Genomic DNA, 72,089 nt, shown 5'->3' on the forward strand with positions numbered 1-72,089 from the left:
CTTTCCAGGGTGGTTATTCCAACAGGGGTAGACGCCGAGGCTCCATCCGTTTCCAGGGCAACCGGACTGTGACGCAAGCGCAGCCACTAGTCTGCCCTCGAGGGATCAGACTGCATCTTAGGAACGAATTAAACGAGCGAGAACGAGAGCCTCTGAACGCGGAAAACGCCGCACGACCACGCCCCTTCAGTGTCGCCGCCCGCAAGGCGGCTTCCGGGCCTCTAGGGTCGCCCAGTTCTAGGCGCGACAACTTCCGGCCCCGAAGGTCCCCTGCTCCGTGGCTTGCCGGGGTCCTAGCGATGGAAAGGTGGCCGCGGCGGCCGCCTGACACCCCCCTCCCCCCAACGGAAGCCTGGGACAATGGCTGCTGCCTTTTCCGGGGAGGCGGCGGCGACAGGAGCGCTGAAAGGATACGCACGCCGGCGGGAGCTCGTTCCGGGAAGAGAATTAGGCTGGAGCTCGGGGGTGGAGTGCGGACCCGGAGCTGGCCCGTCAGGCGGGAGCCGGGCAGGTGCGGTGGCGGAAGTGTGAGGACGCGGTCGGAGTGGAGCCGTCTAGGAAGCGGCGGCCGCGGGTCACCCAGCCTGGAGCAGCCGCCGCCCCACAGCCAGACCGCAGCGATTAGGGTTCAGGCGACGGAAAGATGCCTCTGTTCACCGCTAACCCCTTCGAGCAAGACGTGGGTAAGTGCTGGGCACGGGCTCGGGCCGCTGTTTGTCTTGCTAGAAAGTGGGCGGCGGCGACTCCGGGGACTGGAAAGCCAAGCAAAGGGAGAGAAGGGGGCGGCGCCGCTGCCTCGCCGCCCGGAGTTTTCAGGGGGCTACCTTGACGCGTCGCTAGCGGCCTGGGGCGTGTCTCTTGTACACCTGAGGTTGGAGTCCCCGAAAGAAGATTTTTTTCCCTCGCCGAGCGCCGGAATAGGGAAGAGCCTGTGGCTCGCTGGGGACTGGACCAAGTAAGCAATTGCAGAGTTGATGATATAAACTTCCTGCTCCGTCTACAATTGGTTCATCACCACTCCCTCCCTCAACTTGTAGATGATGCAGCGGTGGAAAGACCCTGCTGTCTGAGGCAGCCCAACACTAGAGACCTCGACTTGCCTCCATTCGATAGGAAAGCACTATTTCACCTCGGTCCTCTACAAACGCGTCCAAGCTCTGATAGCACAGCTTCAGAATTTATCTACAAAGGTTCGAAGTGTTACTCTCTATCCATGGATGGCGCCAAGTGCTCCGAGATGTTTTGTCTTAGGGTATGAAAAGGAAAGCCCTAGGGCGCCTGGGTGGCTCAGTTGGTTAAGCAACTGCCTTCGGCTCAGGTCATGATCCCGGAGTCCTGGGATCAAGTCCCACATCGGGCTCCCGGCTCAGCGGGGAGCCTGCTTCTCCCTCTGACCCTATCCCCTCTCATGCTGTTTCTCTCTCCCTCCCTCTCTAATAAATAAATAAAATCTTTAAAAAAAAAAAAGAAAGAAAGAAAAGGAAAGCCCTAGGATCTCAAAATAGTTTAGAACAACTACTGTGTTATTTGTTGGAGTTGTAAGAGCGATGTTTTTAGTGACTGTTGAATGAAAAGAAAGATGATAGGATATGAGAACTTATTTTGGGCACTAAAAGAACAGTGAAATAAACTGGCCTTCCCCCCAGTGACTCCTAAGGTCCCTGTGTGGCTTAGTGGATCACAGTTTAATATTACTCTAGGAAAGGAGGCGCTGCTGTTCAAACAGAAAACACTGCCGTGTATAGATTATTTCATTGGCAGTGCCACCAATCACAGCTTCAAGGACTTGTTAGTTCAAGTATGATTGAAGTCACTATCCAAAAGACAGTTGGAGGATAAAAGGTCAAGTTTGATTGAGGCCCACCAGTAACAACAACAACAACTACTACTACTACTACTACTTCTTTTTCTTCTTCATCTTTTCCTTAAGGGGGGTGCAGGAGAGAGTATCTCAAGTAGGCTCTGCACCCAACACAGCCTCGATCTCATGACTCTGAGATCATGACCTGAGCTGAAATCAAGAGTCAGATGTTCAACCAACTGAGCCACCCAGGTGCCCCCCACCAATAACTTCTTTTAGACATGTGAATGGGGGACACCTGAGTGGCTCAGTCTCATGAGCCTTCAGCTCAGGTCATGATTTCCAGGTCCTAGGTTCCAGCCCTGCATCAGGCTCCCCACTCAGTGGGGAGTCTGCTTCTTCCTCTCTCTCTGCCCCTCCCTACTGCTCTCTCTCTCAAATAAATAAATAAAATCTTAAAAAAAAAAAATAGACACATGATGGAATTAGTAGAAAAAGTGGAATGAAATACTATGGAGTTTAAATTGCCCTTAAATCCATATCACAGAAGAAAAGTTATATATTACATTTTTCAGAACTGAAATCTTTTAATTTGAAATAGTTAAGTAATATAAGCAAGTTATTATTTAACGTAGGATGTCTACAGGAATATGTTCCTTTGCAGTGTCATTGCCTTTTCACTTAACCTTTTTGATTCAGTCAGATTTTTATTACCGTTGGGGTTTTTTTGTCATTCTTCTGTTCACTTTTCATTCAACAAACAACATTGAATGATTACTGTGTGTATCTGTATTGTGTTAATTTCTGGGAACACAAAAATTTAATAGACTGCTCTCAAGGAACTCTCAGTCTAATGGAGGATATGTACATATGTAAAATGATAATTGTAATATAATGTGATAAATATAGTACTGGAAATACACAAGATGCTTTACATTCTTTCTTTCTTTAAAAGTCATCTTCCCTGGGCACCTGGGTGGCTCAGTTGGTTGAGAGGCTGCCTTCAGCTCGGGTCATGATCCCAGAGTCCTGGGATCGAGTCCCACATCGGGCTCCTTGCTCAGCAGAGAGCCTGCTTCTCCCTCTCCCTCTGTCTGCCTCTCTGCCTGCTTGTGCTCTCTCTATCTCTGTCAAATAAATAAATAAATAAAATCTTTAAAAAAATAAAATAAAAATAAAAGTCATCTTCCCTGAAAAGACAACAAGGACTTTCAGGCATATGCTTTCTCTGTAAAGATAATTGACATTATCCTCTCTCTCTCTCTCTCCTCCTTTCTTGACAGCAATTCTGCCTGCAGGAAGTAACCACCTCTAACTATATGTATGATAAGGTCATTTTATAATGAAGGTTTTTTTTTTTAAGATTTTATTTATTTGACAGAGAGAGACACAGCGAGAGAGGGAACACAAGCAGGGGGAGTGGGAGAGGGAGAAGCAGGCTTCCCGCTGAGCAGGGAGCCCGATGCGGGGCTCGATCCCAGGACCCTGGCATCATAACCTGAGCCGAAGGCAGACGTTTAATGACTGAGCCATTCAGGCGCCCCTATAATGAAGGGTTTTTAAAGGTGAAACCAGGGGCACCTGGGTGGCTCAGTTGGTTAAGCGACTGCCTTCGGCTCAGGTCATGATCCTGGAGTCCCGGGATCGAGTCCCGCATCGGGCTCCCTGCTCGGCAGGGAGTCTGCTTCTCCCTCTGACCCTCCTCCCTCTCATGCTCTCTGTCTCTCATTCTCTCTCTCGCAAATAAATAAAATCTTAAAAAAATAATAAAAAATAAAGGTGAAACCACATTCCTTTCATCGACCTCCTTCACTGGAGGTCAAGCATTCTTGTCTGACGTCATTCATGTGGGGAAGCAATTCTTCCCTGAGACCTTGAGAAAAAGCTGTAGTGGGTCAAGATGTCTACGAGGCATTCATAAGTTGATGATGGTATATGACTTGTCAAATGGAAGCAGGCTACAGGCTAGGAAGTAAGGATCTCCAGCAGGCTCCTATTTTTTTCTTAGAGTCAGATCCTACAATCCTTGACGTGTATGTTAGCTATGGTAGCATTAGAGCTCTTTAAATATTTTATTTGATTTCTTCAAATCTGGATTTTTGCTTTGTTCAATAAAATTCTTTTGAAGCTGTGTCGAGCAAAAAAAGAAAACATATCTACACATATCCAACTATTCTTCCCCCACCTCCACATCTTAAGGTGGGTGTGTAGGGTTCTTGAGGTGGAGATTGGGGCAGCCATTCTGAGAGAATTAAAGAGGAAAGTGAAATATGAGGGACAGAGCCACAGTAGGAAGATTGCGTAGATAGTGTTAAAAAGGAAGATGTCATTTCCCTATATTTTATGCCAATTTTTCCAGTGTCGCTTCATTGCTTCCCAAGTCATGCCTTGTCTTTTCTCCAACTCTAGTTCAGTTCTTACTTGCACATCTTTTTTCTCCCTGCTCAAGCCAGACAGCCTTTTTTTTTGGCCATTTTCTGCTTTTGTGCCATTTTCTATTTACTGATACACTTTTTCTTTTTTCAACAACCTTATTATCGCCTTCCTTATAGATATACTAACTTATGTCCTACAAAGCTGAGCTCAGATTCTACCTCTGTAAAACATTTAATGACATAGTGGATTGAAGTGTGAACTTTTATCTTGAAAGGAAACTTTTTTTTTTTTTTAAAGATTTTATTTATTTATTTGATGGAGAGAGAGGCAGGGAGAGGGGGAACACAAGCAAGGGGAGCAGCAGAGGGAGAAGCAGGCCTCCCGCAGAGCAGGGAGCCCAATGCGGGGCTCGATCCCAGGACCCTGGGATCAAGACCTGAGCTGAAGGCAGACGCTTAACGACTGAGCCACCCAGGACCAAAAGGAAACTTTTTTTAAAAAAGGATTTATTTATGTATTTGTGAGAGCAGGGGTCGGGGGGCAGGTGGAGAGGCAAAGGGGGAGAGAGAGAGAACCTGAAGCAGGCTCCACACCCAGTGCGGAGCACAACTTGGGGGCTTGATCTCACACCTCAGCCGAAATCAAGAACTGGTTGCTTAACCAACTGAGCCACCCAGGTGCAGTGAAAGAAGACTTTTTAAGTGAAATTTGAATGAATATATTGCTGTGTCTTTGTCTTGTGTTAGAAGAATGTAACTGTGAGGTAGCTTGGGCTTTTGGTCCAGGGATCTTTTTCTCCAGTGAAATTTTATAAGAAATGCTTAATAGGAGGGTCTTGCTGGCTCAGTAGGTGGAACATGCAACTCTTGATCTAGGGGTCCTAAGTTTAAACCCCGGGGTGGGTTTAGAGTTTACTTTAAAAAAAAAAAAAGGAGGGTGCCTGGGTGGCTCAGTTGGTTAAGTGACTGCCTTCGGCTCAGGTCATGATCCTGGAGTCCCGGGATCGAGTCCCGCATCGGGCTCCCTGCTCAGCGGGGAGTCTGCTTCTCTCTCTGAATCTCCCTCCTCTCATGCTCTCTATCTCTTTCTCTCTCTCAAATAAAAAAAAAAAAAAGGAAAGAAATGCTTACATAAAAATAGATATTGATAGTGCTCCTTTAATACAATTTACTATGTTCAGATTTATAACATTTATATACTTAAGGCAATTCTCGAACACAGTGAGGTTGCTATAATCTTTTCAAGAAATTACAATTAAGTATTTCGTTATGGATGAGAATGATCACTTTAATAGTTAATTTCTTTCTGTATTTTGTTTACAACCTTAAGCCTTTAGATACTTAACACATTTTAGTTGATGTATTTTAGCATAAAGTCCTTTTCCTATCAGCCAACTCTGTCAAGCCTAATATTTTGCCATACTTTATCTTTTTTAAGAAAACATTCAAGATAGAGTTGAAATTCTTCGGAATATTTAGCAGCTGTTCTTTTCCTATTCTATTCCTAATCCTATTCTTTTTCCTCCCTTCTCAGAGTTAAACGCTCTCCAAAAAGATACAACTGTATTTTTTTTTAATTTTTTTTTTTTTAAGATTTTATTTATTTGCGAGAGAGAGAATGAGAGACAGAGAGCATGAGAGGGAGGAGGGTCAGAGGGAGAAGCAGACTCCCTGCCGAGCAGGGAGCCCGATGCGGGACTCGATCCCGGGACTCCAGGATCATGACCTGAGCCGAAGGCAGTCACTTAACCAACTGAGCCACCCAGGCACCCGATACAACTGTATTTTATAATATAAATAACACACATGCAAATACACTATACGTATTGTTTTGCATGTTTTTAAACTTCATAAAAAAGTGTCATTCTTTGTCATTTGTATCTTGTCATTCAGCATTTTTGTGAATTATTTCTGTCATATTTGTAGCTTTAGTTCATTAATTTTAACAGTTGTGTGTGGTATTCCACTGTATGGATAGACCACATTATTTGTTCATTCTTCTATTGATGGACATGAAGTTTTTTCCAGGTTTTTGCCATAGACAACAGTGCAGTGAAAGTTCTTACTCATGTTTTCTTGTTTATGTGAGTGAGAGATTCTCTAGGGATTATATCTTGAAGTAAATTCCTTCATCGGGCTCCCTGCTCAGCAGGGAGTCTGCTTCTCTGACCCTTCCCCCTCTCATGTGTTCTCTCTCTCTAATTCTCTCTCAAATAAATAAAATCTTTAAATACAGATAGTGCAGACTTGCAAAATATTAGTGCAGAGCTGTCTTTCCAAGTGCATATGGAAGATTTTACTCCCACCAACAGTGGCAGTGAAGTTCTTTCTTGTTCCACATCCTTACAAACCCTGGGTGTTGTCATATTTTTAAATCTATTCCAAGTTGATGGGTGTGAAATAGGGCAGTGTTTTCATTTCAGCTTCATTGCTAGTAAAGTTGAGCATCTTTTCACATATTTCGTGGTTATTTTGTTTTCTTTTTCTGTAAATTACCTGCTTGTTACTTTTACTTACTACTCTGTTGGATTATTTTGTCATATTGAATTTTAGAGTTCCTTATACATTCTCTACTAATCTCTTGTTGGTTGTGTGAATTGCAAATATGTGTCTCAGTTTGTTGCTTTTTATTTTCTGATGTCTTTTATTAAGAAAATTTAGGATTTTTAAAAAGACTATATTTACTCATTTGAGAAAGAGAGAGAGAGAGCATGCAGGAACGGGGACGGGGAGGGGGAGAGGGAGAAACAGACTCCCTGCTGAGCAGAGAGCCCGAAGTGGGACTCCATCCCAGGACTGAGTGAGACACCATGACCTGAGCCAAAGGCAGATGCTTAACCAAGTGAGCCACCCAGGCACTCCAAGAAAATTTAAGTTTTAATTCATTGGTACTGTCTTTCTTGATTTCATTTTTCTTATTTTAAGCCTTCTCTACCCTGAGGTTATAAGGATCTTGTCATATTTTTTTCTGAAAGATTTTTAGAGTTTTGATTTTCACAGTTAGGTCTTTAATCCACCTGGACTTGATCTTTGTGTAGGGTCTGAGGAGGAATTTGATTGGATAATCAGCTATAGTAGACAATAATTTATTGTCTTATCACTACTTACTGAATTGTCCTTTCCCCATGATTTTGGAACACTCTTTCATACAGTACATTCCTTATATGAAGCCTGTGTCTCTGCTTTTGGTCCTTCTACACTGTTCTCTGTCTATTCTGCCACCAATACCACATTTAAATGTCAGTGGCCTTGGGCAAGCTCCCCTGTTTTGTTTTTCTTCATTTTCATAGCCTTAGCTGTTTTTGGACCTTGTTCTTTCATATGGGTTTATGATCAGAGTGCTATAATCATAAAAGGGAATTTCTTTTATGCTGTTTTAGCATTTAAGAGAAAAGGCATTGTAATTTATATTTTTGTGTCCTGTGAACTGATGATGTTGATAATTAAAAGTAAATGTTTTATTCCTTATAATAATAATTAGTTCTAAGCTTACTTAGATTATAGTTTGAAAGTAAGGCAAGAGGGCAAGAGGATGATTTTTCTACAAGTAAATATGCAATATAATACTATAGCCATGTTCTTAGGTGGATGTGTCCCTATGCTGCTTTTTTTGTTTAGATGAAAGAACCTTAAGGGTGTTTTAAGTGTTAAAAGAGTAGACCTTGTTTATAGTATGTAGTATAGAATATCAGACTCCAGTTACTTGACAACTTATAATTCTAACCATCTATCACTTAGATATCAAAATAAAACTTAAGGATATATAGTTTTTTTTTAATCTCCTGTTATTTTTTTTCTTTCCTTGGTTGCCTTGTGTCCCCAAATCTAACCTTCCCCTTCCCCCTCCTTTTGGTTTTTCACTTTGTCTTTTACAAAGTTTTGTTTCTTTTTGTTTGTTTGTTTTTAAGATTTTGTTTATTCATTTGAGAGATGGAGAGAGGGCACGAGTGGGGGGGAGGGGCAGAGGGAGAAGGACAAGCAAGCAGACTCCCCGCTGAGTAGCCATGGGGCTCAATCTTAGGACCCCGAGATCATGACCTAAGCCAAAGGCAGACGCTCAACCAACTGAGCCATCCGGGTGCCCTGTCTTTTACAAAGCGTCTAAAAATATTTTTGCTCATAGTCTTCTTTCCTATTTCAGTTATCCGTCAATCAGCAACATTTGTCAAACTCCCTTGGTGAGCATATTGTTTCTAGAAACCAGAGACATTTGGGTATTGCTCATCCTTTTCCCTTATCCTTTCCTTTTTAGGACTGAAGTTCACATTGGCTTATTGGCATCTTCAAGTCTTGGAGTAATAAATCTTGCTTCCCATCTTTTAGACTACCCTTAACATTATTATTTTTTAATTTTTTCTTAAATTCTAGTCAGGTAACATACAGTGCAATATTGGTTCAGGAGTAGAATTCAGTGATTCATCACTTATATACCACACCCAGTGCTCATCCCAACAAGTGCCCTCCTTAATACCCATCACCCATTTAGCCCATCTCCCACCCACCTCCCTCCATGAACCCTCTGTTCTCTATCATTAAGAGTCTCTTATAGTTTGTTTCCCTCTCCCCCCCCCCTTTTCCCCTTTCCATATGTTCATCTGTTTTGTTTCTTAAATTCCACATATGAGTGAAATAATATGGTATTTGTCTTTCTAAGTTTTTTTAATGGACCTATAACTGCTGATGTCTGAAGGATAAGCACCTCTCCTACAACACTCTGTGGAACACTAAATATTTCTTTACCACTGAGACTTGTTTGTGACAGCTATCACTGTTCCATTCAAGGAAGATTTTCTTTAGTTTCCTCTAGTTAAAGACGGTTGAAAACTGAAGATCCCATGAAGTATTTACAGTTCTGACTGACTTTTAATGCCATCTCAGAAGTTGTTTTTTAATAGGTATTTTATAAAAGCGTGAAGGGAAATGATGAATTAAAAATTTTTATTATGTGCAGTATCCCTATTTAATATAATTTTTGAATGATAGCAACATATAGGATGAAAAATTTGTTTGCTAGTGAAATTTTGATCATAACTAAAAACTCGACAGGCTTTTTGGTCAGTAAATATTCTTTTATGAAGCATTTGTTTATTAGTTTTCACATGCAACATGAGAATTGTAGAGACTCAGGATTTAGGTCATGTGAACTAAAAGGGATTTTTTAATTGTTATCTGAATTTTGCCTTTTTTTGTCATGGGATGAATTATCTTAACATTCTCTTCTAAAAGCTCTGCTTAAATCTAGCAGTGCATGTTTTGGTTTTCCTACTTAGTGCTATGCCCTTGAGGGTTGAAGGGGAAGAACTTTTTTTTTGACATTGTTGTCTTACTAAGCTCTGTTACTCCACTTGATAGTGAATAAATATTTGTATTTGGTTTAGGGATTGAACCTAAGGTCAGTGTGACACGTATCAGACAATGCCCTCTGAAAATCAGTGTTCTGAAGTGTACCACCTACTTATTTTTAGCTCATATTACTTCAATTTCATGTCAGAAATTTGTAAGTACCTGGTGGTGTACTTTTAAGAATTTTAGTCATTCTAGTGTTATCTCATTGTAGTTTTAATAGGCATTTATCTGATGACTATTGATGTTGGACACCTTTAAATAAATTTATTTGAGGGGCCCCTGGCTGGCTTAGTCAGTGGAACATGCAACTCTTGATCTTGGGGTTGTGAGTTCAAGCCCCATGGTGGGTGTGGAGCTTACTTACAATAAATAAACAAACAAATAAATGAATAACCTCTTTTTTGAAGTATCGATTTTTAAGTGTTTCATCCATTTTTCTTTTCACTTAATTTTCACAGGTCCTCTTTTAAGCCTGGCAGCCATTTTAATCTCTAAATAAGAACATGGATTCAGATTGGAATCTGAGCCAAGGTGAACTACCTAGAGACCTTAGGCTAGTAAGTTAGTTTCAGAGCTGGGTCTATAGAAGGCAGGTCTTCAGTATTTAATGGGTGATGCGTATACCTCGCAGATGCATGCAGAATGTGCATGATGGTTTCCTCAGTTTTTTGCAGAGGTCATGTGATCCCCTGTCCAGTCTAACTGCTTTTGATTTTCCATCTATGACATTTTAGCTACTTTGGAGACGTATTTTTCCTTTTCTCCAGCCATCTTGCAGGATATCTTGCAGGAAGCTATGAAGCTTCCTGATAGGTCTATTACAATAAAAATTATGCTTAACTACATTTCTGTTTCTTCCCTATTCCCTAATGTAAGAGTGTGGAAATGAGCATGCCCATTTTGTGGAGTTGGGAGCATGCATGGGTGTCACCTGACAGGTTTAGAGAGGGCATGTTGGAAGTATCAGCCAGGAAGAAAGTGAACTTGCAGGAATATAAAGGCTGGTCCTAGACCTTTTGCCTTTTTAATAGATGGTTTACAATATTACAAGGCAGTAAAAGATGATTTTGATGTGGTTTTTCCTCTCCTTCCTAACTGTCCTACGTGCCCCCCAAAAATGCTAGTGAAGTGTGAAGTCAAAAGACTGTCAGTCACTCTTCTGTATTCCACCAGATTGAGAAGCTCTTAAATATATTGTATTTTTAGATGATGTGGATGTAAGTTAGATGATATTAGATGGTCCTTTCCTTATAAACAAGACTTGAATTTGCATTTGCCCTATTCAGTATATTTAAAATATTTGCACATAGGGAAACTGAAAACTAACTTGTTGGGAAGAGTTACTTTAGCAGTTTTTGGGTTTTTTTTAATATTTTATTTATTTATTTGACAGAGACATAGCAAGAGCAGGAACACAAGCAGGGGGAGTGGGAGAGGGAGAAGCAGGCTTCCTGCGGAACAGGGAGCCCGATGTGGGTCTCGACCCCAGGACCCTGGGATCATGACCTGAGCCGAAGGCAGACGCTTTATGACTGAGCCACCTAGGCGCCTCACTTTAGCAGTTTTGAACAAAAATTGTGCTCAAGCAGCAGTTTGAGGATACCCTGAGTCAAATGCCCCAGACTGAAGTCCCTGTTTAACTACTTACTAGCTTTCTGTCCTTGCGCTAGTTTTCTGTGTCTGTTTCCTCATCTATAAAATGGGGAATCCTTACTTCATTTGATTGAAGTGTAAGTGGTTTAGCATATATAAAATGTTTTGAAGCTATTACGGTTGTTCTTAATTCAGTTATTACGTACCATTCAGTACTAAGAGCTGTAAGTTGGTTTTCATTTTAGAAGATAATGAACAGTGTAAAAAAAAAAAAAAAAGATAATGAACAGTTTATTTTAAGGTAGAATTTATATTACTGCTTTCCCCAGAGTAAACTAAAGATTTGCATCAGTGAAATACACCCAAACAAACCAAAACATTAAATAAGGAGGGAGGAGTAAATGAGAAAATGTATGCTAAACCCAGATATTCTAGAATGCTAAGTGTGGTTGTTATTAAAGTCAGAGAAAGTGATGAAATATTTATTATCTATCAGGTTGAGGTTTTTGGACATAAATACTTTAGTCTAAATTTACACAAAAATTGTGTGGTCTAGAAACTTAATAACAAGTATATATAATTATTTTCATCATTAAACATGTATGACTTATTTATAAACTAGAAAGAATTGGCTCTCCTGCATTTTCAATAATTATTTAGGGGGTGCCTGGGTGGCTCAGTCGTTAAGCGTCTGCCTTCGGCTCAGGTCATGATCCCAGTGTCCCAGGATCGAGCCCTGTGTCGGGCTCCCTGCTCCGCGGGAGGCCTGCTTCTCCCTCTCCCACTCCCCCTGCTTGTGTTCCCTCTCTCGCTGTCTCTCTGTCAAATGAATAAAAATAAAATCTTAAAAAAAAATAAAAGATCAAAAAAATATAATAATTATTTAGTTCATAATGAATTGGTCCAAAGAAAGAACATTTTTGTATCTTTAGTAAAAGCTGTGAGCTGTGGTTTCCTGTTAGATGCCAAAAATGAATTCTAGTCATTTACTTACTTTCCATTTTCTAGTTATTGCTGGAAACTATTGAAAAAAATTTTTTTCCAGTTTTCTCCTAAACTACTATAAGGTATAAAAATAATTGGTCTTTTTTGTATTAATACATAAAACACAATTTTTCCTCTAACATCTAAGCATTGATTGAGTCACGTCTCAAGACATTGATATGTTGGGACGCCTGGGTGGCTCAGTTGGTTAAGCGTCTGCCTTCAGCTCAGGTCATGATCCCAGGGTCCTGGGACTGAGTCCCGCATTGGGCTCCTTGCTCAGCGGGGAGCCTGCTTCTCCCTCTGCCTGCTTCTTCCCCTGCTTGTGTGCTTGCTCTCTCTCTGACAAATAAATAAATGAAATCTATAAAAAAAAAAAAAGATACTGATATGTTGTATACTAATTATAACAAATTTGTGTATTCTTTGTTATAATGGTAATTACATTCCTGTTTGTTAATTTCCATGTGGTTGGGTATTATACTTGGTCTAATAAAAAAAAACAAAAAACATTGTATTTAGAGAATATACTGTGTATATTGTCCTAAATTATTTCCAGGTTTTGATAGTTCCATGCACATTTGAGGAAGGATTTAAACTCTGCTTTAATGTACAGATAGTCCTCATTTTATATAGTTCCAGTATGTGTGAATTTAGTTAACCATGTTTTAGTTAAGTAACACCAAACCCCCCAATAAGAAGTCTTGTAATACTCTGAGCATAGAACCCAGCCAAGCATACCTAGATTTTAACTATAGGACTATAGGTAATAATGGGTGGTGTTTTAAACTACTAACTTGGAGTAATTTGTTACATAGCAAGTTTAAAAAGTTAGTATTATACTGAGACTGTTCAGTTAAAATTTTTTTATTCTTCAAATTTGATAACTGCTGTTGATTTTTCTTTACATTCACTGTTTCTGCAGTCTCCAGTCTGTTTTGAAGCCCATCTCTAGTGAATTTTTTAGTTGATAATCCTACTTTTTAGTTCGAGAAATTCTAATTTTATAGTTCCCTTTTCTCTGCTGAGCACTCACCATCTACTTATTATGACCATCTTTTGCTTTAAGTTCTTGATAATACCTGCTTTAAAGTACTTTTTTTGGGGGCTAATTCTGATATTTGAATTATGCTATTATCTTTTTTATTATTACTTATATTTTGATTATGGGATACTTTTTCGTATACTGGTGATTTTTTATATTATGCTGTTGGTGATGATTATTCTTTGTAAAGAGGCTAGGATATGTTGTCTTTCTTTAAAGAGTGTTGAATTTTGTTCTGTCATGTAGTTATGGGAGGATCTTTTAGGTTTTTGTTAGGTTTGATTTTCTTTGTGAGGCAGGCCCATTTTGATATTGTACTAAATTACAGAGGACCTTTACTCTCTTTTTGTGTTTCAGTTGAATGCCTGAAATGTTCTCTCTACTCTGGTTGCAGGGAGTATTAGTCCACTTGGGCTTCTATAACAAAATACGTTAAACTAGATGAATTAAACAACAAGTTTATCTTCTTACGGTTCTGGATACTGGAAGTCCAAGAGCAAGGTCCCAGCAGGATTGGTCTCTTGATATGAAGGTCAACCATCTTGAAATGTCTCTTCCCTTGGATTGCAGATGGCTGCCTTTTCATTGTGTGCTCACATGTGCTTGTATGGAGAGATAGTGAGATTATAGTGAGCTCCATGTTGTCTCTTCTTATTAGGATACTAATCCTATTGGATCAGGGCCCCACCCTCATGACTTCCTTTAACCTTTAGATAAAAGCTCAGTCTCCAAATACAGCAACACTGTAGGTTGAGTCTTGAATATCTGAATTTTGTGGGGATACAAACGTTCAGTCCATAATAAGCAGGAACTCCGAGGACTCCCTGCACTGCCAGACCTTCCAGCCCGATAGCAGGTGATCTCTGCTAGACTTCATAGAGATTCAAATTGCCTAGCCCTTGACCAAGGACCCATGTTAAATCCCAGAAATTTGGTGCTCAGATATTTGGTCTGTTTATCCCAGCTGCTCTACTTGGGCTAGTTCCCCTTGTGTTGGGACAGGAGAGTGTTCCCAGGCAAAATCTTGGGCCATCGTGGGGCCTTCATATTTCCCTTCCCTCAGAGATCTCAGTCCTGCACTGCCTGTTATTCATTTCCTGAACACAGTTGCCTCATATATTGTGGCCTGTTTTGTACTTTTTTTTGGTAGAATAACAAATCTGGTAGCAGATACTCTGCTGTGGTTGGAAGCAGACCAGTCATGAGTTTTTATTTCCAAACATAGTAGGAGGAGCATTATAGATGTCTTATGAGCATTTTTCTTTTATATAATTAAGTTTTAAAAATTACTGGTAGAGCCTATTTCATTAAAAGTTTTATGGGTAGACTTGAATTGTTTTTAAAATTGTATGCTGAACATAATGCACCGTGTAGAGGGGGCGCCTTTTTGTTCTTTATAGGTATTGATGGACTGAATGTGATATTGTTAGAATCTTTGTGAAATATTTCAGTGTATTTGAGGCTCTTTATATGCAGTAATCAAAACCTGGCTTACACCCACCAACCCTGGAAATTTAGCATGTAGGCCCCAGGAGGGCTTTTTAAACTCTCTCTCCTCTCTATGCATTTGACACAGGATAATGTGAGGTATGGCCTTAACACTGGGTAAAGTGACAATACTGTACAAGAATGGTTCCTTAATTATAATATTTAAAATTTTTTCCAGGAGTTTAAAATACTCCTAAGTACATAATTTAACTGTTATTTAGTTCACTTGAAAAATGAAGTCCTTTTTGGCAGGCCATTATAAAGTCTTCAGATTTTTTACTTTTTTAAAAGAGTAATTGAGAATCCTGTATTTGTAGAGCATAAACTATGCTGGATAGAGTATTCAAATCAGGATTTTTCCATTTTCTATAAAAATTAAATCAAGTAAAAAATACTGTTTAGGTATTTTTGAAATTGTTGGAAGCGTTTTTGGTAGGTCTTTAATAGGTTTCACATTTAATTGTGTATCACAGGCTGAAATTGAAGAAATAATCATTAAAAGTTGAGTTTTATCAATAATAGGTTATTAGATGGTCTAAAATCAGACTCAGCTCTTTGTACTCATGCATATGTGTACTGGCAAAATTTGGTAAATGATGATACTGGCTTCACAGGTCAAAGAGGAAATGATAGATCCTTGATTTTGGAACTACTGACAAATAATTAGTAAAATATTTTTCTGTCCCTACTTCATTCCATTTGCCAAATGAAATTCCAGGGAGACTAAAGATTTACCTATAAAAGAGAAATAATACATATTCAAAAGATAATATAGGTGAATATTTAATCTTCAGGTAGTTCTAAACACTGTACCGAATGATGCTATAGAAAGAAAGAATGATCTGTACAGGAAAAACAAAACCCTATCAAAAACAAAAAGCTTAAAAGCAAAGAAAAGATGAGCATGAAGCTGGCAAGTCACATATAATACATGTGATTTGCTCTTCAGACTCTAGATCATCACAGCACAAGAAGCCCTTTGCTTCCCTCTTGAGACATTCCTTTCCCTACTTACCTTGTCTCTTGGTTGAGAGTGCCAAAGGTATTGTCATTCCTCTTTAGTAAATAAAGCAGGGAACTGGAACCTTATAAAGCTATAGGCCAATAGTGCTATTGCCTTTTGTTGCCACATGATGTTGCTAGTGAAGTTTGATCCTATGCAGCCCCTTTGGATGTTTGCTTAGCAAACTTGCTGGTCCAGAAGCTCTTGCTGGTCCAAAACTTTGTACAGACTTCAAAGTTTTAGGGAGGAGCAACTGTCATTCATTATTCATCAAACCACTGTTTGCTGAGTACCCTACTGTGTGCTCCAGATGCTGGTTTATGCACTAGAAATAATAATAGTAAATAAAACAAAGAATTCCTGCCATCATGGAGCTTACATTCATTTTGGGGGTTGAGAGGAAGAGAGGTGGGGTAGAGACATATAATAGACAAAGTATTTATGCTATGCAGCATCTGTAGAAGGGCCTCTGCATGAAATCCTAACCTCTTTTAATTATTTTACATTTATTCTGTGGGGGCGTCAATATGTATGATGATACCAGTGAGTATAACAGAGAGCCTGAGGGATTTAAAATCACAGTGTGTTGATAACTTCTCACTAGCTTGAGGAGGTACTTTGTGGCCACTGTGTATATAATGATACAGCATGCAGTTATTAAAAAGTATTGGTATAGGTTTATATTTATGAACATAGATGTTTATATAAGTGGAAATGCAGCTTAGCAAATGATATATTTAGTATGATCACAAGTATTAGTGGGAAATACTTTTTCTCTACCTCTGGTTTCCTTCTTGAGAAGGGAATTCCGTTCGTGTCACCCTAAGTCTGCTCTTTCTCCTTTAAGTCACTTCATCTTTGATGTAATGACTTATCTGATTGGTAAATTTGAGAGTAGTTATCCCTACGGACGCACTTCATTGATGTGTAGGAGCTAGCTAGTCTTTCTACAGCCGTTGAGTGATTTTTCATCTCCTCCTCTATCATATAAGCTGTGTAGGGGCTTACCTCTGCAGGGAGAGGTCAGCCTCTGTCTAGTGCTAAAGCATGCCCACCTCTGAGGTTCACTATCAGCAAGCCCATTTGTCTAGTACACCTACAGCTTCTATTAGTAATAGCAGTGATATTTTATTATTTGTTTTGTTTCTCAACTTGTTCATAACTTTGGCAGGGATAGAGTTACCAGCTTTGGGGTGCTCTTTTTCGAGCCACCTCATACAGGATTCTGTTTTATTTAGGTTTCTATGTATTTTCAATAGTTTTCCATATACATGTAGAAAAAAGTCTGGAAAGATAAGCATCATAGTTTCAAAAGAGGTTGGTAGAATTAGGAGTTTTTTTCTGGTCTGTACTTTTGAAGTCACTGAATTTATTAGGTGTGTAATTAAGACCTAGTTAAGTATTTTAAACCTCTAAAATATACAGCATGGTCTGACTTCCCATGTAGAAGAATTAGTCATCTTTGTACAAGGGAAAAAGCTGGACCTGAGTAGATGTTTCCACCTCATAGTGTGGTGCTTGAGTCTAGAACTTACGGTAGGCAAAAATGTATTACTGTTCTAAAATCTCTGGCTTGTCATTTCAACACATATGTCACAATAATTACTTTCCATCCATTAATAGTTCAAGCAATTTGGATGGATTTTAAAAGTGAGCTCCTGATTTCAAACTATATTACAAAGCTGTGATCACCAAGACAGCATGGTATGTTGTGCTGTCTTGGTGATCACAAAAACAGACACGTAGATCAATGGAACAGAATAGAGAGCCCGGATATGGACCCTCAGCTCTATGGTCAAATAATCTTCGACAAAGCAGGAAAAATGTCCAATGGGAAAAAGATAGTCTTTTCAATAAATGGTGCTGGGAAAATTGGACAGCTATATACAGAAGAATGAAACTTGACCATTCGCTTACACCATACACAAAGATAAACTCTAAATGGATGAAAGACCTCAATGTGAGACAGGAATCCATCAAAGTCCTAGTAGGCAGTAACCTCTTCAACATCGGGCACAGCAACTTCTTTCAAGACATGTCTCCAAAGGCAAGGGAAACAAAAGCGAAAATGAACTTTTGGGACTTCATCAAGATAAAAAGCTTCTGCACAGCAAAGGAAATAGTCAACAAAACAAAAAGGCAACTCACAGAATGGGAGAAGATATTTGCAAATGACACTACAGGTAAAGGGCTGGTATCCAAGATCTATAAAGAACTTTTCAAACTCAACACTCAAAAAACAAATAAGTAAAAAAATGGGCAGAGGACATGAACAGACACTTCTCCAAAGAAGACATACAAATGGCTGACAGACACATGAAAAAATGTTCATCATCATTAACCATCAGGGAAATTCAAATCAAAACCACAATGAGATACTACCTTACACCAGTTAGAATGGCAAAAATTGACAAGGCAAGAAACAACAAATGTTGGAGAGGTTGTAGAGAAAGGGGAACCTCTTACACTGTTGGTGGGAATGCAAGGTGGTACAGCCACTTTGGAAAACAGTGTGGAAATTCCTCAAAAAGTTAAAAATAGAGCTACCCTATGACCCAGTAATTGCACTACTGGGCATTTACGCCAAAGATACAGATGTAGTGAAAAGAAGGGCCACATACAGCCTAGTGTTCATAGCAGCAATGTCCACAATATCCAGACTGTGGAAAGAGCCGAGATGCCCTTCAACAGATGAATGGATAAAGAAGATGTGGTTGCGGGGCGCCTGGGTGGTTCAGTTGGTTAAACGGCTACCTTCGGCTTGGGTCATGATCCCCGGGTCCTGGGATCGAGCCCTGCATTGGGCTCCCTACTCATGGAGAGCCTGCTTCTCCCTCTCCCTCTGCTTGCTGCTCTGCCTGCTTGTGCTATATCTCTGTCAAATAAATTAAATCTTTGAGAAAAAAAAAAAAGATGTGGTCCCTATATACAATGGAATATTATTCAGCCATCAGAAAGGATGAATACCCAACTTTTGCATCAACATGGACGGAACTGGAGGAGATTATGCTAAGTGAAATAAGTCAAGCAGAGAGTCAATTATCATATGGTTTCACTTATTTGTGGAATATAAGGAATAGCATGGAGGACATTAGGAGATGGAAGGGAAAAATGAAGGGGGGAATTGGAGGGAGAGATGAACCATGAGAGACTCTCGACTCTGAGAAACAAACTGAGGGTTCTAAAAGGGAGGGGGGTGGGAGGTTGGATTAGCCTGGTGATGGGTATTAAGGAGGGCACATATTGCATGGAGCACTGGGTGTTATACACAAACAATGAATCATGGAACACTACATCAAAAACTAATGATGTAATGTATGGTGACTAACATAACATAATTTTTTTTAAAAAAAGTGAGTTCCAGCATTTAACAGGTTAACTGGATTCTGTATTTCTGTTTCCTACTTGCAAAGTTTGCTAAGCCTGTTCATTTTGTGCCTTCTTTTATTATTCCTTGCCTTTAATAGAGGAATAGCTCTAGATTTCTACCATCTTTCCTGCTTATTATGATAGGCCTATATGAATATAATACTCAGGTTTGGCCATATTTGAAATTATAAATTTATTAAAAAGGGAAAAGATTAAACAATGTTTCTAAAGTGGTAATTTTTATATCCCTCTCTCTCTAATAGCAGAAAAAAAAGTATTTCTTGATTTTATAATTTTATAAAAAATTGAGTAGGGACACCTGGGTGGCTCAGTCAGTTAAGCACATGCCTTCAGCTCAGGTCATGATGCCAGGGTTGTGGGATTGAGGCCCGCATTGGGCTCCCTGCTCAGTGGGGAGCCTGCTTCTCCTTCTGCCTGCCGCTCCCCTCTGCTTGTGCTCGTTCTCTCTCTCTTTCTCACAAATAAAATCTTAAAAAAAAAAGTAAAAATGCAGTGTAATGCAGTCATTATATTCTCATCTTGCTTTTTAAAAATTTTACTTTTTAATTTTTATTTCAATTATGAAATGCTTCAGACCACAAAAACATGCTGAGAATAAAATAATCTCTAGATATTCCGTGCCTAACTTAATAAACAAAACTTTATAAATACAAGTAAGCCCCTGTATACCCCCCATCCTATCTCCAGTTTGATGTTTACCACTATTACGCATTTTATTAATATTTCTACTACCTATATAAGTATCACTAGAGAATATAGTGTTTTCGAATATTTTAAAACTTTATATGAACATTCATATAGAGTGAGAATGTAAAATGGAACAGCTGCTTTAGAAAACTGTTTGCCAAGTTCCTAAAAAAATTAAGCATAGAATTACCACACAACTCAGCACTTTTCTTAGATATATACTAAGGAGAGAAGTATGTACCACACAAAACTTGTACAGAAATGTTCATAGCAACATTGCATTATTCATATTAGCCAAAAAGTTAAAAAATGAAACAAAACTGAACAACAACCAAATGTTCAGCTGGTGAATGGATAAATAAAATGAAGCATATCTACAGTGGAATATTGTTCAGCAATAAAATTAACAAGTACTGATACATGCGTCAACATGGATGAACTTGAAAACATTCTACTAAATAAAAGCTAGTCACAAAAAGCCATATATTGTATGATTCTCTTTATACGAGAAGTCCAGATTAGGCAAATTTATAGAAATGGATTCATGGTTGTCTAGGGTGGGGGTTATGGGGGGACATTGGGCTGTGACTGCCAATGGGTATGGATTTCTTTTTAGGGTGATGAAATGTTCTAGAATTAGATAATGGTGATAGTTGCACAAGTCTGTGAATATGCTAAAAAAATCAAATTGTACACTTTAGACGGGTGAATTGTATTGGGATGTGAATTATATCTCAGTAAAGCTGTTTAGAAAGTTTATGTGAGGGCACCTGGGTGGCTCAGACGGTTAAGCGTCTGCCTTCGGCTCAGGTCATGATCCCAGGGTCCTGGGATCGAGTCCCGCATCAGGCTCCCTGCTCCTTGGGAGCCTGCTTCTCCCTCTGCTTTTCTCTCTCTCTCTCTCTCTCTCTCTCTCTCTCTCTCTCTCTCTCTCTGTCTCTCATGAATAAATAAATAAAATCTTAAAAAAAAAAGTTTATGTGAATGTTATATATTCTACTATTAGCTTTTTAAACTCAGTGTAAACCAAATCATTATATTTTGGGATTTATACATTTTTGTACATTTAGTTCTGTATAACTCATTTTCACGTCCAACTGTATGAATTTACTATATTTTATTAATCCATTTTCCTTTTTTGCTCTTTAAAAGCAATGCTTTTGTGAAGAGTCTAATCCATATTTCCTTATATGATGATATATTTTTATTTTATTTTATTATTATTATTTTTTTAAGTTCAACACAGGGTTGAACTCACACCCCTGAGATCAGGACCTGAGCTGATATCAAGAGTCAGACACTTAACTGAGCCACCCAGGCGTGCCAATGATGACACATTTTTAAGGCGTTCTTCCAAATTAGAATTTGATAGGATTATTGATGATTTGTAATTTATTTAGTGTTATTTAACTATTTAGAAGACATTTTATTGGTGTACCTTAGAACATTTAATTCATATAGTTTTAAAATTTAAAGTTGAAAGTAGTAGAATTACTCTGTCTTAAGTTTTTCAGTTTTTTATATTTGGCAAAAGAAAAGGGCTTCTTAACTACTGTGCCTTTCTTAGTATTTTATTGTCAAGTGTGACATGTCCTAATTTTTGTGTATGCTGATATCTTATAGAAAAAGCCACAAATGAGTACAACACTACAGAAGATTGGAGTCTTATTATGGACATATGTGACAAAGTTGGAAGCACTCCTAATGGGTAAGAGTCCCCGTCATGCCCAATGAATGTCTAGGAGCTTCATAACCTGTGTCTCTTTCCCTGATGTAACTTTGAAAGGAAAATGGAATTTTACTCTTTACTTTTGGGGGACAAAAGTTAAGAGATCCTGGTGGCCAGATTTGTGGGATTAACCTCCTCCTGAAAGAACAAGGGGCAAAGAGTTCAGCTGAAAACCTGAGATATATAAAGCTTTGACGCACTAGGGACACATGTTAACAATGAATAGACTAGTTATTTAGGGAATTCCCCTGTGACTTAGACATGTATGGGAGTCTTTTAATAATGAAGTAGATAAATAACGTATGTAATAGAGTGAAGAAGCCCTTCAATAATGAGTAGGTAAATATAATAACATCATTATGAAAAAGTGAATATAAATAAGGGTGCTTTTGTAGGGGGAATACAGCACATAAGCTGAACTGATTATACTTTAGAAGACTGATAAAAGCATTTAACATTACAGCTTTTCAGGGTACCTTCATACATGTTTATACTTACACCTTTGAAGACTATGTAACTTGCACTTTTTTTTTTAAGATAAGAATTTGCTGTCTGAACACTAAATCTGTCTTGAAGAAACAAGAAGATAATTTATATGACATAGTTCTCTTGTGTTGATCTTTTGGAAATTATTTGGCTCTTTTTTAAAATTTTTATTTAGATTCACTTAATTAACATATAATGTATTATTAGTTTCAGAGGTAGAGGTCAGTGATTCATCAGTCATATAATACCCAGTGCTCATTACATCACATGCCCTCCTCAGTGTCCATCACCCAATTCCCCCATTCCCCCACCCCCTTCCCCTCCAGCAACCCTCAGTTTGTTTCCTATGATTAAGAATCTCTTATGGTTTGTCTCCCTCTCTGATTTCATCTTGTTTTATTTTTTCCTCTCTTCTCCTATGATCCCCTATTTTGTTACTTAAATTCCACATATGAGTGAGATCATATGGTAATTGTCTTTCTCTGATTGACTTAATTCGCTTAGCATAATACCCTCTAGTTCCATGCATGTCGTTACAAATGGCAAATTTTCATTTTTTGATGGCTGAGTAGTATTCTGTTGTGTGTGTGTGTATGTGTGTGTACCACATCTTCTTTATCCATTCATCTGTTGACGGACATCTAAGCTCTTTCTATAGTTTGGCTATTGTGAACATTGCTGCTATAAACATTAGAGCGCAGGTTCCCCTTCGGATCACTACATTTTCAGCTTTTTGAGGAACCTCTATACTGTTTTCCAGAGTGGCTGCACCAGCTTGCATTCCCACCAACAGTGTAAGAGGGTGCCCCTTTCTCCACATCCCCGCCATCTGTTGTTTCCTGACTTGTTAATTTTAGCCATTCTGACCATTGTATGGTGGTATCTCACTGTGGTTTTGATTTGTATTACTTTCATGCTGAGTGATGTTGAACATTTTTTCATGTGTCTGTTGTCCATTTGTATGTCTTTGGAGAAATGTTTGTTCATGTCTTCTGCCCATTTCTTGACTGGATTTTTTTGTTTTTTTGGGTATTGAGTTTGATAAGTTCTTTATAGATTTTGGATATTAGCTCTTTATCTGATAAGACATTTGCAAATACCTTCTCCCATTCTGTCGGTTGTCTTTTGGTTTTGTTGACCGTTTCCTTTGCTGTGGAAAAGCTTTTTATCTTGATGAAGTCCCAATAGTAGTTCATTTTTGCCCTTGCTTCCCTTGCCTCTGGCAACGTGTCTAGCAAGAAGTTGCTGCAGCTGAGGTCAAAGAGGTTGCTGCCTGTGTTCTCTTTTAGAGGAAATTATTTGGTTCTTGATATGGGATATACAACCTTTGCAACAAGCTCCTCCTTTTTTTTAGAGTTCCGCAGTTCTATGAACAAAATATTATGTGGAATCATTTTACAGATGTATTCCTTTAATGAAGTGAAGTTTGCAGGATTTTTTTTTTTTTAAAGATTTTATTTATTCATTTGAGACACAGAGATACAGAGTGAGAGAGAGAAAGCATGAGCAGGGAGAGAGGCAGAGGGAGAGGGAGAAGTAGGCTCCTCACTGAGCCAGGAGCCCGATGTGGGGCTCGATCCCAGGACCCTGGGATCATGACCTGAGCCGAAGGCAGACGCTTAACCATCTGAGCCACCCAGGTGCCCCAGGATTTTATTTTTAAATTTAAAGTTATTTGATAGTAGAATGCCTTATATTTTTAATGTTTAAGTTGAAACTCTGAATAAATGCTTAATATTCTTCATTTTTTTCTTAGAGCAAAAGATTGCCTAAAAGCCATAATGAAAAGGGTAAATCATAAGGTTCCTCATGTTGCTCTGCAGGCGTTAACTGTAAGTAAAAGTCAGCTTATTATTTGACCCAAATTTTAAATGTGTATTTATTTCAGTAAGTTAAGTAAGATAATATCTCAACATTTGTATATTGATTTTTTATTTTAATTAATAGCTTCTTGGGGCTTGTGTGGCAAACTGTGGAAAGATATTTCATTTAGAAGTATGTTCCCGTGATTTTGCAACAGAAGTACGTGCTGTGATAAAAAATAAGGTAAATTTTAAGAAGAGAAGAAATTTAAGTCATTAAAAAGTACATACACTGTCTGTCATTTTAACTATGTATAGCATTAATAAAGTTGTATTATGAATGAAATCACTTTTAGCTAAGTTTGAAATGAAATAAACTTTCTGTTCTAAAACTTGATGTTTTCATTTGTAGCACCAAAAACTGTTTTCCTTCCCAAAGCATATATACTTGTGATAATAGCTAATCTTTATTTAGAGTTAGTAAACAGTCACTGCTTTAAGGGTTTTACATGGACTGTCTTGTTTAATGCTCTTAATAACCCTTAAAAGTTAGATTCTCTTGTCATTCCTATTTTATAAATGCAGAAGCTGAGGCTTAGAGAGAAGTTCAGTAACTTGTCCCAGGTCATGCAGCTAGTACGTGGCACGGCTGAAGTTCAGATCCAGGTTTCTAGAACTTAAGAGTCCAAACCAACCACTCGGCTGTACTGATTCACACTAGAGATGACAAGCAAAGAGGACCTTTATTTTAGAGCAGGGTTGGGGGTGCTTCACAATAGGGTTTCTGTTACTGATTTCTTTGGGATAGAAACTCTGAAGCTTCTCTTGCTATTAGTGGCAAAAATCCAGGAATTTTAGTTTAGTTGATATAAAAAGCTTAATCTGATATTGAGCATATTAAAAAAAAATAGAAGAAATAACCTCTGAGTATAAAAGATCTGTTGTCATTATAGTAAGAGTTAGAAATTGATGTTAAAAGGGTAATTTTACAAGAAACAGCTCTATCTTAAAACGAAAACAGGCATTTATCAAGCACTCATCGAGGCTAGGGATTGATTGGTGGACTTTTGTTGATGTTTGTATAATTAAAGAGAATTTTGGTGATAATCTGTTAAATAATTCAAGTACTTACTTTAACCATAGTTTTATTTCTTTCTTTGCCTTGCCTTTAAAAGGCTCATCCTAAAGTATGTGAAAAACTTAAGTCTTTAATGGTGGAATGGTCAGAAGAGTTTCAGAAGGATCCTCAGTTTAGTCTAATATCTGCAACTATTAAATCTATGAAGGAAGAAGGAATTACCTTTCCTCCAGCAGGTTCTCAGGTAAGAGATTCATTTAGATCCGTGGTTGGCCTTACACTATTTTGAAGGTATGTATCTTATATAAAAACTAGGCAAGGTCTGTCGTAATCATCCCTTCCCACCTCTCCTCTCCAGGTGCCTGAGATAGTGCCTTATATTTAGTAGATGTTTCAATTGTTGAGGGAATTTCTTTTATATATCAGAACTTTGAGAAGTGAATCAGCGATAAATAATCTGTTTAAGGCTAGAGTCATGCAAAAGGCATAGATGTATGAGGGAGCCCTTATGTTTAAGAAATTTATAGCAAGGGGCGCCTGGGTGGCTCAGTTGGTTAAGCAACTGCCTTCGGCTCAGGTCATGATCCCAGAGTCCCGGGATCGAGTCCCGCATCAGGCTCCCTGCTCGGCAGGGAGTCTGCTTCTCCCTCTGACCCTCCTCCCTCTCATGCTCTCTGTCTCTCATTCTCTCTCTCGCAAATAAATAAAATCTAAAAAAAAAAAAAAGAAAAAAGAAAAATTTATAGTAAATGTGGAGGGTAGCTATATACGTGGGAAAAATAACTAAATTGTAAGTGACACATATGGATGAGGGAGGGGTAACAAAGACTAGATGCCAGAAGAGAGGTAACTACAGACTGGGATGGTAAAGAGGTAGAATTTTTAGACTGGAATGTATTCCAATAGATAGGAGGGAGGAGGTCCTATTGGGGAAGGAATGCTACGAACAAATTCATGGAATTGAGAAACCTCAAGACCTGTTTGTTGAAGAGTGAATTTGCGTGGAGTGAATGGCTTACATATAGATGAGTGGAACTATAAGACTAGAAATTTATTTGAGGAGGTAGGGAATAGCTTTAGTAGGACAGGGGTGGAGGTAGGGATAATGAGTCACAGAGTGGGCTATTTAAGTGTGGGAGAAGAACGCTATCTTGAGTTTTGCTTCGGTGCCTCTTGCCTTCCACTTCATATTAGGATACGGGCTAGGGAAAGAAACTAAGAGGGCGAGAAATGTATATTTTATTTTAATTTAGACTGTAGACTAAAGAGACAGAAAGAATCTTTAGAGTTGACCAGAACTAAGGATTTGGGGACAAAAACCTTACAAGTAATGAAAGCAAGCATTTTTCTGCTCTGTCTTCGTATGTCAAAAACCTGTGTTTAAAGAACTGGTTGATGGTTCAGAATCCTGGACGTCTCTGTCTTGCGTGCCTTTAAATTTAAACATGACCTTCCTAAGTCCTCTACTGTGCCTGAAGAAGCACCAAGATTCAAGTACAATGAATACTAAATGAGAGCTTAACGTGTATTCCTAGAACTGCACCCATTGTCTCTGTCCGCCCTCTCTCTTCAATAATTATCATGGCTTCTTGCTGCCGCTTCTTGTGGAGCTTGATGCCCCTCACTGAATAAGAGACCTTGGACAGTTGAGATCAGGGAAGTACGATCAGGAGAGATTCGTATTTAAGTACTTTCTGTATGCCATGTTCTGTATCAGATACTAAGATGGATGCAAAATCTAATCCAGTTTGTGCCCTTTGTGAATTTATAATGTTTTCTTGAAAATTCTGATGTTTTGTTTTAGTATTTGAAAACTGCTACTTAAAATTTTTACAAAGAACTTCACTTTTAAAAGAAACTCATCAGTTTTTAAAAAATTAACATGTGCAAGTAATTATAGAGCTTGTGTTTTCTTTGAAACGGTGGCTGTGTTCATTTTACTCATACATTTACAGACTGTCTCATCTGCTGCCAAGAATGGTACATCATCGAACAAAAACAAAGAAGATGAAGACATAGCTAAAGGTAAATGCTCAAGCATGTATAATTTAGTGTTGCTTAAAACATCCTTGCCAGAACAATTTATTTAAATAAAAATTATAATCAAACTGGGTATACTTTTAGTATTTTACCTCAAATCTAGTAGGGTCTGAAAAGTAAGGAAAACAATTGATATGATACAATATTGATTTAATTCATAATCCTTGTCAGTAATATGTATTTAATGTCCTACCTTTGAAGAGATTTCATTTCACCTTTTCTTTAATGCCAAAGTTATGAGTCAAGCACAGAAATATGTTCACGGCTTGTCCTATATGGAAAGCTACCCATATTATAATGTCACAATCTGTTTGCTATAAAAATAATAGCTGCTGTATATGACAGACTGTGATAATAAGGAATGAGCAAAAACTTTATTTAAAAAAAAAAAGTCATGATTTTCTGCCCTGACCTCCCACGTCCCAAGAAAGTTAACTATTTAGCATTTAACTGGACAAATAAAATACTCACTTCATTTATTCTTATTAAGTATTACATTATTAAACTTTAAAAAAAATCAGAATTAATTCTGGCTTCTTCATTTCTTGCATTTCAATTTTTCAAATTAGCTATTGAATTATCATTGCAAGAACAGAAGCAGCAGCATGCAGAAACAAAATCCTTATATCCATCTGCAGAAATTCAGTTAAATAATAAAGTTGCAAGGAAAGTGAGAGCTTTATATGATTTTGAAGCCGTTGAGGACAATGAACTCACCTTTAAACATGGTGAAATTATTATTGTTTTGGATGACAGGTAAGTTTTATATCTTTATTTCTGGAATATTTTGAAGTTATTAAGTATAATATTCTTTATTTAGAATCCTGGATATTCAGGTCTTTGACTTTGGTGTATTTAAATCATAATAGAGCCTTTTCATACCTTAATTTTTTTCTAAAATAAAAGTTAGACTAGGTGATGTGAATTCCTTATTTTGTTAAATTTGGTAGTATTTTTTATATCTTGGATAAAAGATGTATTAAATAATGTTGCTTATCACAGTTGTGAAGCATAAATATGTCATCATCTGAATACATTTACATTGGGGAGTTGTGTATATCAAAATTACTGGCAAAAATAACAGCCTTTAGGAAGAAATACAGCTATATTATTATTTTTTTTTTTTTAATTTTTTTTTTTAAGAGCGGGAGAGAGGGAGAGGAAGGGAGTAGGTAGAGAATCTCAAGCTGACTCCACGCCCAGCTCAAAGTCCAATGGTGGGCTTGAGTTCACAACCCCGGGGATCAAGACCTGAGCTGAAACCAAGAGTCGGATGCTTAACCAACTGAGCCACCCAGGCGCCCCAGCTATATTATCTGATAAAAGCAACCAAAAGCTACACTCAGTTCTTCCCCAATTCTTAACTTGCTACTCTACTCTTCCTCACAATTTCTCTATCATTTAAAGTTATAGTAAAGAATAGATCTATTGTATATCTGAGGCTAATATAATATTGTATGCCAACTACACTTCAACTTTTAAAAAAAGGATAGATCTGTCTCTATTGGGCCTAATTCTATTTTTTACTTTGGTTTTAAAAGAAGTTGATGAAATTTAGCAAGGGTGACTCCTAACAGCTTGTTGCTGCGAACAGAGATTGCAGATGCATTTGGTATCTGTTATAAATAACTTAGTAAGGATATATTAGTCTAGTGCGTTTTTAAATGAGTAGATACACAAAATGGTTTTACTTTCCCACAGTGAATAGTTACTAAGAAAATGTTATGTAATAGGCTCTGTTTATATAAAAAATGAATGAGGACACAGTTCTGTCTTCTAAAATCTAGACTAACTAGAGTTAAAATTTCTGTAGATATTTGTATGGAATACAGATTGTGAATGCCATGAAAGAGGTAATGTTGGGGTCCAGTAGCGACCAGATTTGTACCAGGTACAGCATCTGGGAAAGAAGGCTTAACCAGGGGGTTCATTTCAGGTGAACTTTGGTTTTGATGGGATAGGAAAAATTTTGCAAGAAATTGAGAATAAGAAAAAGAAGGTCTCTTAGGCAGTCAAGAAAGTAATCATTTTTCTTCTTTAAATTTTTTTTTTTTTAATAATCATTCGGAGTGGAACACATCCCTGAATGAGAGTAAATAAATATTAAGGTGCAGAAGTAGTTCAGTAGACTGAACACAGAGTCTGAAATGTCAGGCTTCTTAGTGTAGTTTTAGTTAGAATATTCACAAAAGAACTTAGGCTTATACTTCAGGTACTCCTATACAACTAGAAAATTGAATTTGTGAAGTGAATAGAGACTAAACTACAATATGAGTAGTTTTTGCTCTAAGATACAAATTTTGAGTGTTTTATGTAGTGAGAAAATATTCTAAAATAAATTGCTGTTTGGAGCCTCCTGGGTGGTGCAGTTGGTTGAGCAACTGATTCTTGATTTCGGCTCCGGTTGTGATCCTAGGGTCATGAGTTCCAGCCCCAAGTCAGGCTCTGTGCTCATTGTGGAGTCTGCTTCAGATTCTCTCTTCCTCTCCCCCTACCCCTCCCACTCATGCACACTCCCTTGCGCATTCCCCCACTCCCCGCTGTCTCTAAAATAAATAAGTCTTTAAAAAAATAAACTAAATTGCTACTTACAAGTAAGTAAGTAGAGTACTGATTAATGGCACAGGTACTTTATCACTTACCTTCAGCAGCCCTGTACCACCCTGTGTTTTGATAACTCAAATCTCTGACTTTTTCTTTTGTACCTGTTGTGAGTACCGAATGTATCCCTTGACATCATTGATGTTCACGTGGCACTATACTCTTACTGCAGTCTACAGGCTTGCAGTGAGTAAAGGGTTATGTTGCTGTGCTGCATGTGTCTTTCCACACATGTTTAAGCACAAAGTCATTTAACAACTTAGACTCATATAAAAGTATTTTCAGTTGAGACTTAACACTGCAAAAGAGAACTTTTTTCTTTATAACTTCTAGGAGGATTCAACATGAATATGATGGAATATGTAGATTGATTGCTGTCATTTTAATGATAGGATACCCCAATCTTAAAGTTCTATAGATATGCTCATTAATACCTGTAGGTTAAATGTTGTCATTCTGGGTGATAGATTATCACTGGCAAGATTTTTAAGCACAAATGCAAACTTGGGTCCTAAAGTTAAATGGCAGTCTTCAGTTAAAGAGATCATCTAGGTGATCCAGAATATGACTGTATTCATTGTTTTTATATTGCTGTGGAAATGAAAGCATAAAATTAAAATTTTCATATGTAGAATTTGAAGTGCCTTGAAGATACATCATTCTTGGACCTCAGCTTAAGAAACACAGAACTAATAGAAAAGGCACACATTTCTTATTAACAGAATATACCAAAAAAAGAAAAAACAAAACCACCTTTTCACTTTCTACATTTTTAGCTTTATCTCACCACTCCTTGTTTGTTCTTTATGTACTCTTTCAAATAATCAAGTAGGATTGGCTCCCTAAATTAAAAAGGTATTTTAAGGAAACAACCTCCCCACAAGATTACCAAGATTTCCAGGTTTATTATTTGTATGTTTGTGGTTTTTCACATGATTATCATATCCATAAAAAAGGCATCAGTTAATCTTGAGCCACTGTCATTACAAAAGTCAGCAAAGGGACCCCTGGGTGGCTCATTCAGTTAAGTGTCTGGCTTGTGATTTCAGCTCAGGTCATGATCTCATGGTTTGTGGTATTGAGCTCCACGTCATACTCCCCACTTAGTGGGGAGTCTGCTTGGGATTCTCTTGAGGAATCTCCCTCTCTCTCTCAAATAAATAAATAAATCTTAAAAAAACAAAAGTCAGCAAATAAGTTGTTTTATTTGAGAAGTCAGTAGCCTAAAAGAGAGACTCAGGTTTTCATTTATTTTAATGGCAGCAGAGCAGATGTCATTTATATTTCCATAGCCCTAATTTCCTTTTCTTCCTAGCAAATGCCAGTTTAATCCAAAACCCATGCAGATTTCACGTCTTCTGAGCAGCCTTTACTCTCTGTCGTTAGTTTCCAATAGTTAGAAGTTCTTTCTCTGTGCTGCTATAGCTCCCTGCACATAATAGCATTGCTCGTACTGTACTGCAGTCACATCTCTACATATGTCTCTCCGGCTATATGATTCTGAAGAGGGTCAGCACTTCCTTGGGTGGGAGGAAGGGGGAAGGAGAAAACAAATCCCACAAGGTAAAGCAAGGTAACATGTTCTTAGTTGGTACAGGAGGGTTGAAAAATACCGCACTAGATTTTCATTCTTGAGGGCAGAAACTGTTTCCATTAGCTTTGTAACTTCAGTGTTTAACCTGATGTCACTTGGCCCCTCTTTGGTAGGCTTTCATAAGTGTTAGCTGTATAATCAGTTAATTGATAGTAAAGTTTCTGTCTTTATCACTTTTCACTCACTTCAGCTGTGATTTATTCTTTTTCTTAATATAAAAAGCTCTAAATATAAATGCTGCATTTAATTATCAAACAATTTATGTAAAATTATAGTGCTGAATTGCCTTAATTTAGAAATTTAAAATTGAACAGTACTTTGTGTCATTAACATTCCAAAGAATCAAAAGATTGTCCATGGAGAGAATGTAGATAGAGCTGGATTAGGGCTAGGAAGGAGTCATCATGCTTTGACATGGCATTTGGTTGTTTTGCCTACTTTTATGCTTTATCAGGGAGTTTGTAGTACTGGTTGGGAGGGAAATAATCTTACATTAGTAGGACCACTGGAGAAGGCTACAGATAAAATTGTTGATAGGTTCAAATAAAACCCACATGTCCATTTCACAGGTTGGGTTTTCTGGTTTTATATAAAAATTCCTCTGAGTTCAGCTGTCCTTTTTAAAATGGAATGTTTAATTTAAAAAAGCATGTAAGAGAATTTCTCATTTTATATAGATATCTGCAGACATAAGAATTGTCAATACGTCAATTATTTTCTGGTTTTAAGAATTTGGGTGATATATAGCTCACATCTTTGTGGTACTTTTTAAATGAAATGATGTTTCAGAGTCCTAGGAGTTAATTCATCCTGAAGTTTCATTTTTAGGAATGTCTATTCAATAAGTCAAATTTTTGGAAAGGAATAGACAAAATTATCATTTCTAGATTCTATGATTATCCATATAGAAGATCCAAGGGACTCAATGGACAAACTATTAAAATTGGTAAGAGTTCATCAGGGTTGTTGGATACAAGCTCAACATACAAAAATCAGTGGGTACTTTAATCACAGCTCTTTAGAAAATGTAATAGAAAAAAATTGCCATTCTCCTTAGTAATAATTATAAATGATCTAGGGATAAATCTAATAAAGATATGTGAGGACTTTATGGAGAAAGTTACAGAATTATTTGAAAGATATAAAGAAATATAAGTATATATAGTATGTTTATTTTTTTAAGATTTATTTATTTGAGAGACAGCACGAGCGGGACGGGCAGAGAGAAAGGGAGAGAGAACTCCAAGCCGACTCTGTGCTGAGTGTGGAGCCCATTACGGGACTGGATCCCAGGACCCTGAGATCATGACCTGAGCTGAAACCAAGAGTCAGATGCTCAACTGAATGCACCACCCAGGCGCCCCTCAAATATATTAAATATAAATGGAGAGAGATACCATATTCATGGTAAAGAAAACTTTAATGTTGTAAAGATTTCATTTTTCCCATATTAATGCATAAATTCAGTGCATTTCTAATTAAAATCCCAATAGGACTTATTTTCAGAGACCTTGAAAACGTTTTAATTTTAACATTAATATGGAGATATGAAAGTATTCAAGAGAAGGTACTTTCCCTGCCAAGTATCAAGGCCTATTAATAAGCTGTAGTAAATAAGTATATAGATAGTTCAACAGAATGGAATCCAGATCCATCTGCCCATGAACAGATAGCAGCCTGCTGTTTGAAAGATAGGATATCCTAAATCAGTAGAAAAAACGATGTGCTATTCAATAAATTTTTGCCGGGATGAATGGCTCTTTATATAGTACAAATAAAACTTTGATTCAGTTTCACGTAGTACATATGGTTTCATTCCAAATGAATTAAAAAACATGGGGTGGGGTGCCTGGGTGGCTCAGTCGATTAAGCCTCCAACTCTTGGTTTCTGCTTAGGTCATGATCTAAGGATTGTGGGATCGAGCTCTGTGTGTCAGGCTCCACGCTCAATGCAGAGTCTGCTTGAGATTCTCTTTCCCTCTCCCTTTGCCCCTCCCCATGCTTGCACACACATGCACTCTCTGTCTCTAAAATAAATGAATCTTTAAGAAAAAAAGAAGACTTAAACATGGGGGAGAGATAAGAAAGAAAACCTAAAACTATTAAGTATATTAGAAAACAGATTTGGGAGTTTAGGGATAGAGAAAGATTTCTTTTTTTTTTTTTAAAGATTTTATTTATTTATTTGACAGAGAGACAGAGAGGGCAGGAACACAAGCAGGGGGAGTGGGAGAGGGAGAAGCAGGCTTCCTGCCGAGTGGGGAGCCCGATGTGGGACTCGATCCCAGGACCCTGAGATCATGACCTGAGCCGAAGGGACCCAAGAAAGATTTCTTTTAAGAAAACTATAAACCGGGCACCTGGGTGGCTCCATCATTAAGCGTCTGCCTTCGGCTCAGGTCATGATCTCAGGGTCCTGGGATCGAGTCCCACATCAGGCTCCCTGCTCTGCACAAAGCCTGCTTCTCCCTCTCCCACTCCCCCTGCTTGTGTTCCTGCCCTCTCTGTCTCTCTCTCTGTCAAATAAATAAATAAAATCTTAAAAAAAAAAACAACTATAAACCATAAAAGAATGCTAAAATTTGATTACATGGAACAAAAAACACCATGCAGTAAAAGAAACTATGAACATACGTTAAAAGACAAGTGACAGTTTGAGAGAAAGTATTTGCATAATTCAAACAGTTGCTATCCAGAATATATAAAGAACTACAGATCCATGAAAAGAGATAAATAGCCCAGTGGAAAAGAAAAGTGGACAGAAAACATGAACAAGCAGTTCATAGAAGAGGCAGTCTGAATGACCGGCAAAACATGTGGATGCTCAGGAAGTGCAAATGAGCATAGCCTTGAGATATGATCTCTCTCCTGTCTGATATCAAGTGTTGCTTGGACAGTTAACAAGCATGAGGGAAAATGACATTCTCACATGCTGCTGAGGGAAGGAAGATGGTGCATTGCCATAAGCACTTAAGAAGACTATTTGGCAGTATTTGGTAAAATGGAAAATGTTTTTATCCTGAGGCCCAGCAAGTCCACATCTGTGAGTAACCTCAAGTATTGTTGCTTGTGTGCCCTAGAATCTAGAATAATCATTACACCAGTCTTTATAAAGTGAAAGACTGGAAATATTTAAGTGTCCATCTGTATGGGGATGGATAAATCAAATATGCTGTATTCGGATGATGGGTCTTTAAAAGGGATAAACAAGGGGCGCCTGGGTGGCTCAGTTGGTAAAGTGGCTGCCTTCGGCTCAGGTCATGCTCCCAGGGTCCTGGGATCGAGCCCCACATTGGGCTCCTTGCTCCACAGGAATCCTGCTTCTCCCTCTCCCACTCCTCCTGCTTGTGTTCCCTCTCTTGCTGTGTCTCTCTCCGTCAAATAAATAAATAAAATCTTTAAAAAAAAAAGGGATAAACAAGATATGAAAATATTAACATATAAAATGTAAAAATCTATAATGATTAATATATATATATATATATATATATATATATATATAAACTTTGCCATAGGTGTATGTAAACAAATGAAAATACACTCATAGGAAGGCTACATACCAGCTTTAGGTAATGGTTTGGTAGGTTGGATGTGGGGTTGGGACTTGGGGTTGTTGATAATTTTTTTTTAAAGCCCAAAATCAGCTATGACTTGTTAATTCGTTCTAAATTTAAATATGGGAATGTGGATGTTTGCTTTACTTGTGCTTTTCTGTATCTTTTATTAAGAACTACTTTTAAATATAGTTGGATATGAACTAGTATTTTCAGAGTAGGCTAAATTTAATTTTTATTTTAATTCCTCTTGCTGCTAATGTACTTGAAATGTAGAAGAACAAATGACATTTTTGTACTGTATTTTCAGTGATGCCAATTGGTGGAAAGGAGAAAATCACAGAGGAATAGGACTCTTCCCATCTAATTTTGTAACAACTAATTTAAACATAGAGTCTGAGTCAGGTAAGTTAAATTTTAGGGAAGATTAAATCTATTAAAGTTTTTTACACTTGAGTTTTATGGTTGTTTTTTTAAGTAATTTCTATGCCCAACATGGGGCTCGAACTAATGACCCTGAGATCAAGAGTCACATGCTCTACTGACTGAGCCAGCCAGGTGCCCTGGTTCAATTTTGAATATAAAGTAGATTGGCATTTTACTCTGTTTTAAATTATTTATAGACAGTACAGTTTAATTTCTTACCAAATTAAAGGGTTAACTTATTCCAAGTCAATTCCAAGAACTAATTTTTTTATGATTTTATTTTAAACTCTGAGAATTAATGTGCATAATTCCATATAAGGCATAAAACAATCTGTGATGACCATGTAGATATTTAATTCAACCTAATTATGGTTTAAGAGGCAGTTTGAATCTTCAGTATAAAGAATATTGGTTTTATTCATCACTGAACCACAGTATCAAAGGGAGTAGGTGGCGGGGTGGGGGCTGGTTGACAAGTGCCAAATGTGATTACAAGGGTTAGGAGTACTCCTAAATTTTAAATTTTTCCTCACCTTGATTTGATCCTAGGGAACTTGAAGCAATAATAAAACAGTATAATTAAGACAGTGGGTTCCTGCTTCAGATCTTCTGCTGTCAACCATGCAGAGAAAGCTTCCATTTGTTATGCAGGCAGAAAGGTGGGGGTTGCTGAGTGTAAAGAACAGCTAATAGTATTACTAATGATGCTCATGATCGGAAATAATACAGTTCACTGGTGTTTGAGTATTCATTTATTAGGTATTTTGCAAAGTCATTGGCTTGCACTATTTCATTTAATCCTCATAACTCTTGAGATAGGTTCTTCTGTTAACCCCATTTTACAGATAAGGAAACTGAGGCTGAGGGTTTATGTGGCTAGTAGGTGATAGAGCCATGATTCTAAAGTCAGCCAGTCTGCTCTTAGATGTACTTATACTGACTCACTGCAGAACATGTCAGTGCTAGTTTGTATTATCGGTGTTAGAGAAAAAACTTAAATTGTGAAAGCTTTGTGCATTGTGGGGAACATCATCTTTGTATGGGTGGACTGAGGCATTCAGTTAAAGTAAACTTGAGAGACTTTAAGACTCATTTAAAGACTGAGTACTTTGCCAGTATTTATACTTTTTATTCCTCTAGTCTGACGCTCTAAGTATTGTGAAAGTTGGAGACGCTGTTTTTTTTGTTGTTTTTTTTTTAAAGATTTTATTTATTTATTTGAGAGAGAGAGAACGAGAGACAGAGAGCAGGAGAGGGAGGAGGGTCAGAGGGAGGAGAAGCAGACTCCCTGCCGAGCAGGGAGCCCGATGCGGGACTCGATCCCGGGACTCCAGGATCATGACCTGAGCCGAAGGCAGACGCTTAACCATCTGAGCCACCCAGGCGCCCCAAGGAGACGCTGTTTTTAATAACTTCGTAAGACCATGCTCAGGGGATCCTTTATAGAAATTACCCCTTGGGGTAGGCTAGAGCACCTGAGCTGTGGTTTTATTTTATTTTTTTTATTTTTTATTTTTTTTAAAGATTTTATTTATATATTTGATAGAGAGAGTGAGAGAGCACAAGCAGGGGGAACAGTAGAGGGAGAGGGAGAAGCAGGCTCCCCGCCAAGCAGGGAGCTCGATGCGGGGCTCGATCCCAGAACCCTGGGATCATGACCTGAGCCGAAGGCAGACGCTTATCCATCTGAGCTACCCAGGCGCCCCCTGAGCTGTGGTTTTAAAAGTAAAAACTATTCTGGCTTTTCAGTATATCCTCATGTTATGTTGAGCTCTGCTCCTTAGGACCTGTCTGAAAGTTAGGCAAATATTTGAAGTAAGTGGCTAACTGTTGGGACTTAAAAATCCTTTGGTTATAGAGATTTTTTTTTTTCCTGAGGGGTATACATTTTATTGGAAACCTTAAGTACTTTTCAGACAGAACACGATGTCTTCATTGAAGGCTCTCACGTGGCCTGGAGAGCAAACAGATTTTTGGATTAGAGGCAAGGTAGATTTTTATTATAATTTTATTTTTTATCAAAATTTACTTTATTAAAATATAGTACATTACAGCAACACGCCAGTGAACATTAAATTGTTTTCTGGATATGTACATTTATAAATTATTTTTCAACCTTTTCTTTATGAAAGGTGGGGGTTTTTTTGTTTTCTGTTGCTTTAAAACTATTAATCAAAGTTAGGTTGAAATTGAGTATTTTTTTTTTCATTTTGAAGATGAAATCGAGTATTTTTTTGTTCATTTGGGAAATACATTTTTTTTTAAGATTTTTTATTTATTTATTTGACAGAGAGAGACACAGTGAGAGAGGGAACACAAACAGGGGAAGTGGGAGAGGGAGAAGCAGGCTTCCTGCTGAGCAGGGAGCCCGATGCGGGGCTGGATCCCAGGAGCCCGGGATCATGACCTGAGGCGCAGGTAGATGCTTTACGAATGAGCCACCCAGGCGCCCCTTGGGAAATACATTTTTATAGCAAGGAAAGTGTAGAAGGAGCTCATATATTTAACTCTGAATTTAGCTGTTCAGATTACACTCTACTGTCTTATATATTCACCCTAGTGGTAACACTCAGTTTTTCAGAAAATGCCTAGAATAACAGTTCCCATTAATATTGCTCACTTGTTCCACTAGAAGGTAAGTTCCATCAAGGCAGAGATTCTTGCTGTTTTATTCACTGATGTATTTCCAATGCCTGGCACATAGTAAGGGCTAATAAATGTTTGTGGTATGAATGAATGAACATATGTAATAACGTATATTAATTATGAAATGTGATGACTAAAGGGTTTCCTTTTTTTTCTTATGGATAATCACAGGCTATTTACATATTAGTGACTAAAATACCAAAGTAAATGCTGAGGAACTTAAAGTTTACTTTGTTTCCATAGCAGCTGTGGACAAATTGAATGTAATTGATGAGGAGGAGGAGGAAATTAAGAAATCAGAGCCTGAGCCTGTTTATATAGATGAGGTAGAGTTTTTCTTTTGTTTAATAGTTAAACTATCAATACTTTAAAAATCTATTATCCTTGAGAATGCTTGGAAAGAGTAATTTTTATGGTCATTGAAATGAAAGCTTTTGAGTTTCTAAGTGTCCTTATACTTTTTTAGGATAAGATGGATAGAGCCCTGCAGGTACTCCAGAGTATAGATCCAACAGATTCAAAACCAGACTCCCAAGACCTCTTGGATTTAGAAGGTACTTAGTGAGCCTTAGAGATTACTTTAATGTCATTTAATATTTTAGCTAATGTCTTAAATGTCTTTCTGCCTTGTGTTTGCTTTTAGAAATTAGAGATCTCTGGTGGGAAACAGACTAGTGTAATAAAATAGTAAACACATAACTTGGAAGATGTTATAAATCTGCCTATCATGTTCAAGAAGGAAGTCTTTATTTTTCTGTAAGCCCACTAGTGATACTGGCTGAAGAGAGTTGCAATCCAAAAAAGGACAGAATTAAGAATAAGAGCATATTAAATTAATTGAGTCAAAGTGTTAGAAATTCTTATTTTTCTTATAATTCTCTTGTATCATGATTTTAAAGGGCAAAATTATATATGATCGGTGTTAACTTTGTAATGTAGTCATTTGATGCATGCTGATATGTCCTTTCAATCCCCAAGAAATTTGAAACAAATGTTTTTTTGCCTTTTTTTAATCCTTTGGGAGAAAAATCTCTGATAAATGGATAAATCTTAAATCTTTTTATAGAAGAAACTGGTTATGAATATAGGATACTACACTATTCATTTTATCAGTGTTTACATTTGGAAATAACACAAAATATTTAATTTTAAAATGGCTTAGGTCCTTGGAAAATGCTCGTATGTAATCTGTACACAATTATATATTTTATATACTGTGACTCAAGTTCATTTACTTAGCTAATAATAGTTTTCTAGGTTTTGCGATAGCTCCAGATTCACAGTCGTAAACTTAGTACTTCAGAGAACATGGTCAGATTTCTCTTTTGATTTTGATTTTGCCTTTGGTCACAGATATTAATATTGGTGCTGAATAGTATTAAAATTAGGTCTTTTATAGTCCTTTCTCTAACATACACCTCATTTTCTTTGTATTATGCATGGTGTTGTATATCGGTGTGCTCCATTGTTAAAAATTGTCGAAATTGATTTGAACTGGTTTAAGTTTCAAGGTTCAAAATTATTTTTGTATTTACAGATATCTGCCAACAGATGGGCCCAATGATAGATGAAAAACTTGAAGAGATTGATAGGTGAGATTCTTTGTGCAGGGAATAGCAAGTATAGTTTTCTTTCTTTCTTTGTTTTTTTAAAGATTTTATTTATTTGTTTGAGACAGAGCACATGAGCTGGAGAGAGAGGGAGAGAGAATCGAAGCAGACTCTGCACTGAGCACAGAGCCTGATGTGGGGCTCAGTCTTGGGACAGCAAGATCATGACTTGAGCTGAAACCAAGAGTCAGATGCTTAAGCCACCTAGGCACCCCAACAAGTATAGTTTTCTTATGGATTACTTGTTTTTTGGCAGAACTTTAAGAAGTTTTGTGGAACTGTTCAATCTGTTGAAATTGTCTCTCAGTTTCCAAAACTCTTACAAACAAATAGCAAGCTGGTACTTTTTATTTTGGTAGCATTTTTTCCCCTATGGCAGTATAGTATACCTAGAATCATGGGCTCTTGCTATTACGGTACCAGTCTTCATTTTCTTACTTGGGCTGGAACTGAGGGATAATGAGTAATGAGGAATAAAGCTGAATAGAGCACAGAATGAAAACTGGGGTCTTGTTATGTGATGAGAAGTAATATTTGTAAAACTTTCAAATGAAATTTCCCTTGTGTTGGGGCTCCTGGGTGACTCATTCGTTAAGCGTCTGCCTTTGGCTCAGGTCATGATCCCAGGGTCCTAGGATCAAGCCCTGCATTGGGCTCCCTGCTCCGCGGGAAACCTGCTTCTCCCTCTCCCACTCCCCTTGCTTGTGTTCCCTCTCTGTCAAGTGGATGAATAAAATCTTTAGGGGAAAAAAAAAAAAGAAAAAAAGATTTCCCTTGTGTTTGTAAAGCTAAATCCAATACACATACTCCCCTCATTTTTCTTCCTTGTATTTCTGTATTTCTCTTGTGTTTTTAATTTCCTTATCCCACATAGTCTTACTCTTCCTTAGAAACAGCAGCAGCACTGAAGGATAGACTCAGCATTTTGAGCTTTACATTTATTTCTGACTTTTCTGCTTCTTCAGCTTCCTGTTTGAAGTTACAGGGAGAAGCCGTAGTGAATGGAAGACAAGGATAAGGCTTTTGTGTTCCATCATCATCCCTTTCTAGATTCTATTTATTGAACTACTGTATCAAACCTCACAAGAAGATGGGGCACCTGGGCAGCTCAGTCAGTTAAGTGAAATGCGTTGGGCTCAGGTCATGATCCCGGGGTCCTGAGATTGAGCCCCGAATCAGGCTCCCTGCTCAGCGGGAAGCCTGCTTCTCCTTCTGCTGTCCCCCCTGCTTGTTCTCTCTCTCTCTCATGCTCTTTCTGTCAAATAAAATCTTAAAAAAAAAACAAACAAAACCCGCACAAGAAGAACAGGAATTACTTTACTTCGTATCTGCCTTTGCCAGAGAAGAGTAGTAGCAGCAAGATTTTTTCTAGTCACCGAAGATTATAATCTTTTTCCATAAGATGTTTTTTTATAAATCCTTTATATTTTCTACAGAAGTGAAAAACAAATCCCTTTCAGAAATTAATGAAATGAAATGTAGTTTCATATTCTTATTTTGGAGAAAGCATTAAATATCTACATACACATTTACTGTGGTTTCAGTGCAAGGATATTGATGGGTCAGTGAATAATCAAACTGGAAATGATTAGAAAGAAAACATCAGTATTACCTTAGGAGTGTGGCTAGGAGTACAATTATTATAAACCTTTCTGGATCTTAAAAATAGTCCGTATCCTTTAACCCAGCAAATTCAGGCCCATACTAAATATATAAGGATATATGCAAAGATTTACTTCTTTGAGTATTCTTCACAGTATTATTTATAACAACAAAATTGGAAGTAACTAAAATGCCTTTCAGTGTGAGATTGATTTTTAAGATAAAATTACACTTCTATACATTCTACAGTAAAAAGCATTGTCAATGATAAATATCTATTGACATGGAAAGATACTATACTATGTCATGAAAAAGAGGATATGACAGTATAATCTTATTTTTGTTGATAAAAAGAATATCTTCAAAGAAACAGGTCTAGCACAGTTAAAAATCAGAGTGACCGTTTCTGATACGAGTTAATTTTTTGAGTCACAGCTCACCTGTTAGTTCTTCAATTTCAGTTTCTGAGTAGGCCAGCTGGCATTTTCTGTTCCATGGCTACTGACTACAGATGCAGCTCCTATTCTGGAAAATGCTTGCTGTTCTTCAACAAATTTTTATTGACTATTTATTCCTTGTCAAGCATTCCGAAATGAATAAAATACCATTTTTTCCCTTGAATGGGTCATTATCGATTTGTTTTTCCTAATAAGAAAAACAACTTTGCTGTCAGAAAAAAAAATTTACATTTATTTTCTATCGTCATTGTTTGGAATGAGATTTTTTAGCATTTATCACACTAAGAAATTATATTGGGCAAACATGTAATAGACTCCAAGAAAGTTTAGATAGATGTATTGAAGAGAGATCCATGGTCTGAACTTAACAATGTTTCAGATTTTTCTTCTTTTTTTTTTAGATAGTGGCAGGGCTGGATCTCACTATCCTGAGATCATGACCTGAGCCGACATCAAGAGTAAGATGCTTGACCGATTGAGCCCCTGTTCCAGACTATTCTAATCTTATTTCCTCCTGCCCTCCAAAAATCGTTTTCTACCACCTTGATGAAATTGCCCTTTTCATTCTTCCATTGTGTACCCTTCTCATTCCTTTTGCCTGTCTTAATTCACACTGTCCTACTGACCTGACTTAGTCTTCCTTTTTTGCTTGGGCCTATCCATCCTTCCTCAGGTGCCAGTTTAAGTCCCAGCTTCTCCATAGAGCCTTTTCAGTCTACCACCACCCAAACTAGTCTACTTTTCTAAACTCTTCTGTTCCTTACCTATTTCATATAAATTTGGATTCAATTATATGCCATCTTATATTGCTTGCTGTTTTCCATGTGCTTAGCTTTGTCTACCTAATAGATTGAAGTCTCTTTGAAGGAGAAAACTACACCTTCTGCTCCATTTTCTTTGTGCTAGTATTGTGTTTGGGCACAGTTCAGTAAAAATTTTTTAATTGTTTTGGGGTAATGTCTCGAATCTTTGAAGGTGATTTCTGTGTTCTGGTGTTTCATCAGTATACTGGGTTATGTGGACCAAATGCCTATGGTCATTTCTTAGTCACACCTTTGTTAGCATGGACACTAATTTCTGAAGCTTTCTCTGTGGTTTATAAATGATACTCTGAAAATAGAGTTTGACCTGCTTTATATAGTCACACATGCAAGAGAGGAAATAGCACCTTTTTGTTTGTTTCAGACATAATATTATAAAGGAAACATTATAGAGGAAAGGTGACAAGTCTTGATAGGATTCAGTCCAGGTCATTTATTTGGTAGTCCTGTGTCTGGTCGTCGGCCTCTGTTGCTTATCTTTTGAGCCTCTCTGTGTGTATGTAAAAAGAGCTACATTTAATAAACAGGCCGTGGGTGCCACATGAAGTGGACACTTAACTGGTATGAACTTGTCAGTTGCAATGGGAGTTCTTTATTACTCCCCAGGGGAATAGACAAAATTGTACGAAGTCAGAAGGATTTGCTCTGGAGTTCCTTGGGCAAATTTGAAAAATGCTCTTACTTGGATTTGTTATTTATACAACAAAGTATCTGATTTCACTCACCTTCTCAAAAGAAACCAACAAACAAGAACAATAGGGACTAGTTTATGTTTTAATTGTTTTTATTTGCATTTTCTAGGATAATTATTAAGATTTTTTTCATTTGATTCTTTAATGTACATAAGCAAATGAAAAAGTATGATTTTGTTTATGAGTGTGTTTTTATTTCAGTCATATCGTGCTTCAAAGCAGGCTCCTGACCTTGCCTGAGTACTTTCTTCTACTTAGATTTTAATTAAGGCTTGGGCTCTTCCAAAATTGAGAAATTATTTTGCTTTGTATTTGAGTTTTCAACAGAAGCCTGTAACATGTGAAACAGAATTGTCCTAGCACCAAAATTACGAACTGACTGAATTTTTATGAGGTGTGGAAGGGACTTTCCCTAATATTATGAAGTCCTATCAGCCTAGTTATTATGAGAATTAAGGAATTCCTCCTCCCATTTTCCCATGGTAAATATTCTTTCATTGTATATAAAGAACCTTTTAAAATATGAATAGGAAATGTGCTAAATTTAAAAAGTAATTTATGCTCCTAAATGCATGCTTAAAAGCATTGAAGAATATTACAGTGCTTTTCTTCTCTATCAGGAAGCATTCAGAATTGTCTGAATTGAATGTAAAAGTCTTGGAAGCCCTGGAACTATATAACAAGTTGGTGAATGAAGCACCAGTATATCCAGTCTATTCAAAGCTCCATCCTCCAGCACATTACCCACCTTCATCAGCTGGGGTTCCAGTGCAGGTGAGCATATTTTTGAGAACATTTTTCAAAATTAGAAAAAAGTTTTAAATTCAAAAAAATGTTTTAAAGCTTAGTATTAAAATTTCTATGGTCCATGAATAAAATCATAAAATTCATCTTTGTTGGTCCAAATATGGGCTAAACAATTAGCATTCACCAGGACAAATTAGATATGGCTATTTCATAAATAATTTTAGTTCATTTTTAACATGAACAAAGAGACCATTAAATAGATGATGGGAGTTCTGGTTCTTCATTTGCTTTTGTAAATATAAAGCATAAATCCTTTAAGTAAAATGTTCAAGTCCTCTAATTTAGGACAGTGCCTGACCTATTGAAAGTCCTCTAGATGAGGTACCAATGCTGTTCCTGTTGCTCAACAAGCAAGATTTAACATTTCTTTTAAAAATTGCTGTCAATGGGGCGCCTGGGTGGCTCAGTGGGTTAAGGGACTGCCTTCGGCTCAGGTCATGATTCCAGGGTCCTGGGATCAAGCCCCGCATCAGGCTCCCTGCTTGGCGGGAAGCCTGCTTCTCCCTCTCCCACTTCCCCTGCTTGTGTTCCTTCTCTCTCTCTCTCTGTCAGTTAAATAAATAAATAAATAAAATCTTAAAAACACAAGTAAAAATGTGTCAAGATTTCTTTGACTTACATGATTAGTAAAAGGCTTTTTAGTTAGTGAACTTCTTTTATCCTCAGATCATGCTATATATTTTTTCTTTGATGTGACTTAAATTGTTAAGAATTCAAGCACAACAAGGATGTGATGCAGGCCTGTGAGTTCAGGGTCCAGAAGCCATTAATGAATAGCCTCTTTTCCCGGGACTTTACACGTTCTCTGTGCTTCCTGCTGAAGTGAATACTTACATTTATCACTATCAAGTATTCCAAAGCCTTTTTTAAATTTCAACCAGTTAGCAATTGAATTCAGAATGAATTTGGATGAACAAAATTCATGTTAATTTATGAGAACTGATATGTAAAGGAGTGTGTGAAGGAGACACCAAGGAGAAAAGATAGAATGTGGGTGCATAAGCTAGATGACTTGACACGACATAATTGTTAAGTAAAAAAGAAGAGTTTCTATGGTAACTGTCACATCAGACAAGATGCATTTATCAAATATGCCACGTCCCGAACTTTTGGAAAATGGTGAAAAGAATCATTACATATGAGGGTAGAAAGGATTTCTGGGTGCAAAAGACAGCTGGGGTTTATTTAGTATTGCTTCTGTTTTCAGTGAGTTTATTTGCGGCTACTGTGAAAGTGGAATAAAATAGAAGTGTCTCCTCCATTGAATGATAGAACTGTTATATTTGCTTCTTTGTGTGTCTCTAAAGGGCTATTTGTCATTCCTATGTCAGGTTTTTGTGTTTAGTTGCATACTATTTATAATCTGTTTTGCTAAGCATAATTCAGGTTTCTAAAAAGTTAGCTTTCTGTCTGATTCTTCATATAACTTCTATATATACTATTCATGCATAACAGCATTTAAAATATTCAAAGATCCTATTCTAATTAGAAAAAAAATTCCATCCTAAAAATGTTGGAGTAACACACCATGAGTTAAATCTGTGAAGTCTACTCAGGAACCCTGCACTGTAGAAGAGGTCCATTCCCAGGCTCAGCCTGTTGTCAATGGGTTGGTACATGTTGGCCAAGGAGGTGATATGATTGCAACTACCTTAAAGTTGATTTGGCACTTCAGCATGCTAAATTTTCATGTCCATGGTCTTTTTTTTTAAGATTTTATTTATTTAATTTGACAGAGAGAGAACACAAGCAGGGGGAGCAGCAGAGGGAGAGGGAGAAGCAGGCTTCCCACTGACCAGGGAGCCTGACATGAGCCTCAATCCCAGGACCCTGACTGAGCCACCTAGGCAGATGCTTAACCGACTGAGCCACCTAGGTGCCCCTCCATGGTCTTTGCTTTACAAATAGATTTGTTTAAAACTGGAGTGATGATAGTTACTGTATGATACTTAGTGTTTGCATTGTTATATTGGTAGGCAGATAGTAGATCTTGTTCTTAAAGGAGATACTACCCTGAACATTAGTTAGGGCATGTAAAATATCCAAAGAAACTTAGACCATTTTGCTGTTTCCTGAGGATACATCTCCTTTACCAAAAAATCTTCTTTACTTTTTTCCTATTTGTTGTAAAGGCAGAAAATAAAGGAGACATTGCCAGAGAAGGTCTGCACCCTGCCCTGATACCATTTATTCTTATTCTCCCAAGTTTCATTCTTAGGAAGGAGTTGAATAAGTCATCCTGGGATAGGGGTGAAGAAGGTTGTCATTGGGTTGGTGACTTGAAGTGATGATGGGCTGCCCTTCAAGGGAGTATGTAGTTTCCTGGGGCTTTGCAGCAAGACATGTTACTGAGTAATAGGCAACCTGGATGGATTCCAGCCTGCTGCTTAAAAATATGCCACCTCCTGCAAAATAAAAGAACAATCAAGTAAATCATAAATTTCCAAAGATTTGGCACTGTGATTTGGAAGCTCTCCACTTTTTGTACTAGGGTGGATGGATTGGTAGAACCAGATTGCTCCCCAAAGAACTATAACATTTAATTTTATTTAAGTCTCTTAAAGTATTAAATATATTGTTAGATAGGTGTTTGGGAAATCAGTGAGTCAGCTTTTTCTCTTTGGTTAATAGACATACCCAGTTCAATCACATGGTGGAAACTATATGGGTCAAAGCATTCACCAAGTCACTGTTGCCCAAAGCTACAGCCTAGGACCAGATCAGATTGGTCCACTGAGATCTCTGCCTCCAAATGTCAGTTCCTCGGTGACAACACAGCCTGCACAGACTCCATATTTAAGGTAAGTTTTTGGGAGCTGTGTTAATTTTGTAATTATATACACTAAATTTTCACAGAATTTCATGAGAATAAATTGACTTTTCTTTTTATAATAATAGTAATTGAGATGAAGTTGTAGAACTTCTCATTCCCAATGCCATGAAGTCCATAATGCTCTTAGTCCATAATGCTCCTTACTACCCCTACTAAAATGGTTGCCCAGACATGGCTTATAATCTGGGTCTCTGGGACAAACTAAAGCTAACTGTCCCTTACAGGGACCAAGCCCATGATATACTTAGCACAGTGCTGTAATCAGCCTAGCAAAGTAGTCCCAGGCATATTTATCTGCATGCACTCCTGAATATCAAAACTTTACTTGATTCCCAAGTGCATTTGAGCTGTGGAATCTGTGGTCTAATTTTTTTTTTTTTTTTTGGAGAGCGAGAGAGCACTGGAGGGGAGGGGCAGAGGGAGAGAGAGAATTTCAAGTACACTCCATGCTGGGCTTGGAGCCAGATGTGCGGCTCCATCTCACGACCCTGAGATCATGACCTGAGCCTAAATCAAGAGTCTGATGCTTAACTGACTGAGCCACCCAGACACTCCTGTGGCCTAATTTTTTATACTAACACTTCTGTTCTGAAAATGATTTTTATTTTTATTTTTTTTATTTTTTAAAGATTTTATTTATTTATTTGAGACAGAGAGAATGAGAGCGAGAGAGTACATGAGAGGGGGGAGGGTCAGAGGGAGAAGCAGGCTCCCTGCCGAGCAGGGAGCCCGATGCGGGGCTCGATCCAGGGACTCCAGGATCATGACCTGAGCCGAAGGCAGTCGCTTAACCAACTGAGCCACCCAGGCGCCCCGTGCAAATGATTTTTAAATATTGCTTTCCATTAACAGCTTAACCATACAAAATGTTCATTCAGTATAGTCATGGTAGATGATCTTTAAGGTCTTCCCACTCAAATTTCATGAGTGTAAATTTTAGATATTATCCCAAAATTAAGTAAACCTGTTCACATTGGTGTTTAGTTCAGTTAAAATGTAAAATTTTGTTATTCTGTTTGATACTAGAAATTATGGAGGAAAAAAACTGGAGAGATAGACATTAATCCTCATAAGCAGTGTATTTGGTATAATTTGAAATTATATATCTTTTTTTAAAAAATGTGTGTTATAGTAATTATAGGAATAAGCAGAAGTTCTGCAATTTGGTGTAATTTTTCAACTTGTTTTTTTGTTTTGGTGTAGTGTTAATAAGTAAACTATAGGTCAAGACTATCTTGAGGGTAGATTCAGGGTCCTATGTGGATTACACTGTGCTCCCTGCCTTTATTATTTTTATGTAGAGATTCAGGTTAAGTTACCAGGGGCAGCTTTGAAAGTGCCCTATCAAAGGAAAGTATAGAGCATGTGAGGAAAAGAGGTGGTCTCCGGGTTGGATTGAGAGCTGCGAGAAGGGAGAATACGGTCTGCAGGTGTACTTTGGGCGGTTCTGTGCTCATTTTAGCTGGCCAAGGATACCACTGTGAGAAGCACAATCTGCATCTCCTCAAAAGGTTTTTAAATATTTGCAGTAGGAGATTTTGGAGAAAACAAAATTAAATAGGCCTTATAATCTTATATTTTGTTTCTTTTATGAGTACTTTCTTCTCACCAAATATAAAAATTATATTAACAGTGTTGGACAGTTGGAGTAATTATTATATAAACTTCAAAAGATAAAAAAGGCATTTTTATTGTTTCATGATGATTGATCTCTGACCATGACCTAGATAATGCAAAGTAAATATGGTTTTCTTTTTAAAATTTTGTTTGTAGCACTGGACAAGACACTGTTTCCAACCCTACTTATATGAACCAGAACTCTAACCTTCAGGCAGCTACTGGTACAGCTGCTTATACACAGCAGATGGGGGTGTCTGTGGATATGTCATCTTACCAGAACGCTGCTTCCAGTTTGCCACAACTGGCCGGCTTTCCAGTGGCAGTTCCAGCTCATTCAGTTGCACAGCAGCAAACAAATTACCATCAGCAGCCTCTTCTTTAGAACAAACCAAGCATTTTCTTGAAAGCCTTCATATGTGTATTACTTGACCCTTGTGATTCTAACCTGAAAATATTAAAAGAAAAAAAATTTTTTTTCTCAACTCAAACGAACCATGAATAAATAAAGCACAAAAACTTACTCTGCTAGGCCATGAAAGGACTTTTTCAATCCAATTTGTTTGAAGTCCAACTTCTGATCAGAGGCAGCTTCAGGTAGCTTCCAGTTAATTTTGTCTTACTTTCAAATCTACACAAATCTGGACACCCAGTAAGTAGCCTTATGACACGAAACAGCATGAGATAGGAGTATTACATTTTTGCTTTAAAGAAACCACTCTTTATCCCTAAAACATGATAATTGGGAGAGCACCAAAACCTTTGACTATTTTTTTGTGTCTGCTTATTTTTTTCAGTGTTCGCCACAAACCATTACTTCAAAAGGCGGACTTCTTTTTGGGTGAGCATTTAGCTTGCCAGCATATTTCTTTCGCTCCTTAAATTGCAGTTGTGTTTGCAGTACTGTCAGTTTTGCTCTCTGTTGAGTAATAATTAGCATATAATTGTCTATAGAAGCAAGAGCAATTTGGAAGGAACAAAAATGTTTTCTGTTATTAACGGGGAAGACCATATAAATGCAGATGTGTGATAAAGCATTTAGCTAGTCCCCTGTCATGCCAGCTGTGGGCTAAGGAATGCCCCACAAAACATTTCCATTCCCTGAAGACAAACATTTTCCTTATAAGGCTCCCTTGTATTTAGAATTGCCACTAATGACCTTCTAAAGTGACTTTGGACATTCTCTAATGAAAATAATAAGGTCCACTTCTTTTCCTTCCTGAAGTGTGGTGTGCAGAGATGCTGCATTTTCTTTTTACGGATTGCTTGTGAATTTGAGCCATGAGACATTTCCTCGTAATTTGATGTGATATATCCCAAGCATGAATAATGAGTGTTTTTTTAATAGATGTGTTGTTTCTTTAAAGAGGTAATTCAAGTACCATTGCTATGCCAGGCTGTTGAGAAATTTGGCCATTCCTTTCAGAGATAATTCTGAGCCTGTTGAATAATAGGCAATGGATTGATAGGGAAGCTATCAAGACAGTTTTTCTGAAGCCTATATTTTATAAATTAGTTTACAGTGCTAATAGATTCCACATACTATAGGAATTAGGTAGTAAACCAGTAGGGATTGTTTTCTCCTAAAAATTCATACACTATTGCATCATCTACCAACTTTCTAGATAACACAAAATAGAAGATGGCGAATATATATGCTTACAGATACACGGTACTTAGACTGGGAAAAAACAAAGGACATAAGTGAAGTTACTTGCCTGGGAGCAAGATTTCTAAATTGTTTTTTAAAGAGAACCCTTAATCTTTCTGCTAAGAATTCATTTGAAGACAGTGCTCTGGAAATTTTTGTCATTTATCTATTTACAGAAATTTAATTACAAGTATGTTCTCTTTTCAAAGAAACTGTGTCCTAAAATAAAATAGGCTATATACTACTTGGTCTACATTTAAAGGAAAAAACAACAGTATTTGAAAGCCCAGTTTCTGTCATTGTCTTATTTCAGATATAAGTAACTGAAAGCATTTTAACCTTGAATGTCTCATATTCTTTATTTCATCCAGTATTTTCCTTCCATGTGAATTCAATTATACACTTATAAAAAAATTCTAAAATGGTACCTTATTTTTTGGGAAATGAATCTTCTATTCTTTAAAGAAAAAACATAAAAAGCATTTATAAAGCTGCTCTTGATAATGTTTGCATATATATCGAAAATCTTACATTTTTCCCTCCCAAACAGTATTTAATAAGGTTATTTTAATGTTTGTGTAAATATTTCATGTATAATTGTGATCTGAATTGTAAAAGCTTAACTCTGCATAAGTCTTTGAACTCGTATAAATACTGCAAACCCACTAAATTGGGATCAGCTAATTAGGTTCACCAAATGTAGTTTGGGAATAATATAACATGTGACATGTATATAAATCGTGTATATTGGCATTTATCTGTGAAATTTTATACATCCAGGAGTTTCTTCTCCCTCATAAATTAAAAACAATTTTATTTTGGCCACACTGTATAATGAATTTTGTGTTGCAGCTTGTTAATAGTATAAAAATGTTATTAAATCTGTGTACTAAGATGGTATTTTTGGTGTTAATAGGAAATAACAGGGTTGTTACTTTTCTTTCTTCTCCGTGATCTTATGGGTTGTATTTATTTTAAGACCTCTTTATAATTAAATGTTTACTGCCAAAGGAATTGTCTAATATCAGATTTCTACATTGGGTTCATACTTGCTGTTTTATAAAAAAAATAAAAATAACTTCTATTTCATATGAAATCTCGGTACATTAGAAAAATTTTCTGAAAATTTATAATAAAATCACTTTTCATCAATGTAGAAAGAATTTCCCTTGGGTGTTAAAACAGAGGAAGCGGGATATGTTCTTATAGTTTAGAAAATGTACAGTCTACCAACATTGTCTCACAGTTTAGTAATCTACAAAATTACCTGAACATTAAATAATTATACTATTTATCAATTAGGATTTGAAATTATTTGCAAATACATTGTCATCTGATGTTATTTCAAGTAGTTGATACTTGACCACATAACAAATTTCACTGTACGTTTTAAAGATGATTTAAAGTTTCGCCTTCCAAATTTTTTAAACATTTTGAATGTTAAAAATATTATGGCTTAGGTATTTTTAAAAGTTTCTCAGTAAAAATCATAAGTGTCTAAGTCTTCTAGCTTCTAGGGAAGGATTTACTGAATTGTTATAATGAGAAAGCTCAAGTTATTTTTGTAAGTAATAAATTATACATAATATAGCACCAATCTATCATGCTTTCTTTTTGTGAGAAGACATTTTTCTTATTTACTTACATCAGTTTTAGTCAATAAGTAAAGGGAGGACTCAATTCCAGGGATTTAATTTTTTTGTTGTTAGTACAATTTAGTTTCTTTTGGAGATTAAAGATTTAGATTTTTTTTAAGTTTTTCCCAGAAGAATTATTCTAATTTTACCAAGCTCAATTTGAGTTAGAGTTTTCTAAAAACCTTACTGTGTCAAAAAGAGAAATTATGTTGCTTCTTACAAAGTGTAGTGGGAGGAATCGTGTTCCCCACCCCCCCCAAATTCATGTTTGCCTAGATTGTCAGGATGTGACCTTATTTGGAAAAAGAGTTTGCAGATGTAATTAGTTAAGGATTGAGGTGAGATCATCCTGGATTTAAGGTGTCCTTAAGAGAAAACACAGACATATAGCAAGCAGGGCATGTGAAGATGGAGGCAGAGCCTGGAGTGATGCTGCCACAAGTCAGGGATGGCCGGGGGCCACCAGAAGCTGGAAGAAGCATGGAAGGATTCCCTTCCAGAGCCTTCAGAGGGAACACAGCCCAGTTGACACCTTGATTTCAGATTTCTAGCCTCTAAACCTGAGAGAAGACATTTATGTTGTTTCAAACCACTAAGTATGTTCCAACAGCCCTAGGAAACTAATGAACATGGATAAAAGTGTACAGCAAAATCTGAGTACCAACCATTTCAAACTTTTATAAGATTGGTTGAGTTTGGCACCAGAGTTCAGAGACAAATGTCTGTAGTCCAGTAGTAGCAATCTTACTATCTTTTCTGAATTCTAATGAAATTGCATGGATTAATGAAACTAAGATCCCTGTTGATTCCATAATCCCATTTTTACTGTTTTTTTTTTTAACGTCACATCTCAATAATTTACTATGCCAGAGATATTAACAGGATTACAATTTATGCCTTTACTAGTCACTCTTCTGTCCATCTTGAGTAGTGGGTATTGACTGGAGAAATGTTCAAAGGCAAGCAGAGGAACAGAAGAAACAAAACTGGTGGGTGGGTATTTCCCACAAAGGCTCCTGAAGAATGGGAGTTTGCTTTTCTTATTTTACACCATTTGCTATCCTGATGAGGAAAATAAAGGCTTTCCAATACCTTTACAGCAAGTCAGTGACCTAGTCTACTGATTACCTGTTGGTCTAGGGAGCCAGCTACCTTTTTTTAAATACTGAAGTGAACTCACATAAAACTAGCCGTTTTAAAGTGAACAACAACTCAGTAGCATTTAGTACATTTACAATGTTGTGAAACCACTACCTCTAGTTCCAAAATTGACCTTTTGTGTCTGCTTTCACTTAGCATATGTTTTTTGAGCTTTATCTCCACATACACCACAGTATATATATGAGGTTCATAATACCAGTTTATCCATTCATCTGTTGATGGATACTTGGGTTGTTTTCATCTTCTGGTTATGTGAATAGTACTGCTAGGAAAGTGTGTGAATATGTATTTGAGTACTAGCTTTCAGTTCTCTTGGATATATACAAGAGTGGAATTAGTGGGTCAGATGGCAATTCTATGTTTAATTTCTTGAGGAATTATCAAAATCCCACAGCTGAACCATTTTATATTCCCTACAACAATGCAGAAGAGTTCCAATTTATGTCCTCACCAGCACTTTTTCTAATTTTAAAAAATTATAGCCATCTTTGTATATGTGAAGTGGTAACTCATTGTGACTTTTATTTCCATTTCCCTAAAGGCAAATAATGTTGAGCATCTTTCATGTGCTTTTTGGCTACTGTATATCTTCTTTGGAGAAATGTCTATGTACATCTTTGCTCATTTTTTAACCGGCTTGTCCTTTGTTGCCTTGTAAGAGTTCTTTATATATTCTGGATACTAGACCTCCACTAGATACATGATTTCAAATATATTCTCCCATTCTGTAGGTTGTCATTTCACTTTCTTTTTTTTTTTTTTTTTTTAAGATTTTATTTATTTACGAGAGAGAGAATGAGAGACAGAGAGCATGAGAGGGAGGAGGGTCAGAGGGAGAAGCAGACTCCCTGCTGAGCAGGGAGCCTGACGTGGGACTCGATCCTGGGACTCCGGGATCATGACCTGAGCCGAAGGCAGTTGCTTAACCAACTGAGCCACCCAGGCGCCCGTCATTTCACTTTCTTGATGACATTCTTTAACAAAAGTTTTTAACTTTGATGATGTCCAGTTTACCTGTTTTTTTTCTTTGTTGCTCCTGCTTTTGGTATCATATGTAAGAGTCCATTGCAAATCTAAGTCATGAAGATTTTCTCCTGGTTCTAAGAGTTTTATGGTTTTAGTTCTTAAAATTAGGTCATTGATTCATTTTTTAGTTAGTTTTTGTACATGGTACGAGGTAGGAATCTAGCTCCATTTTTTTTCCATATGGATATCCAGTTGTCCCAACACCATTTGTTGGAGAGACTTCTTTCACCAGCTGCTTTTGGACATTGCTATAACCTACCCTATGGCAGTCAGTAACTACAACTGCAATGCAACGACTCCATGGCTATATAGTTTGCAGTTCTAAAAGGTAACAGCCCTCGGGGCGGAGCAAGATGGCGGAGGAGTAGGAGACCTGGATTTCATCTGGTCTCAGGATTTCAGCTGGATAGGGATCAAACCATTCTGAACACCTACGAACTCAACAGGAGATCGAAGAAAAGAAGAGCAGCAATTCTCTGAACAGAAAAGCGACCACCTTCTGGAAGGTAGGATGTGTGGAGAAGTGAATCTGAGGCGATATTCACGAGGATAGACGGCGGGGGAGGGGGCCTCCGTCTGCTGCTTCTGGCAAATGATAGAGCCAGGGGGCACAAAATCGGAACTTTTAGAAGTCTGCTCTGCTGAGGGACGTCACTCCAGTGGCTAAGCAGGGGTGGAACCCTCGTGGGACAGTGTGGTCTCAGAACCCTTGGGGTCACAGGAAGACCAGGGGTGCCTGAGTGTGGCAGAGCTCCCAGGTATCAGAGTGGGGAAACCAGCTGCAGAGACAGAGCCCAGGCACAGGCTCTCAGCTCGGGGTTGCCATAAACCGTGATCCGCAGCACAGTCGGGCCACTGCTCCTCCAGCAGGGGCCCAACAAGCGGCAGATGGGGGACACTCCTCTCCTCACTGGGATGAGCGGCGCGGGAGCGCACTGCAGGGATCAGCTGGGTTTGGGGACTCTACATGGGGTCGTGAGCCAGAGATAGAAACGCTCAGTCACAGGCCGGGTGAGCACGGAGTGCGGCCGGAGACCAGGGAGACGGGAGTGACCGACTGCTTTTCTCTGGGGGCACACTGAGAAGTGGCCCCAAGTTCTCGGCTTCTCTGGGGCGGAGATTGGGAGGAGGCTGCCATTTTCACTCTCGTCCTCCAAAGCTCTACGGAAAGCTTGCAGGGAACAAAAGCTCCTGAGAGCAAACCTGAGCAGACTACTTAGCCCGGACCGGCAAAGGCGGGGCAATTCCGCCTCTGGCAAAGACATTTAGGAACCACGGCAACAGGCCCCTCCCCCAGAAGGTCAGCAAGAACAGCCAGCCAAGGCCAAGTTTACAGATCAATGAGAACGGCAGAACTCCAGGGCTAGGGGAGTACTGCATGTAGAATTCATGGCTTTTTCCCATGATCCTTTAGTGTTTAAAAGTTAATTATTTTTAACTGCCTTTTTTTTTCTTTTGAATTTTTCTTTTTCCCTTTTTCAACCAACATCTTATCAATTCCTTTTTTAAAAAAAATTTTTATTTTTCATTTTTAGAGTCATATTCTATCCCTTCATAGTAGTTACCCTTATTTTTGGCATATATATATGTTGTTCTCTCTTTAAAATTTTGAGATACAGTTTCTTCTAACAGATAAAAATATACCCTAAATCTCTAGTGTATGGCTTTGTTCTAGTCTCCTGCCGATCACATTCTCTCCCTTTTTTTTCTCTTTTTTTTAAAATCCTCTTCTTTCTTTTTTCAAACACTTCTTATCAATTCCTTTTATAAAATTTTTTATAATTTTCATCTTTACAGTCATATTCCATCCCTTCATTGTATCAACTCTTATTTTTGTACATATATAAGTTTTTCTTTCTTTAAAATTTTGGGAGGCGCTATCTTCTAACAGACCAAAATACACCCAAAATCTAGTGTGTGGCACTGATCTATGCACCAGCCTGATCATATTTGATCATAATTTGTTTTTTTTCTTTGTTTTGTTCTGTTTTTATCTTTATCTTTTCTTTTTCTTTTTTTCTTTCTTTCCCTTTCTTTTCCCCTGGCTTCAGGTCTTTTCTGATTTGTTTAGAGTATATTTTCTGGGGACGTTGTTACCCTGTTAGCATTTTGTTCTCTCATTCATCTATTCTCCTCTGGACAGAATGACAAGATGGAAAAAATCACCTCAACAAAAAGAACAAGAGATATTACCGACTGCCAGGGACCTACTCAATATGGACATTATTACGATGTTGGACCTAGAGTTCAGAATCATGTTTTAAAAATACTAGCTGGGCTTGCAAAAAGCATGGAAATTATTAGAGAAACCCTTTCTGGAGAAATACAAGAACTAAAATCTAACCAAGTCGAAATCAAAAAGGCTATTAATGAGGTGCAATAAAAAATGAGGGCGCTAACTGCTAGGATAAATGAAATAGAAGAGAGAATCAGTGATATAGAAGACTAAATGATGGAAAATAAGGAAGCTGAGAAAAAGAGAGATAAACAACTACTGGATCACGAGGGCAGAATTCGAGAGATAAGCGATACCATAAGATGAAACAACATTAGAATAATTGGGATCCCAGAAGAAGAAGAAAGAGAGGGGCAGAAGGTATATTGGAGCAAATTATAGCAGAGAACTTCCCTAATTTGGGGAAGGAAACAGGCATCAAAATCCAGGAAGCACAGAGAACCCCTCTCAAAATCAATAAAAATAGGTCAACACCCCGACATCTAATAGTAAAACTTATGAGTCTCAGAGACAAAGAAAAAATCCTGAAAGCAGCTCGGGAGAAGAGATACGTAACCTACAATGGTAGAAACATTAGATTGGCAACAGACCTATCCACAGAGACCTGGCAGGCCAGAAAGGACTGGCATGATATATTCAGAGCACTAAACGAGAAAAATACGCAGCCAAGAATACTATATCCAGCGAGGCTGTCATTGAAAATAGAAGGAGAGATCAAAAGCCTCCAGGACAAACAAAAACTAAAGGAATTTGCAAACACGAAACCAGCCCTACAAGAAATATTGAAAGGGGTTCTCTAAGCAAAGAGAGAGCCTAAAAGCAACATAGACCAGAAAGGAACACAGACAATATACAGTAACAGTCACCTTACAGGCAATACGATGGCACTAAATTCATATCTTTCAATAGTTACCCTGAATGTAAATGGGCTAAATGCCCAAATCAAAAGACACAGGCTATCAGATTGGATTAAAAAACAAGACCCATTGAGGGGGCACCTGGGTGGCTCAGTCGTTAAGCGTCTGCCTTCGGCTCGGGTCATGGTCCCAGGGTCCTGGGATCGAGCCCCACATCAGGCTCTCTGCTCCGTGGGAGGCCTGCTTCTCCCTCTCCCACTCCCCGCTGCTTGTGTTCCGTCTCTCGCTGTGTCTCTCTCTGTCAAATAAATAAAATCACAAAAAACACAAAAAACAAGACCCATCGATATGCTGTCTGCAAGAGACTCATTTTAGACCTGAAGACACCCCCAGATTGAAAGTGAGGGGGTGGAAAACCATTTACCATGCTAATGGACACCAAAAGAAAGCTGGGGTGGCAATCCTTATATCAGACAGATTAGATTTTAAACCAAAGACTGTAATAAGAGATGAGGAAGGACACTATATCCTACATAAAGGGTCTATCCAACAAGAAGATCTAACAATTGTAAATATCTATGCCCCTAACATGGGAGCAGCCAATTATATAAGGCAATTGATAACAAAAGCAACGAAACACATCGACAACAATACAGTAATAGTGGGGGACTTTAACACCCCCCTCACTGAAATGGACAGATCATCGAAGCAAAAGATCAACAAGGAAATAAAGACTTTAAATGACACACTGGACCAAATGGATTTCATAGACATATTCAGAACATTCTATCCCAAAGCAATGGAATACACATTCTTCTCTAGTGCCCATGGAACATTCTCCAGAATAGATCACATCCTAGGTCACAAATCAGGTCTCAACTGGTACCAAAAGATTGGGATCATTCCCTGCATATTTTCAGACCACAATGCTTTGAAACTAGAACTCAATCACAAGAGGAAAGTTGGGAAGAGCTCAATTACATGGAGGCTAAAGAGCATCCTACTAGGGGCGCCTGGGTGGCTCAGTCATTGAGCATCTGCCTTCAGTTCGGGTCATGATCCCAGGGTCCTGGGATTGAGCCCCGCATCAGGCTCCCTGCTCCACAGGGAGCCTGCTTCTCCCTCTCCCACTCCCCCTGCTTGTGTTCCCCCTCTGGCTGTGTCTCTCTCTCTGTCAAATAAATAAATAAAAATCTTAAAAAAAAAAAAAAAAGAGCATCCTACTAAAGAATGAATGGGTCAACCAGAAAATTAAAGAAGAATTTTAAAAAATCATGGAAACCAATGAAAATAAAAAACACGACTGTTCAAAATCTTTTGGATGCAGCAAAGGCAGTCCTAAGAGGAAAGTATATAGCAATACAAGCCTTTCTCAAGAAATAAGAAAGGTCTCAAATACACAACCTAACCCTACACCTAAAGGAGCTAGAGAAAAAACAGCAAATAAAGCCTAAACCCAGCAGGAGAAGAGAAGTAATAAAGATCAGAGCAGAAATCAATGAAATAGAAACCAAAAGAACAGTAGAACAGATCAACAAAACTAGGAGCTGGTTCTTTGAAAGAATTAACAAGATTGATAAACCCCTGGCCAGACTTATCAAAAAGAAAAGAGAAATGACCCAAATCAACAAAATCATGAATGAAAGAGATCACAACCAACACCAAAAAAATACAATTATAAGAACATATTATGAGCAACTCTATGCCAGCAAATTAGATAACCTGGAAGAAATGGATGCATTCCTAGAGATGTATCAACTACCAAAACTGAACCAGGAAGAAATAGAAAACCTGAACAGACCTATAACCACTAAGGAAATTGAAGCAGTCATCAAAAATCTCCCAACAAACAAAAGCCCAGGGCCAGATGGCTTCCCAGGGGAATTCTACCAAACATTTAAAGAAGAATTAATACCTATCTTTCTGAAACTGTTCCAAAAAATAGAAATGGAAGGAAAACTTCCAAACTCATTTTATGAGGCCACCATTACCTTGATCCCAAAACCAGACAAAGACCCCATCAAAAAGGAGAATTACAGACCAATATCCTTGATGAACATGGATGCAAAAATTCTCACCAAAATACTAGCCAATAGGATCCAACAGTCCATTAAAAGGATTATTCACCACGACCAAGTGGGGTTTATCCCTGGGCTGCAAGGTTGGTTCAATATCCACAAATCAATCTATGTGATACAGTAACAGAAGAAAGAACAAGAATCATATGATCCTCTCAATAGATGCAGAAAAAGCATTTGACAAAGTACAGCATCCTTTCTTGATCAAAACTCTTCAGAGTATAGGGATAGAGGGTACATACCTCAATATCATAAAAGCCATCTATGAAAAACCTACAGTGAATATCATTCTCAATGGGGAAAAACTGAGAGCTTTCCCCCTAAGGTCAGGAACGTGGCAGGGATGTCCACTATCACCATGCTATTCAAAATAGTATTAGAAGTCCTAGCCACAGCAATCAGACAACAAAAAGAAATAAAAGGCATCCAAATTGGCAAAGAAGAAGTCAAACTCTCACTCTTTGCAGATGATATGATACTTTATGTGGAAAACCCAAAGGACTCCACCCCAAAATTGCTAGAACTCATACAGGAATTCAGTAAAGTGGCAGGATACAAAATCAATGCACAGAAATCAGTGGCATTCCTATACACCAACAACAAGACAGAAGAAAGAGAAATTAAGGAGTCGATCCCGTTTACAATTGTACCCAAAACCATAAGATACCTAGGAATAAATCTAACCAAAGAGGCAAAGGATCTGTACTCAGAAAACTATAAAATACTCATGAAAGAAATTGAGGAAGACACAAAGGAATGGAAAAACATTCCATGCTCATGGATTGGAAGAACAAATATTGTGAAGATGTCAATGCTACCTAGAGCAATCTACACATTCAATGCAATCCCCATCAAAATACCATCCACTTTTTTCAAAGAAATGGAACAAATAATCCTAAAATTTGTATGGAACCAGAAAAAAACCCAAATAGCCAGAGGAATGTTGAAAAAGCAAAGCAAAGCTGGTGGCATCAGAATTCCGGACTTCCAGCTCTATTACAAAGCTGTCATCATCAAGACAGTATGGTACTGGCACAAAAACAGACACATAGATCAGTGGAACAGAATAGTGAGCCCAGAAATGGACCCTCAACACTATGGTCAACTAATCTTTGACAAAGCAGGAAAGAATGTCCAGTGGAAAAAAGACAGTCTCTTCAACAAATGGTGTTGGGAAAATTGGACAGCCACATGCAAAAGAATGAAACTGGACTATTTCCTTACACCACACACAAAAATAGACTCAAAATGGTTGAAAGACCTAAATGTGAGACAGGAGTCCATCAAAATCCTAAAGGAGAACACAGGCAGCAACCTCTTTGACCTCAGCCACAGCAACTTCTTCCTAGAAACATCGCCAAAGGCAAGGGAAGCAAGGGCAAAAATGAACTATTGGGACTTCATCAAGATAAAAAGCTTTTGCCCAGCAAAAGACAACCGACAGAATGGGAGAAGATATTTGCAAATGACATATCAGATAAAGGGCTAGTATCCAAAATCTATAAAGAACTTCTCAACTCAACCCCCAAAGAACAAATAATCCAATCAAGAAATGGGGAGAAGACATGAACAGACATTTTTCCAAAAAAGACGTCCAAATAGCCAACAGACACATAAAAAAGTGCTCAACATCGCTCAGCATCAGGGAAATCCAAATCAAAATCTCAATGAGATACCACCTCACACCAGTCAGAATGGCTAAAATTAACAAGTCAGGAAATGACAGATGTTGGTGGGGATGCAGAGAAAGGGAAACCCTCCTACACTGTTGGTGGGAATGCAAACTGGTGCAACCACTCTGGAAAACAGTATGAAGGTTCCTCAAAAAGTTGAAAATAGAGCTACCATACAATCCAGCAATTGCACTACTGGGTATTTTCCCCAAAGATACAAATGTAGGGATTCGAAGGTGTGTGTGCACCCCGATGTTTATAGCAGCAATGTCCACAATAGCCAAACTGTGGAAAGGGCCAAGATGTCCATCGACAGATGAATGGATAAAGAAGAGGTGGTATATATATACAATGGAATATTATGCAGCCATTAAAAGGAATGAGAGCTTGCCATTTGCAACAACATGGATGGAACTGGAGCGTGTTATGCTGAGCGAAATAAGTCAATCAGAGAAAGACATGTATCATATGACCTCACTGATATGAGGAATTCTTAATCTCAGGAAACAAACTGAGGGTTGCTGGAGTGGGGGTGGGTGAGAGGGATGGGGTGGTAGGGTGATAGACATTGGGGAGGGTATGTTCTATGGTGAGTGCTGTGAATTGTGCAAGACTGTTGAATCACAGATCTGTACCTCTGAAACAAATAATGCAATATATGTTAGGAAAAAAAAAAGAAGAAGATAGCAAGAGGGGAAGAAGGAAGGGGGGGAAATCGGAGGGGGAGACAAACCATGAGAGACGATGGACTCTGAAAAATAAAGTGAGGGTTCTAGAGGGGAGGGGTGTGGGAGGATGGGTTAGCCTGGTGATGGGTATTAAAGAGGGCACGTTCTGCATGGAGCACTGGGTATTAATGCACAAACAGTGAATCATGGAACACTACATCTAAAACTAATGATGTAATGTATGGGGATTAACATAAGAATAAAAAATTTAAAAAAAATAAAAGGTAACAGCCTTGTTCTCATCTCTTTTGTCACATACCTAAAGAGGAGTCCATGCCATCTATTTAGGATATAGCTCCCCAGGGTGAACAGAGAGGATAGGTGTCAATATAATGATGGTTCCTAGCTGTCAGAGAATTTTTTCTCTCCAAGTAACTTCAGACAAGTATGTGAAAAATGCATTGTCCACATAGAAAAATGAGACTTAGAACCGCAGCCAAAAATAATCTTTATCATATTTCTTTCCTGGGAAACTCCCCTTGCAATTTTCACCCGTATGATATTGGTCAGAAATGTCCCAAAAGGCTACTATTAGCAGCAAGTGAGTCTGGGGAAGTTAGTATTTTGCCTTCTAGCCTCTAGAGAAGATAGGGGAGAAGATGATTGGGAATGAATGTAGAGTGGGCCATACTATAATCTGCCACAGGGACAGACATGCCCAAGTGTGTTTACAACCTCTTACTATTTGTGTGCCTAGTAAATAAATTCAAAGTTAAGTTGATCTGTTATTCCACCATCAAATAAGCTCTTGTTAAGATTCTCTAATACAAGGGGCGCCTGGGTGGCTTAGTTGGGTTGAGTGTCTGCCTTTGGCTTGGGTCGTGATCTTGGGGTCCTGGGATTGAGCCCCCCCCTCCGAGCAGGGGCCTGCTTCTCTCTCTCCCTCTGTCTGCTGCTCCCCCTACTTGTACTCCCTCTCTCTCAAATAAATGGGTAGAGTCTTAAAAAAAAAAGAAAGATCCTCTAATATGAGCATACGATAGTTTTTAGTCAGTAAAGGCTGGATTTAATATATTTACATCTGTCCTAATGGTTAAAACTAGGACTTTTTTTCTAACTTTCTCAAAAGAGATAGAAAAGGCCCTGGAAATAGGGATGAGGGTAAAAGCTCCAAACTGCTCCTGTCTCTTCTATTTAGAAACATGAAAAAATTAAAGATGTATTAGCATTCATCAGTGCATTCAATAATGCAATTATTATATGCTGGGGATGCTAAGACTTGAATTTCCAAGCCTGAATTGTATTTGTGGCTTTGCCATGAGCTAACTAATTGTATAATGTCAGACATTGCACTTTGACTTGATTGAAAACCATTTTCATATACACTGTCACTGAATTCTAACACCTGTTGGTAGAGCGGTAAGCGAAGAGGGTAAGTCACACAGCTAGGGTAAGTGGCAAAGCTGGGATTATAAACCAGGTTGTAGCTGATGTTCAAGTATGTGCTTTTCTCCACTATATGGGTGTGACTAATACCTAGAAATAATTTGTGTGTTGTATTTATCAGGTAACAACTGTAACAACTTCCTTTCCCACACATCACTGAGATAGATGGGGTCCCAAGGGCTCACATGGTTACAAAATGCCTTCAGATGTGAGAATGCTCATGTGAGGAAGAGCATAATAGTGGCTGGATCTGTTTAATGTGTGCATTGTAGTACAATTAGTTTGGTCATACAGGGGGGCTGCTGAGACCAGAGCTTGATGTAAACAGACTGCCTCTTTATGAGAATCTGTGAGGGGGAGGGGTCAAAGATCGGAGAAAACGGGAGCTTCAGGAAGCACACGGAGTTCTGTGTTTTCTGAACAGAAAAGAGCAAAATTCAAGGGATTTCGAAGGAAAAATGACAGGCAACAACTAGTTGAGGCTGATTTGAATGAGGAGAGTGGTTCTGAGTTGAAGTCTAAAAACCCAGGGTCCACACACACTGATTTCTCTAAGAACCAAAGTTACTGAGAGAATTCCTCAGCCTGAGCTCAGGTTTCTGTTACATTCTGTATAAGGGCCAAACTCTTCTTCTTTTTTTCTTTTTTTAAGATTTTATTTATTTATTTGAGAGAGTGAGAGAGAAAGAAAGAGGGCACAAGCCGGGGAGGAGCAGAGGGAGAGGGACAAGCAGACTGCGCTGAGCACGGAGCCTGACGTGGGGCTCGACCCCAGGACCCATGAGGTCATGACTTGAGCCAAAACCAAGAGCCAGACCCTTAACTGACCGAGCCACCCAGGTGCCCCAGGGCCAAACTCTGTGATTATGTGATTACATAATTAGGTAGGGTCTTCATGGTCTCACTCTTGACAACCCTTCTAACCTCTTCCACTTTCTTATATACACACTGGATTCCAACTCCAAACCCAAAATTCCTCAGGTGCCAATTTTGCGTTTTCATACCTGTGTTTGGCTCTGTTTCTCTGCCTGAAATGCTTTTGTCCATCTAATAAATTGTCTTTTCAAGTGTCAGCCTTTGCACATTGCACTGATTCTGGCCCCCAGACCATGCTGCCCTATAGTAGCATCTTGTAATTATGTTACAGTGGTTGCCACCTTGCACTGGGATGATTTGTCTCTGTGTATGTGGATCTGGCTCTGTCAGATACTGTCATTTGGCTCATTCAACATGCATTCCCAACCACCTTATTTATATTCCTCTATATGGAAATCAGTAAACAAGATGCTTTCCAGAACAGCAAGCTCATTTCTCCAGCCTTAGCCTAGGGATTGCAGAAACACAGTGAACATTTCTTTCTGACTTGTGACAGGATAGTGTACATCACAGACCCCTGCTACGGGCTGGAGGAAGGCCAAATGGTTGTGAAAAGCATTCAATAAGGGAGTCACCTCGAAAGGGGAAAGGTCACAGTCAGACACTTGGGCAGGTAACATTAGCAAGAGACAGTGCAAGACAATAAGGAGATGAAAGAAAAAGCAAATTCTATGCAGGGTCCCAACAATACTGGATATCTCAATCTCCACATCCCACACTTACATATTTATACTGGTTGTGAACCACCATTATAGATTTATTCAAGGTCTTTTCCACCTTTAAATGTCTGTAAGTCTATGTTCTTCACTGGGGACAGAATTTGAATGTTATTTGGAATTTAATTTACATCATTCAGCACCTTCCTGTGAACTTTAAAAAGAATTCTTCCTTTAAATATTATAGAAAGAATTAGCATAATTTAAAACAAGCCACCAAAAATGTCAGAATGAAAAAGAAGGACAGTGATCAGATTTTGTAACTGTCTAGTTAAGTAAATTATCCTTCAGGCAAAGGGATGTATTGGTATTTGTCGTGTTTTTTCATTTGTTTTTTGGTTTTGGGGAGGGAGGGGCAGAGGGTGAGAGAGAATCTCAAGCAGGCTCCATGTCCAGTGTGGAGCCCGAGGCGGGGCTCAATCTCAGGACTCTGAGATCATGACCTGAGCCAAAATCAAGAGTCAGACGTTTAACCAATTGAGCCACCCAGGTACCCCCATTTGTTGGGTTTTACTTCCCCTCCTTTCCTGTAAGAGAATTGTACATATCTGCCCATGCCCTTGACTCCTGGAGTGTATGTCCCCATTTGGTGATTTTGGTATTGGTTTGGTCTTTGATTGATTGATTTTTTTCATTTTTTTAAAAGATTTTACTTATTTATTTGACAGAGAGAGAGCACAAGCAGGGGGAGCGGCAGGCAGAGGGAGAGGGAGAAGCAGACTTCCCGCTGAGCAGAGAGCCCGACGTGGGGCTCGATCCCAGAACCCTGGGATCATCACGTGAGCCAAAGGCAGATGTTTAACCAACTGAGCCACCCAGGTGCCCTTGGTCTTTGATTTAGACTCCTTTTGGCTCTGACAGCTTCTCACACTTTCCTTGTTTTTGATGACTTTGACAATTTTGAGGAGTACCAGTCATATATTTTGTAGACTGTCCCTCAATTGGGATTTGTATGGTGTCTTCTCTTGGTTAGAGTTAGGGGTTTGGGGGAAGAAGGTCACAAAGGTAAAGTATCCTTCTCCTCGTGTGATATCAAGGTAATGTATTATCAACCTGACATCACTATTGATGTTCATCTTAATCACGTGACTGAGGTAGTGTTTGTGAAGTTTCTCCAATTCCTCCATTCCGTGTTGTACTCTTTGGAAGGAAGTCACTAATGCGCAGCCCACACTTAAGAAGGGGGAGTTATTCTTTCCTTCCTTAAGTGTGGAATATCTACATAAATTATTTGGAATTCTTCCACATGAGAACCTTGTCTCTTCTCTTTCATTTATTTATTTATTCAGTCATTTACTTTTATCACTAAGGACTCATGAATACTTATTTTATACTTTGGGATGGATTCCAATACTACTTTATTTTATTGCTCAAATTGTTCCAACTTTGGCCATGGGGAGCTCTTTCAGTTTGCTCCTGTGTCCCTTTGACATACCCCAGTCATTGTGCTTTTTGTTTTGTTTTGAAAGCGTTCTTTACTTTCTGGCACTATAAGACACTCTGGGCTCATCTTGTATATTTCCTGCTCCAGTCTTAGAATCAGCCATTTCTCCAAGGTGCCCTGATTTCTTTTATTAGAGGATGGTATTAGAAACCAAGACCTGGGTACTAAATGTGTTTGTTGTTACTGACATGTTATTATTTCTAGGCCCTCGCTGAGAGCAAGAAAATATGTGTAGCCTAAACTATATAGCTATCTATGTCTATATTAAGCTACACCTGAGTTCATGCTGATGTTTCTTTTTAAATTAACTAATTTTAAATTTAAATCCAATTAATTAACATATAAGGTATTACTGGTTTCAGAGGTAAAGGTCAGTGATTCATCAGTCTTATATAATACCCAATGCTCATTACATCACATGCCCTCCTTAATGTCCATCACCCAATTCTCCCATCCCCCCACCTCCCTCCCCTCTACTGCCTCCTGCCTCTGATAAAGTTACTACCTGAGGTATGGGTTAACAATTCTGAAGTCACTATACATATATACTGGAATTGAACATCTAAGTAAATCGATGGCAGATGATGGGAGCCAAGTTTTCACCTGTTGGAGTGGACAGTTGCAGATAAGTAAGGGGAGAAGGCTAGGAGGATCCATGTGGTAATGGATTCGAGTTAGAAACATCAGCATGTGAGTAGAGTGCTTATGCACAGTTCCTTTTGCCTTTAGTCTTACAGACTCCACTAGTTTCTAAAGATATTTAGGCCACCACCCTTTCCCCCGCCAATCTCCTTCAGCGAAGTTGTTCCATAAATTTGTAATACAGTTATATTCTTTTGTTACATTCTGCATTCCAGCCTGGAACCTCCCAACTTCCTATATGACTTTTTAAAAATTTGCACACATTAAGGCTTAACTTTGTGCTGGAAAGTTCTACAGGTTTTATCAGATGTATAGCATCATGTATCCACCATTATAGTATCATACAGAATAATTTCATCACCCTAAAAAGAGCCCTGCTATGCTTCACATATTCAACACTCCCCCTCCTGAACCTCTGACCTTTTACTGTTTTTACAGATTTGACTCTTCTAGAATCTCAGAAAAATATAATCCTAAAGTACAGCTTCAGACTGACTGGCTTCTTTCATTTAGCAATATACATTTAAGGTTTATCCATGTCTTTTTGTGGCTTGTTAGTTCATTCTTTTTATCACTGAGTAGTATTCCATTGTATGATTATACCACGTTATAGCCATTCACCTATTGAAGAACATCTTGGTTGCTTACAGTTTTGGGCATTATGAATAAAACTGTTATACACATTTGTTTTGTTTTGTTTTTTAAGATTTTATTTATTCATTTGAAACAGAGAGATTGAGAGCATGAGCATGGGAGAGGCAGAGGGAGAGGGAGAAGCAGGCTCCCCGCCGAGCCAGGAGCCAGACATGGGGCTCGATCCCAGGACCCTGGGATCATGACCTGAGCCGAAGGCAGACGCTTAACCATCTGAGTCACCCAGGTGCCCCTGTTATACACATTTGTGAGCTGGTTTTTAGGCAGTGTAAGTTTTCAACTCAATCATGTAAATACCTAGGACCATGATTGCTGGATTGTATGGAAAGACTATGCTAAGTTTGTTAAGAAACTGACAAACTGTTTTCCAAAGTGGCTGTACCATTTAGCATTCCCATCACTAATGAATACAAATTCCTGTTGCTTCTAATACTAACAACTGGTACTGTCAGTTTAAAAAAAAAAAAAAAACTTTAGCCATTCGGAGAGGAGTATAATGGTATTGTATTGTTTAATTTGTATTTCCCTAATGATAAATGATGTTGAGCAACTTTTCACGTGCTTATTTGCTATCTATATATCTTCTTTGGTAAGATGTCTGTTCAAATCTTTTCTCCATTTTTAACTGGGTTGTTTGTTTTCTTATTGCTGAGTTTTGAGTTGTTTTTATATTTTGTTTGCAAGGTTTTTTTTTAAGATTTTATTTTTTTAAGTAATCACTCTATCCAATGTGGGGTTCGAACTCACGATCCCAAGATCAAGCCCCACACGCTCCACTGACTGGAGCCAGCCAGGTGCACCTTTGTTTACAAGTTCTTTATCAGATTTGTGCCTTACAAATATTTTTCTCCCAATCCATGACTTGTCTTTCATTTTCTTCACAAAGTCTTTCACAGAGCAAAAATTTTAATTGTAATAAAGCCCAACATACCAATTTTTACTGGATTGGATCATGTTTGCATCTAAAACCTCGTCTTCAAATCCAAAGTCCTGTAGGTTTTCTCCGAGAAGTTTTTATAGTTTTGTATTTCACACACAGATTTATGATCCATTTTGAGTTACTTTTTTATACAGTCTGAAGATTTTTTAAAATAACAGCTTTCCCCCCCCTCAAGTATAATTTAAATTTTCTGGAAAACTTCAAACATGCTTTGTAGTTTTAAACAATATCCAAGCATTTTAAGTACATAGGATAAAAACGCTTCTTATTAAGTGCTTTTCTTGGTGAAATATTTGTATTATATGGAAGTTTAGCAATTAAAATGTGCCCTCTCCCTATATATATAGGGAGTGTGTGTGTATACACATGCACATCATTTTACACAAATGTGATCTTTGGTTCTAATCCTTTTTTTTTCACTTAATATGCCTTAGATGTCTAAGTCTGTACATACACTCTCACCTATCTTTAATAGCCGTAGTTTTATTTAGTTATTTTTAAAATTAAGTGGTAGAGCTGGGAAACCAACTCTTCACTTTATTTTTTAATTTTTAAAAATTCCAGTAGAGTTAACATACAGTATTAAATTAGTTTCAGGTGTACAATATAGTGATTGAAAAGTTCTATACATTAACTCAGTGCTTATCATGATAAGTGTACTTTTAATCCCCATCACATATTTAACCCATTCCTTGCACCCACCTCCCCTCTAGTAACCATCTGTTCTCTATAGTTAAGAGTCTGTTTTTCAGTTTGTCTCTTTTTTCTTTGTTCTTTTGTTTTGTTTCTTAAATTCCACATATGGGTGGAATCATATGGTATTTGTCTTTCTCTGACCGGCTTATTTCGCTTAACATGATACTCTAGATCCATGCAAGTTGTTGCAAATAGGGTTTTCATTCTTTTTTATGTCTGAATAATATCCCATTGCATATATACCACATCTTCTTTATCCATTCATCTATTTTAAAAAATATTTTATTTATTTATTTGACAGAGAGAGAGGGGGACAGAGAGAGAGCACAAGCAGGGGGAGCAGCAGAGGGAGAGGGAGAAGCAGACCCCCCACTGAGCAGGAGACCAACTCGGGGCTCTATCTCAGGACCCTGGGATCATGACCTGAACCAGCCAAAGGTAGATGATGAACCGACTTGGCCACCCAGGCACCCCTTTCCATTCATCTATTGATGGACACTTGGGCTGCTTCCATAATTTGGCTATTGTAAATAATGCTGCAATAAACATAGGGTGCATATATCCTTTCCAGTTAGTGTTTTCATATTCCTTGGGTAAATACCCAGTAGTGTGATTACTGGATCATAGGGTAGTTCTATTTTTAACCTTCTGTGGAATTTCTATACTCTTTTCCAGAGTGGCTGGACCAGTTTGCATTCCCACCAAGAGTGCATGAAGGTTCCTTTTCCTCCACATCCTCTCCAATACTTGTTGTTTTTTGGGTTTTTGATTTTAGCCATTCTGTCAGGTGTGAGACGATATCTCATTGTGGTTTTGGTTTGCATTTCCCTGATGATGAGTGATATTGAGCATCTTTTCATGTGTCTGTTGGCCATCTGTATGTCTTCTTTGGAGAATGTCCATTCATGTTTTCTGCCCATTTTTAAATTGGATTATTATTTTTTTGTGTGTTGAGTTGTATAAATTCCTCACATATTTTGGATACTAACACTTTATTGGATATGTCATTTATAAATATCTTCTCCCATTCAGTAGATATCTTTTAGTTTTGTTGATTGTTTCCTTTGCTGTGCAGAGCTTTTTATTTTGATATAGTCCCAATAGTTTATTTTTGCTTTTGCTTTTGTTTCCCTAGACATATCTAGAAAAATGTTGTTACAGCCAATGTCAGAGAAATTACTGCCTGTGCTCTCTTCTAGGATTTTTATGGTTTCAGGTCTCACATTTAGGTCCATATAAAAATAACGGCTTTATTGAGAGAATCCACATACCATACAATTCATCCATTTAAAGTGTACACTTCATTGGTTTTTAGCATATCCACAATATGTGCAACCATCACTATAATCAATTTTATTTTTTTATTATTATTTTTTAAAGATTTTATTTATTTATTTGACAGAGAGAGACACAGCGAGAGAGGGAACACAAGTGGAGGGAGTGGAAGAGGGAGAAGCAGGCTTCCTGCTGAGCAGGGAGCCCGATGCGGGGCTCGATCCCAGGACCCTGGGATCATAACCTGAGCCGAAGGCAGACACTTAATGACTGAGCAACCCAGGTGCCCCTATAATCAATTTTAGAACATTTTATTCACCTCCAAAAGAAGGCTTGGACTTTTTTTTTCCTTTTTTTTAACTTAAAATTTTTTTCTTTCTTTTTCACCCAAGTTTCTATTTCAATTCTAGTTAGTTAATGTATAGTATAATATTGGCTTCAGGAGTAGAATTCAGTGATTCATCACTTACATACCACACCCAGTGCTCATCCCAACAAGTTCCCTCCTTAATACCCATTACCCATCTAGCCTATCGCCAACCCACCTCCCTCCAGCAACCCTCAGTTTGAAGAAGCCCTGTACCTTTAGTTACCACCTTGATAACTCCCAGCCTAAACTATTTTTAGTCTCTAAAGATATCCCTGTTCTGGACATTGCATATAAGTGGAATCATACAATATATAACCTTTTGTGATTGATTTCTTTCACTTAGCATAATATTTTCAAGGCTCACCCATGTTGTAGCATGTATCAATACTTCATTCCTTTTTATTGCAGAATAATATTCCACTGATAGATATACCACATTTTTTTTTATCCATTCATCAGTTGGTGCACATTTGGGTTGCTTCCAGTTTTGGCTATTATGAATAACGCCGAATATTCTTGTACAAGTTTTTGCATGGACATATTCTTTAATTTGTCTTAGCTATATACCTGGGAGTGGACTTGCTGCATCATACGGTAACTCTGTGTTTTACTTTTTGAGAACTGTCAAAAGTGTTTTCCACAGTGGCTGTACTGTTTTTATAATCCCATCAACAGTGTATTACAGTTCCAATTTCTTCGTATCTTTGCCAACACTTGTTTTTTATTATAACTATCCTAGTGGATGTAAAGTGGTATCTTGTGGTTTTGATCTGCATTCCTCTGATGACTAATGATGTCAAGCATCGTTTCATGTGCTTATCAGTCATTTGGATATCTTTTTTGGAGAAATGTTTATTCAGATTCGTTACCCATTTTTAATTAATTAATTAATTAATTAATTAATTAATTAATTAATTAGAGAGAGTGCCCAAGGGTGTGGGTAGGGGTGGGGTGGGGTAGGGGCAGAGGGAGAGGAAGAGAATCTTTTTTAAAAAAGATTTATTTATTTATTTGAGAGGGAGTGGGAGGGGGTGGGGCTGAGGAGCAGAGGGGAAGGGAGAGAGGGAATCCCCAGCGGACTCCCAGCTGAGTGCAGAGGCCCATGCATGGCTTGATCCCACTACCCCAAGATCATGACCTGAGCCAAAATCAAGAATCAGCCGCTTAAATGACTAAGCCACCCGGGTGCCCCTCTTTGTCCATTTTTAAAATAGGATTTTTATTACTGGGTTGTAAGATTTCCTTATATATATGTTATAGATAGGAATCCTTTATCTGATATATGCTTTGCAAACATTTTCTCCCGTTCTGTGGGTTGTCTTCACTCTCTTGATAGTGCCCTTTGAAGTACAAACATTTTTTAATTTTGGTGAAGTCCAATTTATTTTTTTCTTTTGTTGCTTGTACTTTTGGAGTCATATCTAAGAATCCACTGCCAAATCTGAGTCATGAAGACTTACCCTTATGTTTCCTTCCAATAGTTTTACATTTTTCCCTCTTTCATATAGATCTTTGGTCCATTTTGAGTTAATTCTTGTATGTGGTATGAAGTAAGGGTCCAACGTCATTCCTTCATGCCTGGTGCTGGGGGCAGGGACAATGGTGCACCTATCTTTGTGTGACCCCCCCCCCCCCCCGTAGGAGCTGAGTGCTTGGTAGGGAGCGGCAGCCTGCCAGGTCTCCAGGCTTGCCTCTGCATGAGCAGTCAGGGCCCCAGTATTCTCAGCGGCTCTGTGCCAAAGGTAGAGCCTCCATCCCACAAGCGGGGGCTGGGCCAAAGAAGGGAGCGCACTTCTCTCTGCTGTATTTGATGGGAATTTAACCTCAGCAACAAGGATGTGAGGGCAGGATGATAAATGCTGATGTCCTGTCCCTCCAAGGAAGAGAACCCTCCCACTGGAGCTGATGGGAGAGGAAATGCTGCGTTCCAGGGTG

The 72,089-nt window shown here is 38.1% G+C and overlaps 1 protein-coding gene across 2 annotated transcripts; it reads left to right on the forward strand.

Moving 5' to 3' along the window:
- Positions 1-552: 552 nt before the first annotated feature.
- Positions 553-50,855, forward strand: STAM2 (signal transducing adaptor molecule 2). Of its 2 annotated transcripts, none has more exons than XM_035008029.1 (14): positions 553-683; positions 21,336-21,420; positions 23,684-23,759; positions 23,875-23,973; positions 24,905-25,051; positions 26,763-26,832; positions 27,417-27,603; positions 34,907-35,001; positions 37,912-37,994; positions 38,135-38,222; positions 39,206-39,260; positions 43,472-43,625; positions 46,290-46,459; positions 48,265-50,855. In XM_035008029.1, the coding sequence occupies exons 1-14, from the start codon at positions 644-646 to the stop codon at positions 48,491-48,493; spliced, it is 1,578 nt and encodes a 525-aa protein (XP_034863920.1). In that variant the 5' UTR covers positions 553-643; the 3' UTR covers positions 48,494-50,855. The 2 variants fall into 2 exon arrangements, with proteins under 2 accessions (XP_034863920.1, XP_034863921.1); XM_035008030.1 differs by having other exon boundaries at positions 37,915-37,994.
- The last annotated feature ends 21,234 nt before the right edge of the window (positions 50,856-72,089 follow it).

Source organism: Mirounga leonina, unplaced genomic scaffold (assembly GCF_011800145.1).
Source record: "Mirounga leonina isolate KUSES-001 unplaced genomic scaffold, KU_Mleo_1.0 Mir_151, whole genome shotgun sequence".
In the NCBI taxonomy this organism is placed as follows: domain Eukaryota; kingdom Metazoa; phylum Chordata; class Mammalia; order Carnivora; family Phocidae; genus Mirounga; species Mirounga leonina.

Coding starts and splice junctions, on each gene's coding strand:
- STAM2 (XM_035008029.1), top strand. CDS start 644: ATGCCTCTGTTCACCGCTAACCCCTTCGAGCAAGACGTGG. Junction 21,421..23,683: donor GTTGGAAGCACTCCTAATGG/GTAAGAGTCCCC, acceptor TTTTTTTCTTAG/AGCAAAAGATTGCCTAAAAG. Junction 25,052..26,762: donor TTCCTCCAGCAGGTTCTCAG/GTAAGAGATTCA, acceptor ATACATTTACAG/ACTGTCTCATCTGCTGCCAA.